This window comes from Numenius arquata, chromosome 9 (assembly GCF_964106895.1).
Source record: "Numenius arquata chromosome 9, bNumArq3.hap1.1, whole genome shotgun sequence".
In the NCBI taxonomy this organism is placed as follows: Eukaryota; Metazoa; Chordata; class Aves; order Charadriiformes; family Scolopacidae; genus Numenius; species Numenius arquata.
In genome coordinates, this window is record NC_133584.1 from 60,627,450 (window position 1) to 60,686,775 (window position 59,326).

A 59,326-nucleotide genomic window follows, 5' to 3' on the forward strand; every position below is an offset into this window, starting at 1 on the left:
GGCCTCGCCAGTAGGGTAGCCGCCTACCCCCGGCTCCCTATTGGCTAAATGTCCTGCCCGCCACCGCCTGCCCGCCAATGGCAGCGCCTCACCTTGCCCACCTCCGCGTTGCCCATGGAGATGACTTTAATTCGCAGCGACTTGCGCGTCTCCTTCCGCTTCGGCGGATTCGCCTCCATGGCGGGCCAGGGAGGCGCGGGCCGGGCTGGGCCCGGTTGAGGCGGCGGGAGGAAGCGCGGGGGGCCCGGGGCCGCCTCGCCGCCCTGCGCCGCCGCTCACGCGAGACTTCCGCCCCCGGCCCGAACGTCTCGCGAGATTTGGCGAGAGCGGCGGCGCGCGCCCCCCTGCGGGGAACCGCTACCGACCGGCCGGGGGCGGGGCCGGGGGCGGGGCCGGGGGCGGGGCCGGGGGCGGGGCCGGGGGCGGGGGCGGGGCCGGGGGCGGGGCCGGGGCGGGTACTGTCTGTACCGCCTGTACCGCCCTGCCTGTACCGCCTGTAACTGCCTGTACCGCCTGTACCGCCCTGCCTGTACCGCCTGTAACTGCCTGTACCGCCTGTACTGCACTGCCTGTAACTGCCTGTACCGCCTGTAACTGCCTGTATCGCCTGTACTGCACTGCCTGTAACTGCCTGTACCGCCCTGCCTGCACTGCCTGTAACTGCCTGTACCGCCTGTACTGCCTGCCCTGCCTGTGACTGCCTACATGTACCACCTGTACTGCCTGCACTGCCTGTACTGCCCTGCCTGTACCGCCTGTACTGCCTGTACCGCCTGTGCCGCCTGTACTGCCCTGCCTGCACTGTACTGCCTGTGGCAGATGGCAAGGACATCTTCACAGGATGGTTTGGGTGGGAAGGGACCTTAAAGCCCCCCCAGTGCCACCCCCTGCCCTGGACAGGGACACCTCCCACCACACCAGGTTGCTCCAAGCCCCCTCCAACCTGGCCTTGAACCCCTCCAGGGATGGGGCAGCCACAGCTTCTCTGGGCAACCTGGGCCAGGCTCTCACCACCCTCACAGCAAAGAACTTCTTCCTTCTATCTAGTCTAAATCTCCCCCCTTTCAGTTGGAAACCATCACCCCTTGTCGTACCGACTTGTCCCCTCTGTCTTCTGGCTCCCTCCTGGCTGGCCACGAGAAGCTGCTTTCTGCTGGGTCTGTTATGGGCTGTTTGGGATCTTCTGCCTCATTATCTGCTCTCATAAATCTCTGCCACAAGCCTCCTGCCATTATCCATCTCCGGGCGTTTCGTGGCTCTGGCTCTGTTCTTCATCTTCACGTCACCTCATCTTCAGCTATGTTCTTCTTTCTTATCTTCGGTCCGTTCTTCATCTTCCCGCTGTCTGGCCCTTTGCTGACACCAGGCACACCTCTCCGTGCCAGTCGAAGCGGATTCCTTTAACCCTTCCTTCCCTGGTCCTCCGCATCCCTGTGCAGACCTTTCTGCTCGTCTTGTTTCTCTCAAATCCCTCTGGGCAGCTGGTTTGGGTGAGTTCAGCCCTTCCTTCTTCAGATGGTGGGAACATCTCTGGGCAGCTCCTCGCCTTGGCCCGGGGCATTGTCCCCCTTCCCGAGCTCAGTAGCAGCGTAGGAACGGGCTTAGAATTCCCAGCGCAGGAGCCAAGTGCTGCCTGGCCCCGATCCCAGCGCCATGAAAGAAGTGAGATTGAGGTTTTCTTTGGGCATTTCATCCCGGGCCGAGCCTGTCTAGTTTCAAAAAGAGGAGAAAGAAAAAAGGTTATTATTTTTTCTCTCCTTGTTTTGCTGCCAGATGTAAAGCCCCCTGTGGGGTTCCCTCCGGCTTGGGAGGAACGGAGCCCTCCCCTTCTTCCCTCCCCCCCGTGCAGGGACAGGAGGACGGAGGGGGATGGCTTAGCACCGTGGCAACTTCTTGGCCAAGTTTGGCCAGCGTGAGGGCTTCCAGCAGGTTGGGGAATATATATAGGTTGGGGATGGGGTACCAGACACCAGACCAGCAGCTTTAGGGATAAACAATTTATCTCTAAATAACGGCACAGTGATAAATACAGATCAGTAGTGCAATTATCCAGGTCATCATGTCACTAAATCCAGTAATTCACTCATACGGGGGTGGAATTAATATCTGAGTGTGCAAAGGGTGACACGACGGTGGACATCAGGCGGGAAGCAGGGCATGGCTGCTTCTCCAGACAAGCGACTTGGACCAGCCATCCAGGCTTGGGTTCTCCCGGATTCCCTGATGGGACCTTCCTTTTTAATTGCTGCTTTGCAGAAGGAGCATTTTGGGCTTCTTTACTCCTCATCACATCCCGCCTCCGCGTCCTTTCTGTGTTCTGCCCTTGGAAAAACTGTGTGACACAGCGCCAGCCCTGCTTTTCTCCCCTTCTCTGGGGAGACCTTGGAGCCCCTTCCAGTCCCTCAAGGGGCTCCAGGAAAGCTGGGGAAGGACTTTTCATGAGGGAGGAGAGCCCTAGGAGGAGGGGGAAGGGTTTGACACTGACAGAGGGGAGATGGAGCTGAGATGTGGGGAAGAAGTTCTTTGGTGTGAGGGTGGTGAGAGCCTGGCCCAGGTTGCCCAGAGAAGCTGTGGCTGCCCCATCCCTGGAGGGGTTCAAGGCCAGGTTGGATGGGGCTTGGAGCAAGCTGGTGTGGTGGGAGGTGTCCCTGCCCAGGGCAGGGGGGTGGCAGTGGATGGTCTCTAAGGTCCCTTCCCACCCAAACTATTCTGTGATTCTATGGAGACATGCAGAGAGCTGCGAGAGGTGGATCGTTGCATGTGGGAACCATCAGAGCCCGTCCCCGGGCGTCGTGCAGGCGACGTGGCGAGTGTAGCAGCCATGGGGTGGTGGCCCCTGGGCTCGGGATGCGGGTCGCCCCTAGGATTGTGGCCGGGGAAGGGATGCAGGGCTCGATACCGGAGACCCCACTGCAGTTGTCACAGCAGCTCCGTGGCCATGGAAACAGCCGCGAGAGAGCAGGGGGGATGCAGGGAAGGAGGGAGCAGACAGACCAGGGATGGACCTGTCTGACAAAGGAGGTGCCCGGGTCAAGCAGCTCCTGGTCACCCTCCTGGCATGACTGTCACAGCTCCGGCTGCCTCCTGGTTGCTGCCTTCCCCCAGTGGCCGCCAGCCACCTCCCTCTGAGCCATCCCGGAGAGGGATCCCAGGGCTCGGGACACAGCCATCCGTCTTGGTGCCCCATACGCCCACCCTGCCCTCCATGCTGAGCTCTGAACAGCCTTTCTGAGCCCTGGGCGAGGACGTGGCCGGGTGTCCTGAGAGCATCCCAGGTCCCCAAGAGATTCGGCGTCCCCGCTTGCCGGCTGGAGGGGTGAGGGGGACCGTGCCCTGCTGGAGAGACGCACTTGGAGCCCTCTGGGCAAAGCTGGAGCGTGTTGGGGTCCCCGTTGTGGCGATGACAGGTAGGGGCTGAGGGGCAGCGCTGGCGGCCAGCGGGCAGGGATTAACCCTTCTCCACACCATGCAAGGTCCTGCACCCGGGACACGGCAATCCCAGGCACAAATACAGGCTGGGTGGAGAATGGTGGGGGTGTTGGGGGCGGGGGGGAATGCTGGTCATGGGCTGGCAACGTGCACTCACAGCCCAGAAAGCCCCCTGCCTCGTGGGCTGCATCCCCAGCAGCGTGGCCAGCAGGGAGAGGGGGGGGATTCTGCCCCTCTGCTCCGCTCTGGGGAGACCCCCCCCAGTGCTGCCTCCAGCTCTGGGGCCTCAGCACAGGAGAGACATGGAGCTGTTGGAGCGGGGCCACAGGAGGCCACGGAGATGCTGGGAGGGCTGGAGCCCCTCTGCTGGGAGGACAAGCTGAGAGAGTTGGGGGGGTTCAGCCTGGAGAAGAGAAGGCTCCGGGGAGACCTTGGAGCCCCTTCCAGTCCCTCAAGGGGCTCCAGGAAAGCTGGGGAGGGACTCTGGATGAGGGAGGGGAGCCCTAGGACAAGGGGGAAGGGTTTGACACTGAAAGAGGGGAGATGGAGATGAGCTGTGGGGAAGAAGTTCTTTGCTGTGAGGGTGGTGAGAGCCTGGCCCAGGTTGCCCAGAGAAGCTGTGGCTGCCCCATCCCTGGAGGGGTTCAAGGCCAGGTTGGAGGGGGCTTGGAGCAACCTGGTCTGGTGGGAGGTGTCCCTGCCCAGGGCAGGGGATGGCACTGGATGATCTTTAAGGTCGCTTCCCACCCAAACCATTCTATGAGACTATGAATCAGGAGGAGCCACGTACCAGAGGTGGCCTTGACCCCCGTCCCAACCTCCTTAAATCCATCCCGACCCTGGGCAGGGATGCTCCTGTCCATCCTTGTTCTTTGAGGGCAGAGACTGCCGGGCTTTTCCAGTGGGGCCAACTTCTGGGGTTCAAACCAGCCCTATGTGTTTTGGGTGTAGGCTCTGGGGGCCTCGGGGCTTGCTCGTGGTGGTGGGGTTTGGTGCTGGCGGCTCAGTGGGGGCTGTCCCCAGGTCCACAAAGTGGCCGTGAGGGACTTGTTTCCTTGGCCACCCCGCAGCACCATCCTGATGGCCACCGTGGCCCTTCATGGCAACCCGATGGCCTCGCAAATCCCCGTGAGCAAAGGGACGAGGGTCCCTGGGCTGGGGGGAGTTCGCTTCCTCTGCTTCAGGCTCTTCCCTCATCATCAGGTTTTGCTCTGAGGCTTTTAATTGACAATAAAAATGACTCTGAGACTGCTTCTGGGGCTGGGCCTGACCAGGGGCGCTCAGGAGTCCCCATCCCTTGGTCTGTGACTGCTGCCATGCCCCCCAGTCTCCTGGGAACACGGCTCTTCGTGCGGCTCCTCCATCACCCGGGGACTTGGCAACACAGATTAACTCCCAAAATGTTTTAATTAAAACCTAATTTCCCTGCGAGGAGGATTGTGAGGCACCAGCTATTGCCTAATTAGATGATCCAACCCGGGGGGGCTTTGCCATGTGGGAAGAGAGGCAGCAAAAGGCTCAGGGAGGGGGGGGGACCTGCGGCAGCCCGGTGCCACCACCTCCCTGGTGACCTGGTCCTCCTTGGCCAGGGTGCCCTGTCACCTCGAGCCTTGTCCCCCAGCCAAGGCCCAGGGCAGCATTTTTCCTTCACTGGGTCACTCGTGCTTTTGACAAGGAGGTCACAAGGAGTGCTTAGGCTTTGCAGATGGGTCAGTCTCGCCATGAGTGGGACACGTGGTGGCTGTGAGGTGGAAGTGGGTGGTATGGGGTGACCTCAGGACACAAAGTCCTCTATGCTGGCCTGGCCAGCTGGGAAAAGAGGCGGAACAGGTCCAAATGGTGGGAAAAAGCCATGCTGTACCACGCTATACCTTTCTTTGTGCCCTTCTGCGGCCCCGTGCCCTGAAACCAGGGCTTCCCTGGTGCTCCTGTGCCCTGGGGACATGTCACCTCTCCTCTAGCTCATCCTCCAGTGGACCCCAAAGACTGTGGGCTGCGGCAGTGACCGAGGTGGCATCACCATCGCCTCCACGCACTGGGTTGTCGCCCCCGCTCTCAGCCCTTTCCCTGCCATCCCTGTCCCCCCAGGGGGGTCTGAGCCCCCCCAGTCTCACTCTCCAGGACTTTCTAGAAGCAGCCGAGCCAACCTGGATGTGTCTGCATTCCCTGCGCTGTCTCCCTGCACCCCTCGCTGCCAGCAGCAGCACCCCTCCAGATTTCGGGAGCCTGGTGCAGGGAAAGACCATGGTAGTCATTGTTGCCACTCAGGTGGCCACAGAGGCCAGGGGCCGGTGCTCTGTGGGGTTGGCAGTGGGGAGCACACATGGTATCTGCTCCCCATGGGGGAAGGTGTCTGGGTGTAACGCTCTGGAGGTGCTTATTCCCAGGAGGAGCGATGGGAATAGTGAGCATGGGGCACTGCGAGCTCTCAAAGGAAGGTCTGGGGTCCTCAGATGGGGCGTGGGGCTGTCTGACCCATGGAGGAGGGATGCTCGGGGACTCACTGGTGTATTATGGGGGGAACTGAGGAGACCCCAGCTTGCTGGCAGATCCCAAATCATAGAATCATGGAATTGTCCAGGTTGGGAGGGACCTTTCAGACCATCGAGTCCAACCATCAACCCAACACTGACAAACCCACCACTGACCCATGGCCCTCAGCACCACGTCTGCCCGGCTTTGAAATCCCTCCAGGGATGGGGACTCCACCACTGCCCTGGGCAGCCTCTTCCAAGGCTTGACAACCCTTTCCAGGAAGAATTTTTCCCCAATATCCATCCTAAACCTCCCCTGGTGCAACTTGAGGCCATTTCTTCTTGTCCCATGGCCTGTTCCTTGGGAGAAGAGACCGACCCCCCCTGGCTACACCCTCCTTTCAGGGAGTTGTAGAGAGTGAGAAGGTCTCCCCTCAGCCTTCTTTTCTCCAGGCTGAACACCCCCACCTCCCTCAGATACTCTTCACAAGACTTGGTCTCCAGACCCCTCACCAGCTCCGTTGCCCTTCCCTGGACACGCTCCAGCATCTCAAAGTCTTTTTTGGTGTGAGGGGCCCAAAACTGGAACCAGGACTTGAGGTGGGGCCTCACCAGTGCGCAGTCCAGGAGGACAATCACTGCCCAGTCCTGCTGGCCACACTATGGCTGGTACAGACCAGGATGCTGGTGGCCTTCTTGGCCACCCGGGCACACTGAGGGCTCATATCCAGCCGACTGTCGACCAAGATTCCCAGGGCCTTTTCCATGGGGCAGCTCCAGCCACTCTTCCCCCAGCCTGATGCAGGGTGTGGGGCAAACGCTGGGCAGGGTCCTCTGGGGTGTGCAGAGGGGTATCCTGAGGGGTGGGTGCTGCGGGGCATGTGGGGTGGATGCAGCGTGGGACAGGATGTGGGTAGGGATGCAGCAGTGGTCCATGAAATGGGATACAGGTCGGGATGCGGTGGGGGTCCATGGGGCGGGATGCAGCAGGGGTCCATGGGGCAGAATGTGGGGCGGGATGTGGTGGGGGTCTGTGGGGTGGAATGCAGCGGGGATCCGTGGGGTGGGATGTGGGTCAGGATGCAGCGCTGGTCCTTGGGTTGGGATGCAGCGAGGGTCCGTGGGGTGGGATGTGGGTTGGGATGTGGCCTGTGGGGTGGGATGCTGGCCGGGATGCATGGTGGTCTGTGCGGTGAGATGCAGCGAGGGTCCGTGGCATGGGATGTGGGTCAGGATGCAGCACTGGTCCTTGGGTTGGGATGCAGCGAGGGTCTATGGGGCGGGATGCTGGGTGGGATGCGATGGGGGTCCGTGGGGTGGGACGCAGCGGGGGTCCGTGGGGTGGGATGTGGGTCGGGATGTGGCCTGTGGGGTGGGATGCTGGGCGGGATGTGGTGGGGGTCTGTGGGGTGGAATGCAGCAGGGGTCCATGGGGCGGGATGCAGCGGGCGTCCGTGGGGTGGGATGTGGGTCAGGATGCAGTGCTGCTCCTTGGGTTGGGATGCAGCGAGGGTCTGTGGGGTGGGATGTGGGTCAGGATGCAGCGCTGGTCCTTGGGTTGGGATGCAGCGAGGGTCCGTGGGGCGGGATGCTGGGTGGGATGCGATGGGGGTCCGTGGGGTGGGAGGCAGCGGGGGTCCGTGGGGCAGGATGCGGCGATGGTCTGTGTGTCGGGATGCGGGGCGGGATGCTGCGCCGGTCCGTGGAGCGGGACGCGGCGCTGGTCCGGGGGACACGGAGGGATGTCCCCGCCGTACCGGGCCGTGCCGCGGGCGGGCGCTGCGGCCGTGCCGGCGGGAGGAGCCGCCGTTGCGGTGCCGCCCCGCCCCCGCCCCCCCCTTCCCTTCTCCCGGTGCCGCCCCCGGCCGGCGCCGCTCGGTGGGGCAGAGCCGGGCCGGGCACCGCCGCCTGCAGCCGAGCCGGGCCGAGCCACGCCGGGGCGGCGGAGGCGGCCATGTACGGTGAGTGCCCGCGGGGGGGGGGACACACGGAGGGGGACGAACGCCGGGCCTGGGCCGGTACCGCGGCGGTGCCCCCCGCTTCCCGGAGACCCGGGCTCCTCCCCGCCCCGGGGCAGGGCTGTGCATCCCCCGGGGCCGGGTAGGGGCTCACCCCTTCCAAGGTCGGGGGACCTCGTGCTTTGTAGGGCTGTGCGCCCCCCACTCACTTGGGGGGGTATCCCCTCTTTGGGGTGGGGGCGGACCTCTATCCCATATAGAGCTGTGCACCCCCCGTTTACCGAAGGGTGACCCCTCTTTGGGGTAGGGGGGGACCTCTATCCTATATAGAGCTGTGCACCCCCCATTTACCGCGGGGTATCCCCTCTTTGGGGTAGGGGGGACCTTGGTCCTATATAGAGCTGTACATCCCCCCAGTTTTTGGAGAGCGTCCCGGTTTTGGGTTTAAGGGGACCTTGGTCTTTTGCAGGGCAGTGCACCCCCTAAGTTACCAGGGATCATCCCCTCTTTGGGTTTGGGGGGGACTTTGGTCCTATATAGAGCCATGCATCTCCCTAGCTACTGGGGTGACCCCTCTTTGGGTTTGGGGGGGACCTTGGTCCTATATAGAGCTGTGCAACCTCCCAGTTTTTGGAGAGTGTCCCCTCTTTGGGTCTGGGACACACACCGCATCCCATATAGGGCTGCAAACGCCCCCTCTATCACGGGGACATTGCCCCCTTCCTGGGGGACTACAGTCCGTTAACTTCCCCCCCCCCCCAGCGTTCCTGGGGTCATCTGCCCCCCAGAGCTGGGAGGACCTTGCTCCTCCATAGGACCGATGACCCCTATATTGTGGGGGGATCACCCAGTCCTTGGGGTGGGGAAGTCTTGGGGGCTATATACAGCTTTTCAGCCCCTACTTGGGGATGGGGGGGAGTATGAAGTATCACCCACCCCCCCCCAGGATCAAGAGGGATCTTGGCTGTATGTATGACCCCCCCTCGGACATACTGGGGAGCTGCCTGGTCCCTGCCATAGGACAGACCCGTATAGGCCTGTGCACCCCGGGGTGTTTTGGGGGGATTGCCGTCCCCCCCGTTGCCCCCCATGCTGTCACCCCCTCTGTGCAGGGTGGGCATATGGGGTCCATCACCCCCAGGGTAACGCTGCGTTGGTAATGGGGAGCAGCTGGTGGAGCAGCTGGCCGTGTCGTCCCCCCCCCCCCCCCCAGCCCGGGGGCAGCGGGCGCGCTAAGCTGCTGGGAGCTTTTGGGAAAGGCTGGGGGGGTGACTGGGTGGCTCTTAAATCCTCCCCTGCCTGCTGCCCGAGCATCCTTCCCTGGGCTGTCACAGCAGGGCGAGCGCCACGCAGCAGAGGAGCCCCCACCCCAGGGGCTCGTAGCCCACCCCGGGGGCTCATAGCCCACCCTGAGGGCTGTGGGGTGGCTTTGGTGGCACCGGCTGAACCCCCTCTCTGTGGGGTGCTGGCGGTGAGTGGACGGCGGGATGTAGCAGGAGGGAGGTGGGTGGGCAGGGTACCGATGTGTCGTGTTCCCCCCCCGGGTGATGGGGTGCTGGTTTTGGGGCTCATTGCAGGGTTTTGGGGTGCACGCAGGCGGGAGATACGTTGGGACGCAGCCCCTGCGGGAAAGGAGGGGAGACGGTGGGTTTGGGGAGCGGGTTTCTCCCTGAGGGGGCCGAAGGGGGGGTGGGGGGCTGAAGCCGAGGCAGGACGCGCGGGTTCCGTTCTTTTCCTCTCCTCCTCACGGTGCTGACTCCTCCGTGGCCTCCGTTGAGTCATTCAGGTCTTCCAGCTGGTATTTTTCCACCCGCAAAACGAGGGGGATGCTTCCCTCCCCTCCTCGGCTGTGGCAGCCTGCGGTGACGGCTGCTGCGTGCCCCGGGGGACACGGTACCCCCCGCACCACCCCCCCCCCAGCCCACGACGGTGTTCCCTGTCCCCCTCTGACCACAGGACCCGTCTGTCCGGCGTGGGGTGGCAGCGATGCTCCCGAAGCAGGACAACTGTCCCTGATGCCCAAATGCCACCGATGCCCTTTCCATCTGAGCTCCCCCCACCTTGCTCAGGGCTTTTGCCTCCACGTTGGGGCTTGGGCTGGTTTTTGGGGAGTTTTCTTTTGGCGATTTCTGCCTCTGGCCAGCAGGAATTTTGAGGGGGGGGGGGGGGGGGGAGGTGGGGGCTGTTGTTACCACCCGAGGAATTTGGGGCAGCCTGGAGCATCCTCTCTGCCGGGGAACTGGAAGGGACCCCAGCCCCTCTGCAAACCTGGGGGAGAGCTGAGCCCCTCCAGCCCTTCCTGGTGTCACTTTAATAAGGTGGCCGGAGGGGTGTGACGTGCTCTGGTTGTCCCCTGGGATGCTGACTCAGTGGCCAGCCTGTACTGCCCCACAATGGCAATGCCACGTGGGGCCACAGCTCCGTGTACCCCCAGTTTAACGCCTCCGTTAGATCTTAGGGCAGCCCCCGCTTCCCAAATCCTCGCCTTTTCCATAAGGTGGGGAAGGGCAGAGCATCTCCCGGGGACCTGAATGTGACTTTGAGGACAAAAGCCAGGCCGGTCCCTTCCCCGGTAGCGCTGGGGGCCGAGCATTGCGGCGGCTCGTGGTCCTGGAAAGCATCCAGGAGCTGGAAAGCTCTGTGGGATACTTCGGATGAAAGGTGCATTAGGAATGCACAGGATTATTGGTATCTTTTTAATCTCTCTTTTAACTATCTCTTGCCCTGGGGGGGGGAAGGATTAAATGGGTGTCTGGGGGTGGTGTTTTTTTTCTCCGTGGACGGGACAGAAGGGTGCAGTACACTTGGTGGTGTCCCCATCCGGGTAGGACCTCGCTGTCCCAAGCCAGGCTTGGGGATTAGCTGGTCCAGGATGGATTTCACCCCCCCCGGGAGCTGGGGTGCTGCTATCAGCCTTCGGCAGGGTCGCCCCGCTCTCGGGGGCTTTGCGGTGGCTCCGGTGACACGAGAAGCCCAGTGCTTTGTCTCCCGAGCCACCGGCAACCTTCCTGCTCCGCTGCCGTCTCCGGGAGGCACGGCTTTAACTCAGGAATATCTGCCAACACCGGAGAGGGCTCCTCGGGCTGAAAACACTCCGGGAAACAGGGGGGCGCACGGCTGTGGGGAGAGCAGAGCAGGGCCGGGATGGGGTTAACGTTGCCATGGGGGGGGCTGTGAGTTGTCCCCCCCCTCCCGGAGTTTTGGCAGCAGCGAGCCTTTGGGAGCCGTGTCCCAGCCGTGGGGCTCATCCCAGTTTGGTTCCTCCACGCTCCTTCCCTTTGCTTTCCGATCACCCGCACGAGCTGTCTCCTCCCACACCAGAAATAGAGAAGGTTCCCTTTTTTTGTATTTTTTTTTTTTTTTAAATTTTTTTTTTTTTTTTCTCTCCCAGCAGCAGCAGCAGCTGGAGCAGGGGAAATGAGGTGGTTTGGTAATTCTTTTTTTCGGCTACCCGGGGAGGAGGAGGCGGCGTCGGGTGGTGGGTGCCAGCGAGGTCCCCGCCAGCCGGCTGGGGCTGCCACTGAGTCACGGCCAGCAGCCGCACGAGCCCATGGGTTCTGTGCTAAATAAATAGCGCTCGGTGGGACCGGATGGCTCAGCAGGGGGATGTGAAATGCAATTAAGCGTTTTTTTTTTGGGGGGGGTGTCTTTGGGTCTTTTGTTTGTTTGTTTGTTTGTTTGTTTTTCCCCCTTCTCTGCTTTTCAACTAAATTAATTCGGTGCTCTTGGAGGAAAAGGGGCTGTTTGGCTTTCCCGAGCCACCCGGCCGTGGCTTTCCTGTGGGTTTGTGTTAAACCTCGAGGGCTATGGTTGAGTCCAGGGCTTTTTTCCCCGGTGCTTTTCCAGTATCCGGACAGGATTTTGACCCCTGCGGTGATGGTGGGGACTCCTCCGCCTGGAGTAACGGCTGGAGGGGATTGTGCCAGGGCGGGAGCTGGCATTGCTCACCTCCAACCTCATCGAGTCCCATGGCTTTAAGGGCTCGGGTAATTGCTTGCGCCGTAACTAATTGCACGAGAAAATGCCCTTCCAGGGATTCTCCGCTCCCGGCTGAACCCTCTGCAGCTCCGTCGCAGGTCGCTCTGCCGGGGGGAACTGGGGTCGTTCCCCCTCACCCCCGAGAGGCTGGAGAGAAAGCCTGGGCTGATCCCATCACATTTCTCTCTCCGTAAATGAGATTTTTTTCAGCCAAAAGCTGGAACTGGCTGTGGGCTCTGAGGTGGCGTATCTGGAGGAAATGGGAACCCGCAGAAACGTGTGTGGTCAGCATCTCACCGAGGTCCTTATTGTGCTGGTGGTGTTTTTTGTTGAATGTGCAGAACAGGGCCGGGGGGTTGCATATTTGTTGGTGTTTTGTTTTGTTTTTTTCTGGAAAAACCTTTCAAACGCCCTGCAAAACGAACCCGGCTCTTAATTAAGCTTGTTTTCGGAGGCTGGTCCCGATGCTGGGTGGATCTTCAGCCTCCATCGTGGCTTCCCCGCCGACGTGGTCCGGACCAGACGCACCACGTCCACGCGACACCCGGCGAGCGTCATCACGTCAAGGAGCCACGATGAGTTTAAGTGAATTTATTTCAATTTAAGCTCTTTCCTCCCTCTCCCAACCCCCCAGCTTTCCCTCTGCCGTATGTCGTATAATGAACCCGGGCACCCGTTAATGCGCTTAACTCCCCTTCTCCTCCCCTGCAATCGGCGCCGCCAGGTACGTAACGCCAACCTCCCGGCGCACGGCTCTGCCCTCAATGGGTGGTTTCCCCCACCCCCCCACCCCCCCCAGCGTGGTGTGGTCTTAATGCCCGAGCCTAATCACCACTGTGAAATATTAATTAATCTGGCCGCTATTGAAGCGCTGCGGTGTCGGAACGGCCGGCTCGGCTGGGCAGCAAAGTGGAAGTAACGGAGGGGAGAATGGTCTAAGCTGGCAGGGGGGCTGATTTATGTCCCACCGCTCACCAAGGAGATGTTAAAGCTGGATTTGATGCCTCCTGGCATTTGGGAAGGAGAGGGGAGAATGGGAAGGGAGCGCGTTTGGGCAAATCCAGGTGGGATTGAGACATGCTGGCACCCGCGTGGGTTCGGTTTCGTAGAATCATCGAATGGTTTGGGTGGGAAGCAACCTTAAAGATCATCCAGTGCCACCCCCTGCCCTGGGCAGAGACACCTCCCACCACACCAGGTTGCTCCAAGCCCCCTCCAACCTGGCCTTGAAGCCCTCCAGGGATGGGGCAGCCACAGCTTCTCTGGGCAACCTGGGCCAGGCTCTCACCACCCTCACACCAAAGAACTTCTTCCCCACATCTCATCTCCATCTCCCCTCTTTCAGTGTCAAACCCTTCCCCCTCCTCCTAGGGCTCCCCTCCCTCATCCAGAGTCCCTCCCCAGCTTTCCTGGAGCCCCTTGAGGGACTGGAAGGGGCTCCAAGGTCTCCGCGGAGCCTTGTCTTCTCCAGGCTGAACCCCCCCAACTCTCTCAGCCTGTCCTCATAGGAGAGGAGCAGATCACATTTGGGGAGCAGCACATTTCTGGAGCCGATCACATTTGGGGGGTCCCTGGATGTGCTGGGGGGAACCCCAGCGTGTTTTGCTTCCCCCCCCTCCCCAGGGTTGCGGTGTCTGCCCCGGCTGCATCAAGGCGAGAGCGTGGAGCCGTGCCAGGGGGAAGCTGCGAATTTAATTGCTGAGCTAAAAGGCTCCGCTCCGAGGGCTCCGGGCGACGTCTGGGAGAGCGATTCCCTCTCCGGCATCCTCCTGTCCGTCCCGCTCAGCCTCATGAGACGCACGTCCTGGCAGCGGCAGCCTTGGCATCCCCCCCGGTCCCCGATGCCCCCGCTCTTCCTTTGCTGTCGCTGCCTCGAAACGTTTCTCTGTCCCTTCGTGCCGGCGTCGGGAGACGTGTCTCCCCGTCGCGGGGGCTGGCTCCCGCTGCCCTCGGAGCTCTGGGTCTTCTGTGATGTCCCCCAAAAGCGACTCCCCTCACCCATGAGCTGTCACTTTTTACAGCACCCCCTTTGCAGACGCGGGCTCTGAGCCGAAGGGGACTTGGGGGAGCGGCGATTAACGAGGGGGGAAGGCAACGAGCCGCTGCCACGCGGCCCGAACCGTTCAGGAAGGTCAGGAATTATCAATTAACGGCAGGACGTTGCTCCAAATTTGGATTCAGCCCCTTCCCCGGCTCCGCCTCCCCCCGTTAAAGGTGGTGGAGGTTTAATGCACCCCACCAGGGGTCCCCCCCATCTTTTCGTGGCCGCTCTTTTCTGAGCGCTCGTCTTCGCACCGCGCTGATGGGAATTGCTGGACCCGGCCCCCCTCCCGGCTGGGGGGGCTGCCACTGTCCCCCCCCCCCCCGTGCTGTCCTCGCCCCGTTGCTGGCACAGCGTGCCGCGAGGAGGACATCGGGCCAGGGTTTTAATCAGTGCCCGGCGTGTTTGTCTCTCTTAAACACGATTAAAGAGAGATTTGCTGGCTTGCTTTGCAGCTCTGATTTACATCAGGATCTGCCCCGGCTCTGGTGGGGGGGGGGGGAGGAAAATGAAGACGGGCTGGCGCAGAAGCTGGATTTTTAATGCAGGTTTTCCCACCTTTTAAATGGGTGGCAGAAGCTCGGAGGAGCACCCGGGCGAGCCTTTCCCCCGGGGAAGCTCCCAGCCAGTGCTCCTGGCTCTGGGCTTTCCCCCGGGAATGGCTTTTGGGGAGGATGGGATGTGCAAGCTTTTGGGGAGGATGGGATGTGCAAGCGACCCCTGATGTCTCCCCACCCACCCCCCCAACTCCCCCCGGGGCGGATGGAAAATGGGACGAACGGGGCTCTCCGGGCCAACTTGGGTACTGCTCAGTGACATTCCGAGCGTGGAGCGGGGAGATTTTGTCCTTTTTCCCGGGCTCACCCGCCGGGTGCTGAAGGAGGGGAATCGGGGAACGGGAATGGGGCAGACTCTGGCGTCGGGCTGCGTAAATGAGATTTGGCTCAGGAGATTTGGGAGAGGTCTCTGGCTCGGTGCGGGGCCGGAGGGAAGACGACGCTGGGCTGGTGGTACATCCCCTGCCTTCGGGCCGCTTGGTTTTCCCTTGGGGTTAAGAGAGCGACCTTCACGGGACATTAAGTTTAATGAAGGGGTTTTTGCGTGATTTAATTAAGATTTATTTGCAATCGGCAGGAGTGCCCTTATTAAGTAAATTCCGGGCCGGGAATGATATGGCCATAAGGTTTTTCCAGCCGTGCTTATTGCCGGGATGCCGGTAAAATGGGGAGAGGGAAGGGGATTAATGGGGAAAGGCTGATGGTCGGAGCGCTGGTGGGAGCGCGTGGTCCTTTTGAGAGGTGAGCTGGGCCCGTGTCCCCTTCTCAGCTGGCCATATTCCACCCCAAAACCTCCAGTTACAGCTGGTACCGGTGAACCCCCCCCTCCTGGAAACACATGTCATGAGTTTATCTGAGAGCCTCGGGGCTCATGCCGGCGTCGGAGCGGCTAAGTGGGGGTTGTGCTAGCAAGCCGGAGTCGCTGGGGCTGAAAGACTCTAATTATCCCCAATTAGATCGACTTGCTCAGAGCTGAGCTATCAAAGCAAAAGGCCCTTTTGGCTCGCTTTGCCCCCCCCCGGCAGGAGCGCGGATGTGACCTGCTGCGGCTGAAAAGCCCGATAAATGCCACCAGCGGGTGCAAGACAGAGGTGACACGTGGATCGTGGGGGGCTGCGGGGGCCGTCGATGCTCCTGGGTTTCCCCCCATATTCCCTCCGTGGGGAGAGGGTTGAATCCCATTTCTCTGTGCTTCGATTTACCTGATATTTAAGAAAATCCATGCCCCCCCACCCCTGGTTCCCACAACAGGCTGCCAGCAGGAGGAGAGCGTGACGTGCCGATGCGGGTCCCTCGCATCCCTGGATGCTCTTTCGGGCTCGGCTCCGTCCTGCTGAGCCTCCCCCCTCCTTGTCATCCCTGGGTGGACCGAGTGGGAGAGCTTTGGGCTCAAGGGACCTTGAAAAACCATCCCTGTCGTGTGTCCCCCCTCCCCGCCTCCCCAAAATGCCCAGCTCCCCGGCCGCCCCCGCGTACCGGTGCGGACGCCGGCGGAGCAAATCCAGCGCCGTTCCCAGCTGCCATCGGAGCCGCCCGGGTGACTCAGCAGCCGCGCTGAAAAGCATCCCTTATTTATTTAAACGCCTGCTGCCGCTCGGCTGAGCATCTCCCGCAGCCATGCTGCCGCTGGGCGAGGAGGAGAGCGATACCCGGTACCCCCCACCCCCGGCTTGGCTCCCGAGGCCATGGCTTTGACTACCTGGGCTCTGGGCTCGGGGCTGCGGCTCTGTGCCGCTGGCCCTGCCTGCTCCTGGGAGATGCTTCACGTGGCCGGAGCAGGTACCTTGTCCCCAGGGTGCTGGGTTGGATCTCCTGGGGGAGGGGGGGGGAGGCGGGCGTGGAAAAAGCTGCCGGTGACCTTCAGGGTCATTTTTTTCTATATATATATTTTTTTTTTTTAAGACTTTGTGCCAGCCTGGGATGGAAGAATTCATTGCGGCTGCGGGGATTTGTCCTCATCGGGGGTGGGGTGGGGGGGGCGATGCTGCTGGTCGGGGGGGGCTGGTGCAAGGGCACAAGGGGTGCGGGGTGAGTGTGGTGGGAGCTAAAGGAAAACGGTGCCTGGAAGAGGAAATGTCTGTCTGAGATCCCGGCTGGGGGGGGGTTGTCACCCCAGCATTAGGGTTTGGGGCTTTGAGGGTCCGGGGGGGGTCGCAAACGGACCAAGCACAGGGCTGATTTCACCCCCAGCATCATCAGGACCAGGTGTGGGTTTGTTGCTTTCTGGAGAGCCCTTGTCGGGGGGCAGATAAAACAGGGGGAAATCTTCTTTCCTCAAGGTCTGTGCCATTTTTATGGGGAAATAAAACAAGGGAAAAATCTTCCTCTTTCCTCGAGGTCTGCTTTTTTTTACTCTGCTTTTTGAAGGATTTACGGTCTCCCTGTCTGTGCCTGTGCATGTCCAGGTGGGGAAAACCAAGGGAAGGCAGGGCTTTGGGGAAAGGAAACTTTCTCTTGGTTTCATGCGAGCGGAGTAAGCGAGAAACCCTTTCGGTGCCCTGCTGGGGGGGAGCTCAACCCTCTTACGAGACATCAGAGAGTCTCATCTGGAGGCACTGCTCTGTAGGAAGCCCTGTCCTTCTCCTGGGCCGTGGTAGATCCTGCCCTGAGGCGGCTTTGGGTTGAGCAACGTTCCTGCTGTCCCTGTCTGGACCATGTTTGTCTCCCCAAATCATGGGACCAAGGGGTCACCTGGGTCCCCTCCCCCGGTAGGCGCTTTGGGTCTTCATTTCTCCCCCGCTGCTGCTTTCTGTAGGTGAGACCTTAAAATTCTTCCTCCTTCTGGAAGCAGAGGTCATGTTAGGTGAGCGGGAAGGCTTTTAGATTTAATTATGCAATTATTATTGATGGGATCCGTGCTGCGTCTGCTCTTCAGCTTCATTCATCAGGATGAGGGATGGTAGACTGGGAACGCCACCGGGTTCTTTGCTCCTCTTCCCAGGGCTGGGAATGTGCAATTAATCCTGAAAAACACTCTAAAGTCACCTTTCTTGGAGGTGAGATAATTACCGAGGAGGCTGCGGGAGGTGGAGGGGCACCTGGATCCTCAGCTCGTGGGGAAACTCTCCGGCTATTTCGCAGGGAAGAGCTGGTGGCCCGTGGGGAGAGGCTGGCAGGGGACGTGTGGCCCGGCAAGGTGAGAGAAGTCACGCTGCCTCGGCCGTCCCGGGCGAGGGGAATTTATTAAAGAGGATCCAGCAGATCATCAGCCGCTCGTTTGCGTGAGCGGCAAACGAGAATTTATTAAGAGGCCAGATTAAAGGCACTTCGGAAAAAGAGCAGAATCGATCGCCGGCGGCTGAGGAGGGAGAGCGGCAGAGACGAGATTTAGGAATAAAATACTGGATAGGAATAAAATATTGGATAGAATTAAAATATTGGATAGTGGGAAGGTGTTTGCAGAGAGAGGTGGCAGGAGCTCTTTGCCACCGCAGCGTTGCTGGGTGTCCTGGGCTTTGGGGATGCCAAAGGGGACCCCAAAGGGGACTCCAGGGCCCGTGGTGGCTTTCAGGGGGGGTGCAGGATGCCTCCCCCGTGACAGACACCCTCCGTCGGAGACGACACACTCGGGAAGCAAGGGAGAACATCGCGGGAAGCGAGCGTTGCCAGCGCCGGGCAGGCATGAGCTCATGCGTTCCAGCAGGAGCGGTCGCCGGCTCCCACCAGCCCAGCCTTTGTATGTGTGTCCCGTGTCCTACATCCAGCCCCCCCTCCCACCCCCGCTGCTTTTCCCCGGCTTCTGCTTCTCGGTGGCGGTTGCCAAAAAGCAGCCCTGAATTCCTCACGCTTCCCCGGGCTCCGAAAAGCTGGTGCTTTGGGGTGGCTGACCCCACTCTGCTCCGTGGGGCGCAGCATCCCAGTAACGCGGGGCTCCGGGGAAAAAAACCGCATTGTGCTGGAGCAGGGGGATCCTGGTGTGCAAAACCCTTGGAGTGATGCCAGGGAGGGCAGTGCATCCAAAAATCTCTTTTTTTCTTGTTTTTTTTTTCCCCCAAACTCTGCAGGTATTTATCAGCACCTGGGAGGCAGGGCAGGGCTGGTACGGTTTTGCAGGGGGGGATGTAACAGGGTGGAGGTGCCCACGGATGCTGAATTCCCTGGTGCTGCATCTCGTGTGGGAGCACCAAGGATGCTCCAGAGCCTGCCTGGACCACCGGCCATCCCCGAGCACAAGATGGGGGGGGGGGGAGGATCCTTGGCTGCTGGGGAGGGCGTACTGCGGCCCTGAAAGAGAGGATATGGCACAGAGAGAAATATCCAGGTCACAAATGGTGCCTTCCTCCCTCGGCAGCTCCCCAAAAGCAGAGCAGGGGATTGGGATACGGGGCTAATTGCTTGACTTTGAGGTGGGATGAGGCTGGTGGCCACTGTTTGCTGTGCAGTTGCCGCTGCGAGGGGTTTGGGCTCCGGGAGAGGCTGCGCAGGGCACGGCTTGTGCATCAGGGACAAGCTGCTGATGTGTCTGAGACCCCTCAAAAAGAGGGGCTGGGTATGGCTGTGTGGGTGTCCTGCGAGACACAGGTCACTCGGTGACCCCCTCGGGGCAGAGGGACCACGGTCCATCAGCCCAAAGGTAGGGGAGCAATGGAAGGTGTTTGGTGCTTTGCAACAGCTCAGCTTTGGAGCTGCAAACAGGCAAATGTGGGGGTTTTTTTCATATCCTTCATAAGAGATTCTCTTCTTTTTCTGTCTCGGTGTCTCCAGCAGCCTGTGCTGGCTCCATGGGGAGCATGGGGCAGGGTGGGAGCAGTGTGTCATAGAATCATCCAATGGTTTGGGTGGGAAGGGATCTTAAAGATCATGCGGTGCCACCCCCTGCCCTGGGCAGGGACACCTCCCACCAGCCCAGGTTGCTCCAAGCCCCCTCCAACCTGGCCTTGAACCCCTCCAGGGATGGGGCAGCCACAGCTTCTCTGGGCAACCTGGGCCGGGCTCTCACCACCCTCACAGCAAAGAACTTCTTCCTAAGAAGAAAGTGTCCTCGGGTGAGCGGTTGGAGGAAAGAGCTCTTGGTCTGAGGACCTGCAAAAGACTATTTTACCAGATAGAGAGGCAGAGATATAGGGGATTAGGGGATCTTTGGACATCTTGGTCTCTGGGGGCTGCTTTCTTGGGTGAGAAAAGCAGATAACCCTGCAGTCCTACATCAAACGACGCTGGTCTCCAGCCAGTTTCCTGCCTCTTGGCTACGGTTTTCTTCCCTTCTTATTTTTTTTGCCTGCAAAACTCTGGGATGTCATCAGCTTGGTGCCCTGTCCCCTTCCTGGGCTTCCACACTGAATCCAAGGATATGTTTTCCACCAAAGGCAGCTCCACGCAGGGTTTTGCCCAGGAGCTGAGGATATTGTCCCCGCTGACCGTCTCCTCTCTCCCCCAGGTGTGTGTGGCTGCTGCGGCGCCCTGCGTCCTCGCTACAAAAGACTCGTCGACAACATCTTCCCCGAGGACCCAGAGGTAAACGAGGAGCTGCTTCAACACCCCGAAGCTCCGGCGCTTCACACACCAGAGCTCCGGTGCTCGGGTGGCAGGGACGCACTGTGACCTGCCCAAAAATAGCTCCTGGGAGGCGGGTGACGCTTTGACTCCATGAAACTGTGCCTGGAGGGTTGCATTTTCCTTTAAAGCCTGTTTGTGAGCGGAGAATACAGAAGGAGCTCCTCCAGCCACATTGGCCTGGAGGGACAGGCTTCTTCTCCCAAAGGTGCCGGGCAGATGCCAAGGATGGATGGATGGGAGGATGGATGGACGGATGGATGGATGGGTGAGGGGATGGACCTGATGATGTACATCCCTCACAGCGGAGGGGCTCCAGCCCAGGTCTGGTTCGTTGGGTCTGGGTGCGAGGCTGTGACACCCTGCCACTGGTCTCTTTCAGGATGGGCTGGTGAAGACCAACATGGAGAAGCTGACATTTTATGCCCTGTCTGCCCCGGAGAAGCTGGATCGCATTGGAGCCTACCTCTCCGAGCGGCTTATCCGAGACGTGAGCCGGCACCGCTATGGGTAAGGGCTGGGAGGCTGTTTCAGCCCACCCTAGTGATTAGCATAATGATGGGACACTAGAGGGGGACCAGGCAAGGGGTGAGACGTGGGGTATGCAGCTCCTGTGTGTTCCAAGCTGTCCTGAAGCTGTGACCACCCTGCAGAGAGTCCCCAGCATGTCCTGCCTCTGAAAGAGAGACACAGGGGATGTGCAGGGATGGGCAAACTCCTTGTAAAGTCTGAAGGGACCAGCCAAGCTGGGAGCCACGGAGTGTTTCCCTGGCATCGTGCTCTCTGTGCTTGAGGAGTCTGTGTGCGTACGGTGTTTGTCCCCAGCAGCAGGACTGCCATCATCCCTCTGGGCCATCATCAAGGCCAGGTGCTGGGTCCTGCACTTGGGTCACACCAACCCCATGGACAATCCAGGCTGGGGGAAGAACGGCTGGAGCTGCCCCATGGAAAAGGACCTGGGGGTGTTGGTCAACAGCTGGCTGAAGATGACCCAGCAGAGTGCCCGGGTGGCCAAGAAAGCCACCAGCATCCTGGCCTGTATCAGCCATAGTGTGTCCAGCAGGACTGGGGCAGGGATGGTCCCCCTGGACTGGGCACTGGTGAGGCCCCACCTTGAGGGCTGGGTCCAGTTTTGGGCCCTCACGACAGGAAAGACCTTGAGGTGCTGGAGCGTGTCCAGAGAAGGGCAACAGAGCTGGTGAGGGGTCTGGAGACCAAGTCTTGTGAGGAGCAGCTGAGGGAGGTGGGGGTGTTCAGCCTGGAGAAAAGGAGGCTGAGGGGAGACCTTCTCACTCTCTACAACTCCCTGAAAGGAGGGTGTAGCCAGGGGGGGTCGGTCTCTTCTCCCAAGGAACAGGTAATGGGACAAGAGGAAACGGCCTCAAGTTGCACCAGGGGAGGTTTAGGATGGATATTGGGGAAAAATTCTTCCTGTAAAGGGTTGTCAATCCTTGGAAGAGGCTGCCCAGGGCAGTGGTGGAGTCCCCATCCCTGGAGGGATTTATTTAAAAGCCGGGCAGACGTGGTGCTGAGGGCCATGGGTCAGTGGTGGGTTTGTCAGTGTTGGGTTGATGGTTGGACTCGATGATCTGAAAGGTCCCTTCCTACCTGGACAATTCCATGATTCTATGCGGTCCTGGCTGGGCCCCATCCCTTCGTCTTCCCTCCCCTCATCGCTTCCAGCAAGACTTTGCTGTGTTTACTGCGAGGAGAGCACCCGTCCTCTGGAAGTAGCTGACTGCCCTGATTAGAAATGCCGGGGGAGCAGGGGAGGGCTCCTTCCCTTTGAAATAACTCCTGGATTGATTCTTCTTGTCTCCCGAACAAAAGCCGCCGCAGACAAACACGGCTCAGCTTCACGGTGCGGACTTACAGCCCGCCTTTCATCCCGGGGGAAGAGAAGCCAGCAGAAGTGTTAAAGTTGGGGGAAAAAAACCTTCAAAGCCTCACCGGCGTCACCCGTCATCGGGAGTGACAGGACATTCAAAGCTTCTGCCTGACGTTCTGCGGTGGAAGCGGCTGTTACCAGCCTCTGCGTGCTACTGTTGGGAAAAGAAAGGCTTTCAAAGATTATTTTTTCTGACATCTAATGACAAGCCTTGGCGGGTGGAGGGAGGTGGTGGTGGTGGTGGGGGGGGAATATATTCCTCCCTCCACCGCCTGTGCATAGAGGCACGTAATTGGGTTGGAGCAGCAGCTAATTCTCAAAGTCTGACTTTGAAGTGCCTGAAAAGAGGTTTGGATCAACCTTCCGCGTGTAGGTCGGTGGTGGCTGGAGCAGAAGGGCTTGCCCCGCCGTAGACACCAAAGCTGAGCACGTGGGGACCTCTCCTGCGCAGGAGATGAAGGGAGCCCTGATGTCAGGCCTGTCGGGTGTCGTCTTTTTTTCTTCCCTTTATTTCTAAAAGGAGAAAGTGTTCTTGTTTGAGTTCGCAGCAACCCACCGTCTGTACGAGGATGTAGCTCAAAGGTGACAACTCCCACAAGTGTCCCTTTTCCCTCTTGGTGGCCCGTGTCCAGTTGTCCCCCAAAGAGAAGCCAAGGTGTTGCAAAAATATGGGGCATAGAATGTTGTTTTCAGCCTTGTTTTTCTGCGAGAAAGAAGCTTGACGCTTCATGCTCGTCGTCAGTCACTTCTTTGTACCTTTTTTTCCCCTCTGGGCCAGTTTTAACCCAGTTTGACAGATGGGTAGGAGCCTCCCAGATCCAGGAATAGCTGGTGGCTTGTTTTCATGGTGTCTGGAAGAGCTGTAATGGTGTCTGAAGGACAGGCTGCAGGGAGAGCTCAACCACGCTACAAGACACCAGAGAATCTACTCAAGACTGGAGCCAGATTTCAGCAGTTCTGGGGCCTCAGGAGAAGGGATCAGTCTTGCTGTGTTTTACCGGCTGGAACCTGGAACCCAGGATTTATCAGACACATCTTTTTCCTTATGTGGAGCAGTCAACATGCCTGAGGGACGGGATGCCATCCAGAGGGACCTGCACAGGCTGGAGAAGTGGGGCTGTGTGACCCACATGGCGCTCAACAAGACCAAGTGCAGGGTCCTGCCCCTGGGTGGGGGCAACCCCCAGTGCCAGCACAGGCTGGGGATGGAGGGGTGGAGAGTAGACCTGCCTAGAAGGAGTTGGGGTGCTGTGGAGGGAAACCTGGCCATGAACCCATATTAGGTGCTGGCAGCCCAGAAAGCCCCCCACACCCTGGGCTGCATCCCCAGCAGCGTGGGCAGCAGGGAGAGGGGGGGGATTCTGCCCCTCTGCTCCGCTCTGGGGAGACCCCCCCCCAGTGCTGCCTCCAGCTCTGGGGCCTCAGCACAGGAGAGACATGGACCTGTTGGAGCAGGGCCAGAGGAGGCCACGGAGATGCTGGGAGGGCTGGAGCCCCTCTGCTGTGAGGACAGGCTGAGAGAGTTGGGGGGGTTCAGCCTGGAGAAGAGACGGCTCCGTGGAGACCTTGGAGCCCCTTCCAGTCCCTCAAGGGGCTCCAGGAAAGCTGGGGAGGGACTCTGGATGAGGGAGGGGAGCCCTAGGAGGAGGGGGAAGGGTTTGACACTGAAAGAGGGGAGATGGAGATGAGATGTGGGGAAGAAGTTCTTTGCTGTGAGGGTGGTGAGAGCCTGGCCCAGGTTGCCCAGAGAAGCTGTGGCTGCCTCCTGGGAGAGGGGAGGAGGAGGAGGAGGAGGGATGGCCATGTGTCCATGATGCTGCTGCAGGGGATTTACCCTGGTCTCTGCCTGCTCCCAGGTATGTCTGTATCGCCATGGAGGCCCTGGACCAGCTCCTCATGGCCTGCCACTGCCAGAGCATCAACCTCTTCGTGGAGAGCTTCCTGAAGATGGTGGCGAAGCTGCTGGAGTCAGAGAAGCCCAACCTGCAGATCCTGGGGACCAACTCGGTGAGTAGGCATGCAGGGGGAGGTGGCAGCACCTTGTCCTTGGCTTTCCACCCTGCCTGTCACCCCCACCTCTCTGCACAGTGCCAGGGCAGGGAACCTTGTTGGGAAGGGATGGGGAGGATTTATGGTGTCCCATCTCACATCTCCTGCCACGTGTGAGGTTTCTGAGACCTGGTCTGTGCTGCTCACGTGCTGTCTCTGCCGCCTGATGTCCGTGACCAGTCACTGGTCTCTCTGCCCTCTCTTGAATTCAGCTTTACCAAAACAGGCCCGAGGACACGGGGGCTGTCAGCGGTTTCAGACAATAGAACAACTTAGGAGATGATCCTCGTGGGTTTTGGGAGCTCTTTGTGCTCAGAAAAGGGCTGGCTTAAGCCGAGCTGCCGCTTGCAGTCAATGGCTTAGCAGGACTGGGGACGTGTCAGTCACAGACAGCAAATGAGGGGAACGGAGAAGCGTGGAGGAACAGAGGTGATGTTCTCCCGGCATCCAAACTGCTGGTCCTGGCTGGCAGCCAGCAGCCACCTTGTGCACAGCCTTTCTGCTGGTTTTTACTGGGATAACTGGGTGTATCTGACACCGGAGCTTGCAAGGGCTCTGCCAGCGGACAGGCTTCCTCTGCTGGAGGGTAGGAAGGCTCTAAGAGGGATCTGGACAGGATGGATGGATGGGCTGAGGCCAATGGTGTGAGGTTCAACAAGGCCAGGTGCTGGGTCCTGCACTTGGGTCACACCAACCCCATGGATGCTCCAGGCTTGGGAAAGAGTGGCTGGAGCTGCCCAGTGGAAAAGGACCTGGGGGTGTTGGTCGACTGTGGGCTGAACATGAGCCAGCAGTGTGCCCAGGTGGCCAAGAAAGCCACCAGCATCCTGGCCTGTATCAGCCATAGTGTGGCCAGCAGGATTGGGGCAGGGATGGTCCCCCTGGACTGGGCACTGGTGAGGTCCCACCTCGAGTCCTGTGTCCAGTTTTGGGCCCCTCATAACAGGAAAGACCTTGAGGTGCTGGAGCGTGTCCAGAGAAGGGCAACGGAGCTGGTGAGGGGTCTGGAGACCAAGTCTTGTGAGGAGCAGCTGAGGGAGCTGGGGGTGTTCAGCCTGGAGAAAAGGAGGCTGAGGGGAGACCTTCTCGCTCTCTCCAACTCCCTGAAAGGAGGGAGTAGCCAGGGGGGTCGGTCTTTTCTCCCAAGGAACAGGCCATGGGACAAGAGGAAACGGTCTCGAGTTGCGCCAGGGGAGGTTTAGGATGGATACTGGGAAGGATTTCTTCCTGGAAAGGGTTGTCAATCCTTGGAAGAGGCTGCCCAGGGCAGTGGTGGAGTCCCCATCCCTGGAGGGATTTCAAAGCCGGGCAGATGTGGTGCTGAGGACCATGGGTCAGTGGTGGGTTTGTCAGTGTTGGGTTGATGGTTGGGCTCGATCATCTAAAAGGTCTTTTCCAACCTGGACAATTCCATGATTCAGCAAACTGCCCCCAACACAGACACCCTCGAGCGGGAGGCATTGGGTCAAGGCAAGGCTGATCTTTGTGGAGCAAACCCCCCCATGCTCAGGCACCCGTGGAGAGCAGAGGTGGTTTTGGACCACGGAGAGGTGTTTCCTTAGTGCTGTCACTGCGCTCAGGAATCGTTAGCGGGTGTGTTAATGAGGAGTCTGGATCAGGAATGATGCTTTAGTGATGCTTTTTTATGGCTCCTCAAGCGTGACAGCGTTCAGAGGGCAAATGGCACAGCGAACTCGTGGGCTTTTATAGAAAAGTGAGTAATAATAATGAGACACTTCTTCCTATATCTGCTAATGAGGAATGCGCCGCAGGCTCGTGCTTAATTAGAGGGTGCTGTCTCAAGCAATCTTCACAATAAAGGGGCTGATGGCGAAGGCGGGAGGAGGTTGTTTATAGAAACCTGCTCCATGTGAGTCATCCTCGGCGGCGGCGTGAAAGGAAGAAATCTCGCCTGGAACACGTCCCCCTCCTTGCTCGGAGCTGAGGTGTCACACTGCAGGGGGGTCCTGATCCTGGGGGACCAGCCACCAGCCTCACTGGAGGTGGCAGGGAAAATCCAGCGTCCCCTCCTCGCTATAACCTCATCCCCTAATCCCCCGGGGGCGAACATATGGAGCTGCAGCTTAAATCCACTTTGGCTTCTCATCCTCGTTAGGAGGCTGCTGGGCAACCTCCTCCCTTTGGGGAGGAACCATCTAATTTCCAGCTCCATGTCATTCCCGATTTTTATATGTCCTCGAACCAACATCGATCTTTCGTTTAAACAGCTCTTCCCCCGCCTTGATGTTCCCCTTCTGATGTATTTATGTCTGATGTATTTATAGGTGGCAGCGTTATCCCTTCCCAGCCGTTCACAGAATCACAGACTGATACGGGGTTGGAAGGGACCTCTGGAGATCATCTCCTCCAACCCCCTGCCAGAGAAGGGTCACCCAGAGCAGGTCCCACAGGAACGTGTCCAGGCGGGGTTTGAATGTCTCCAGAGAAGGAGACTCCACCACCTCTCTGGGCAGCCTCTTCCAGGGCTCTGCCACCCTCACAGCAAAGAAGTTCCTCCTCATGTTTAGATGGAGCTTCTTATGCTCAAGTTTGTGCCCGTTACCTCTTGTCCTGTCCCTGGGCACCACTGAGAAAAGACTGGCCCCATCCTCCTGACACCCACCCTTTAAGTATTTATAGGTATTGATCAGATCCCCCCTCAGCCTTCTCTTCTCCAGACTAAACAGACCCAAGTCCCTCAGCCTTTCCTTATAAGAGAGATGCTCCAAGCCCTCATTGTCTTCGTTGCCTCTGCTGGACTCTCTCCAGCAGTTCCCTGTCCTTCTTGAACTGGGGAGCCCAGAGCGGAGCAGAGGGGCAGAATCCCCCCCCAGCCCTGCTGGCCACGCTGCTGGGGATGCAGCCCAGGGTGCGGGGGGCTTGCTGGGCTGCCAGCGCACGTTGCCGGCCCATGGCCAGCTTTTATCCTCACAGTCCCCCCAAGCCCTTCCGGGCAGGGCTGCTCTCCATCTCTCCATCCCCAGCCTGGACAGGGACCAGGGGCTGCTCCCACACAGGGGCAGGACCCTGCACTTGACCGTGTTGAACCTCATAAGGCTCACACGGACCCACTTCTCCAGCCCGTCCAGGTCCCTCTGGATGGCATCCCGTCCCTCAGATGTGTCACCATACCACTCAGCTTGGTGTCATCTGCAAACTTGCTGAGAGTGCCCTTGATCCCACTATGTCATTGATGAAGATATTGGACAATACTGGTCCCAGTACGGACCCCTGAGGGACACCACTCATCAGTGATCTCCATCGGGACATTGAGCCATGTTGCTGGTGTGGCTGGGTGGGCTGACAATCCCTTCTTGGCCACGGGATGGTTGGGACAGCTCTCCCGGAGATGCCACAGGGAGCCCCGTTATCACTCCTCACTCTGCGCCCTGCCCTCGCCTCCGCTTGCTCGTGGAGATGCCGTGAGCTTAAAGAAACCCCCACTTTGTGCTTTGTCTGGAACAGAGGTTCCTTATGTAACAGCCCTGCATTTTTCTGGTGAGTAAGAGGAGTTTTATCAGTTGGAACCGGTCCCTGCACTCTGGGAACAATTCCTGGTGGGGCTGAGCCGGCTCCTTTGCTTGTGCAGAGCCAGCCCTTGCAGCTGAGGGTATTAATAGCCCGGCACAGCGGGTGCGTGCTAATGATAGAGCCATGGAATGGTTTGGGTGGGAAGGGACCTTAAAGATCATGTGGTGCCACCCCCTGCCCTGGGCAGGGACACCTCCCACCACACCAGGTTGCTCCAAGCCCCCTCCAACCTGGCCTTGAACCCCTCCAGGGATGGGGCAGCCACAGCTTCTCTGGGCAACCTGGGCCAGGCTCTCACCACCCTCACAGCAAAGAACTTCTTCCCCACATCTCATCTCCATCTCCCCTCTTTCAGTCTCAAACCCTTCCCCCTCCTCCTAGGGCTCCCCTCCCTCATCCAGAGTCCCTCCCCAGCTTTCCTGGAGCCCCTTGAGGGACTGGAAGGGGCTCCAAGGTCTCCGCGGAGCCTTCTCTTCTCCAGGCTGAACCCCCCCAACTCTCTCAGCCTGCCCTCCCAGCAGAGGGGCTCCAGCCCTCCCAGCATCTCCGTGGCCTCCTCTGGCCCCGCTCCAACAGGTCCACGTCCTTCTTGTGCTGAGAAAACAGCCTTGGAAATGCCAGTGGAGAATCCAACCGCAAGTGGGTTGTTAACCACATCCCAGATCTCGCCCGCAGCACGAGCTCCCATCGCTCCCTTCCAGAGCAGTCGCGCCAATGGGCTCGGCGCTCGCCAGAAATGCCAGCTGACCAGCAGATCTGGCTTTTAAGTGTTCGGGGAGAGAATTAAGGAGGAGGAAAGGCTAAACATGTTTTCAAGCTTTCCTCTGAATGCCCAAACTTATTCGTGAAGAGATGGGAACAAGGGATCGGGCAGGAAGGGGGAACCTCAACTCATCCAGTCGTGCTGATGGGGTAGCTTTAAAAAGGGAAAAAATAATTAAAACCTCAATAGCAGCAGATCTGCCATAAAACCCAAGGCATCGGCTCCCGGCTGGAACATGCAGAGCCTTCAGCTGTATCCACCCAAGTCTGCTTGATGCTGTGAATGGATGAGGTTTATCCTTGGCCTGGGTAAGGCATCATGCCACCAAGTCCCCGTGCTTTATCCTCCCACTTGGAGGAAGGGCATAAGATTCTCAAGATTTTAGGCAGAGAAATCTGCTGGCTCCTGGGAGACCTTAGAAGACCCTTCCAGTCCCTCAAGGGGCTCCAGGAAAGCTGGGGAGGGACTCTTGATGAGGGAGGGGAGCCCTAGGAGGAGGGGGAAGGGTTTGACACTGAAAGAGGGGAGATGGAGCTGAGATGTGGGGAAGAAGTTCTTTGGTGTGAGGGTGGTGAGAGCCTGGCCCAGGTTGCCCAGAGAAGCTGTGGCTGCCCCATCCCTGGAGGGGTTCAAGGCCAGGTTGGAGGGGTCTTGGAGCAAGCTGGTGTGGTGGGAGGTGTCCCTGCCCAGGGCAGGGGGTCGCACTGGATGGTCTTTAAGGTCCCTTCCCACCCAAGCCATTCTGTGATTCTACAAACCCACACGTTTGGGAACTGTTGGCTGGGTTTTGTGCCATCTGGGAGGATGGGAAGAAGCTGTGGGCAAATTTATTTCCTCTTAATAGTGTGTGCTGTATATTAAGGGTCCCTAATTTAAAGCCTCGTTACACGTCTCAACGCCCTTTACAGGCAGCACTGGGGCTTGGGGTGAGGTTTGCAGCGTCCTCAGCTGGGTCTGGGTACTGCTGGGGCTTGGTGGGACAATACGATGGCACATTCCTGCTGGAGAACCCCGTGTCCTGGGCAGCCTGGCTTGTCACCCCGAGCCCATGCCGAGTTGCTGTAGCGAAGAGCGCTGTGTTACGCTGCTGAAGCCCACAAACATTTGCTGGTTTGGGGAGGAATTTTAAGAATATCGTTGTTGCCATGCCCTCTTTCTTCTCCCCCAGTTCGTGAAGTTCGCCAACATCGAGGAGGACACCCCGTCTTACCACCGCAGCTACGACTTCTTCGTCTCCCGCTTCAGCGAGATGTGCCACTCCAGCCACGACGACCTGGACATCCGGACCAAGTGAGTGCCACTAGCGGGGTGTCCCCAGCCCTGCTGGCCCCGGGGGTACTCCCCTGTGCCCCCCAGCCTCTGCCTTTCCTGGAGAAGCCCCTGCTTTTGGGGACGGGTTGGATGGAGGCTGCGGGGACCGATTGCTTTGGCTGTGATGGAGATGCACAGTGATTCCCCAGAGACAGGTGCATTCAGGATGCTCTTCTTTACCCTCCCTTATTTTCCAAGCTTTAAACCTTCCTGGTTTATTTGGGAGGATGAAACAGGAGCCAAGAAACCACAGTGGAGCCCGTGTCCAGCCATGGTTTGCGTTTGCTGTCCTGAGAGCAGGACAGATGTCCTCGCTGTGACCATGGCCGATGGCAGAACAAGGGACAAACGTGCCCTTGGGCTTCTGATTTCTTTTCTTTGGATGAAACGTGAGCAGGTAAAACCTGCAGTCATGGGGTGACCTCAGTGCAGCTCCAGGCTTTAGCCTGGAGAAAAGGAGGCTGAGCGGAGACCTTCTCGCTCTCTACAACTCCCTGAAAGGAGGGTGTAGCCAGGGGGGGTCGGTCTCTTCTCCCAAGGAACAGGCAATGGGGACAAGAAGAAATGGCTCAAGTTGCACCAGGGGAGGTTTAGGATGGATATTGGGAAGAATTTGTTCGTGGAAAGGGTTGTGAAGCCTTGGAAGAGGCTGCCCAGGGCAGTGGTGGAGTCACCATCCCTGGAGGGATTTCAAAGCCGGGCAGACGTGGTGCTGAGGGACATGGGTCAGTGGTGGGTTTGGGCAGTGCTGGGTTGATGGTTGGACTCAATGATCTGAAAGGTCCCTTCCTACCTGGACAATTCTATGATTCTATGATTCCTCAGCGGCATGGAAACCATCCCCAGAGGTGTCCATCGCTCTGGGGAGCCCTCCTGGCTGCCCTGGAAAGGCACGTTGATTCCATGATTTAAGCATTTCTCACCTTTGCTCCAGGGCCAGGTCCTGCAGAGAGCTGGAGCTCAGGGCAGGGGGCAAGGAGTGATCCTGGCCCCCAAAGGAAGAATGATGGTGGGAAGAGGCCCCCAGCTCTAAGCAGAATGAACATTCACTCAAAAAACTGCTTCCTGCAGTAACCGGTCTGTTATTTTCCACCTTTAAAGGTGGTTTCATCTCTCTGGACGGCATCGAGGGCTGACTTGCTTTGCTGTGATGGGAAACGTGCCCCGGGGGGATTAATTAGGACTAAAGCAGACAGATTAATGTTGTTTACGGCTGCCAGGGCCAGGGCTGTCGGCGGCGGTGGGTTGAAAACAGCCCTGCGAGGCACCGACAGCACCCGTGGCTCCCGCCGGGGAGCTGTGGGCAGGAGGCCACCGCTGCCGGGGACAGGTTTGAAGCAGAGCCCAGATGTCAGGGCAGCGTTTTGGGCACATCCTCTTGGTGCTCTTCCCGGAGCTGCTCTACCAGGGACCGGTTTTTCCTTGCAGAGGGTTGAGGTTCTCCTCTCCTGGTGGAGACGTGGCTCCAAGGTCCAGGCTTCCCTCCTTTTAACACTGCAGACTCACAGGGTTGGGGTGGGTTTTTTTCCCCTTAAGGAAATAATGCAGAAGGCTCATTATTTTCACTTGACCTTCAGGGCAGCGGTCACGCTGGCTAAATTGCGTCAGAGGCTGGAAGAGAGAGATTCTGCAGCTCCTGTAATTAAAAAGGAGTGCTCTGCTTTGATGGGCCCTCGGTGCTGCTCACAGCTCCTTCCTCAAGAATTGCGTCTCGGTCTGGTTATTGCCTTGATTAGATCTGCAAAATGTGTCATGGAGACCTCAGAGCAGGTTATTTAACGCGTTTATTTCTGCAGATAAGCACGTGCTGTCTTTCTTGGGCATGACATCTCCTAAAAGACAGGCTGAGAGAGTCGGGGGGGTTCAGCCTGGAGAAGAGAAGGCTCCGCGGAGACCTTGGAGCCCCTTCCAGTCCCTCAAGGGGCTCCAGGAAAGCTGGGGAGGGGCTCTGGATGAGGGAGGGGAGCCCTAGGAGGAGGGGGAAGGGTTTGACACTGAAAGAGGGGAGACTGAGATGAGATGTGGGGAAGAAGTTCTTTGGTGTGAGGGTGGTGAGACACTGGCCCAGGTTGCCCAGAGAAGCTGTGGCTGCCCCATCCCTGGAGGGGTTCAAGGCCAGGTTGGAGGGGGCTTGGAGCAAGCTGGTCTGGTGGGAGGTGTCCCTGCCCAGGGCAGGGGGGTTGGAACTGGATGATCTTTAAGGTCCCTTCCCACCCAAACCTTTCTGTGATTCCATGATTAGCAGTGGGCGTTGAGGGGCTGGTTTCAGACCTGGGAATCCTGCTGCGTAGGGACATTTTTATTAATGACTTTATTAACCGGAGCAGAATCAGGATCTTTAGACCCAGAAAGGACACAAGTGTCCCTTATATTCCCTGGCACCCAGAACCCCCATGGGTGCAGCTCAGCTCTGCAGCTGCTGGGGACAGAGGAAGCGGAGAAAACCCTCCGTGCATCTCATGGCAGGAGAACGGAGACTTCCCAGGGCCAAACCCAATCCTTCGGAGAGCCCAGGCTCACCGGTGCCACCTCTCCATCCCGGGCAGTGTGTGCCGTGGAGACGTGTGGCTGCTGCTTGCCCCGGGGGCCTCTCGGGAAAAACGATGGATGGGAGCTGGCTGCTGCTGCCAGGATGATTTTTAGCTGATTCAGAGCCTTTTCCCGCTGGCGTCTGTCAGGCAGTGGGAAGCCACATCCCTCGGGGACACTGGGATGTGCCAGACCTGGGTCTGGGGCATCGCCTGCACAGACCCCCTCCAGCGGTGCAGAAATCAGTGTCTTCCCTCCAACTTCTTGCACGGTTTCGCAAGAAATAAACGTAAAGTAACATATGTTATATGGATACGTAGCATTTTGGTGTCAATTTGTCCCCCAGGATCCGCATGTCCGGCATTAAAGGCCTGCAAGGGGTGGTGAGGAAGACGGTGAATGATGAGCTCCAGGCCAACATCTGGGACCCACAGCACATGGACAAAATCGTGCCCTCCCTGCTCTTCAACCTCCAGCACGTGGAGGAGACCGAGAGGTGGGTTCTCGCTGCTGCCGTGACCCACCAGTGGCTTTGGGGCTGCTTTTGGCCGGAGGGAAACCCTCTGAAGGATGCCTCAGGTGGCAGGAGCTCTGTGGGAAGGTTATTGCTCCCTTGGACGCTGTGGGACACCGTGGTTCCTGGGGAGGGAAAGAGCTCTCAGCGCCGTCCCCGCAGTGAAATCACGCTGTTTGCAAAGGCTGTGAGCTGCCCGGTCAGTGGGCTGACCTCTGGCGGGGGAGATTCCTGCTTAAATGCCACCAGAGCAGTTATTTTAAAGCCAGGCAGGAGGCATCTGAGGAAGGGAAATATGATTTTGCTCCCTGTCCCTCCATTCTTCCAGTGTCACCCCCCTCCTCCCCCCCGCTGGCTGCCTGCTTGCCACCAGCTGGGGGTTTGATGGGGAGTTGCTGAGCTGAGAAGCGTGGATTGGAGAAGAGGGGATGAATTCCTCCTGGGATTCTCCTTCTGAAGGTTAAGAGAGATGTACCAGCCCCGGGAAGCTGGCTTCTGGCCAGATGCCTTTTCCCTTTTCCTTGTAAACTGAAGCACCAAGGTGATAAAAGCGTTTCGTGGTGCTTGTGTGACGCCAGACAAGCCCGAGTGTGGGAGAAGGGGACGGATCTCCCCTGGGGTGTGCGTGTTGAGGGTGACTTGTGCCAGGCTGTGACTGCTTTGCTTTTCCTCCCCTCAGGGAGACTGTGTCCACCCTGAGAGGACGTCATGTCCCATGTCCTCACCTATAAGATCCTTCCCCCTGCCCTGGGCAGGGACACCTCCCACCAGACCAGGTTGCTCCAAGCCCCCTCCAACCTGGCCTTGAACCCCTCCAGGGATGGGGCAGCCACAGCTTCTCTGGGCAACCTGGGCCAGGCTCTCACCACCCTCACAGCAAAGAACTTCTTCCCCACATCTCATCTCCATCTCCCCTCTTTCAGTGTCAAACCCTTCCCCCTCCTCCTAGGGCTCCCCTCCCTCATCAAGAGTCCCTCCCCAGCTTTCCTGGAGCCCCTTGAGGGACTGGATCCAGCAGCACTTTATCCCTGGGCTCTGCTGGGATGGAGATGCCCTGTCCCACCTGCCAAGGTGACATCTGGTGGCCATGGAGCTGTGCGGGGGGTAGCCCAGGGCCCTTGGGCAGGCAGATGCCACAACCGCTTTTTTCTTCCAAGCCTCCCTGGCCGGGTTCTGTGCCTCTTCTCCCCGCATCGCTGCTGCAAACCCGGTGCTGCTCTCATCACCCTCCTCTGCTTTCACAGCCGCTCCCCCTCCCCGCTGCAAGCCACCGAGAAGGAGAAGGAGAGTCCCACGGAGCTGGCGGAGAGGTGCCTGCGGGAGCTGCTGGGCCGAGCAGCCTACGGCAACATCAAGAACGCCATCAAACCCGTCCTCATGTAAGTCACTCATCCCTCAGTTTTTGGCACGGGGGAACGGGATGCTCTGGCTCCCTTGGGCACGGTGCTGGGGATGGGGGCTGCATTCCAGGCTGAGCTCTCATTTTTGGATGCAATGAGGAAGGTGGCGTGGGATAGGTACTGGTTGCTGGGAAACGTCACCCCGGAGAGGGCTTTGTGTCCCTGCCCTCCCCTGAAGTGTTTGCTCCCCGCTGTTCCTGGCCATCCTTGGAGCTGCTTTGAACCCCCTGCAGGGTTTGGGGGACCAACACTTACTTTCCCCTCCCTTTCCACCTCTTCCCCAGCCACCTGGATAACCACTCGCTCTGGGAGCCCAAGATCTTTGCCACCTGCTGCTTCAGGATCATCATGTATTCCATCCAGGTGGGGACTCTGGCCGGTGGCACCGGTTTGGGGACGCACGGTGCGTGTTTGGGAGCGCCGGCGGCTGCCTCCGTGGCTGGGCTGAGTCAGAGCCACCACCGCCGCCGCCGCATTGCCGCATCCCGGCGCTGCCGAGACCGGGCGCTCGCCGTGAGCTGGGCCACCCAAACGTGTCCCGAAAGGGGCTGGGGACGGGGCAGGGTGTTGGGGACCCGTGGGTGTGCAGGAGAAATGGCTGGTGGCTGCATGCCAGCCCTGCCTGCCTTCGAATGCCGCTCCCGGAGCTTATATCTCAGCCCCCGGGGGGCAATTCCCTCCCTTCTCAGCAGAAAGCCAAGCCCTGCTGAATCCGACGGGCTGCCAAAGGCTCCCAGGGAAGCGGTTGGGCTCCGATGGAAAAGCTGCCTCTTTCCAGATTCCTGGAAATCAACCCAATCCCTGAAAAAAAAAAAAAAAAAAAAAAAAAAAGAGGGGCTTTCTGGGGTGAAACATTCCCCAGGCAAAGCAGGCGTCGCAGCCCAGCATCCCTGTCCTTAGACGTGGGGATGCTCGGAGACAGACCCTGCCAGGCCCTTCCCTTCTCACTGGGGACCGTGGAAATGCAGTTTAGATAAACCCCAAAGTGATGGGAAAAGGTCCATCCTCTCTTTTTTTTTTTTCCCTGTGTGGGTCCCCGTGTGCCATCGGCCACGGTGCTGCCTTCCCGCCCTGCTCCCCCCTCTGCTGGGGGCTGCCCCACATCTTCTGCCCCACTGCACCCCCTTGGCAATGTTCTTCTCTTTTGGACTCGGCCGCGCCACGGCTCTGCTTGGAGAAGCCTTACAGAGAAAGGGATCGCCTCCCCCTGCTCTCGTGTCTGGTTTTTAATCCTGTAAACTGCCTAAAACCCTTTTACGGCGCTACTAGATTTGATAAAATCCTGTTAATGCGTGTTGGAGGTGTAAGGGCACAGTAACTCAGCAGGACCCTTTTGAAGTATAGACGTGTTTGGGAAACCCTGGCAAAAATCAAATCCCTTCCCCCCCGACATCCCCGGGATTAATTGTCACAATTTCCTTACATCATCCGTACAGCTCTTTAGATCGTTTTTTTCCCCCTGCGAATTGCTCCGAGCTCTTCCTCAGTCGTGTAAAACAGGCTTCCTCCAGGTGCCTCCTCTCGTTTTGCATCCAGAGATGTGTTGGAAAGAGCCGGGCAGGGACGCACGGGCGGGATTTGACGCCAGTGGCCACGTGGGTCACAGAAACGGGTTGTCACCTCGTGCACCCAGCGCCCGGGCTGATGCTGATGTTCTCCTTCCAGCCGCAGCATTCCCATCTGGTGATCCAGCAGCTCCTGGGGCACCTGGATGCCAATAGCAAGAGCGCGGCCACCGTGCGTGCGGGCATCGTGGAGGTCCTCTCGGAGGCGGCGGTGATCGCAGCCTCTGGATCTGTTGGTAAGTGGGTAAATTCATCCTCTCCATCCATCTCTTCACCAGTTTATTGTGGTGGGAGCGGTGAGGAGATGTCACAGGTTTGGGCTGGGCTCTGGTTGAGCTGGAGCATCCAGTCTGGAGCATCCAGGGGTGCTGGGGACCTGTTGGGTGCCATTTCGGTGCTCCCAAGTGCAACATCCATGCCCAGATGGAGTGACCTAAACCCAGAGGGCTGAATGCGATGCCTGCCTTTGCCATGGCAGGAGGCAAAGGGACTTTCAGGGGTCTTCTGTGAATAGAAACATAGAATTATCCAGGTTGGGAGAGACCTTTCAGATCATCGAGTCCAACCATCAACCCAACACTGACAAACCCACCACTGACCCATGTCCCTCAGCACCACGTCTGCCCAGCTTTTAAATCCCTCCAGGGATGGTGACTCCACCACTGCCCTGGGCAGCCTCTTCCAAGGCTTCACAACCCTTTTGGCGAAGAAATTCTTCCCCAATCTCCATCCTAACCCTCCCCTGGTGCAACTTGAGGCCGTTTCCTCTTGTCCCATCGCCTGTTCCTTGGGAGAAGAGACAGACCCCCCCTGGCTACACCCTCCTTTCAGGGAGTTGTAGAGAGCGAGAAGGTCTCCCCTCAGCCTCCTTTTCTCCAGGCTGAACACCCCCAGCTCCCTCAGCCGCTTGGAGCCAGACTTGTGCTCTAAATATAGAATCATAGAATCGTTATGGTTGGAAGGCACCTTTCAGATCATCGAGTCCAACCATCAACCCAACACTGACAAAACCATGTCCCTCAGCACCATGTCTACTTATCTGATGGTGCTCTTGGAAGGACATTTCTCTCCTGTCTTGACTGGGGAAGCTGGTGGGGGTCAAAATTCACCGTGTGTCTGGCCAAACTGGTTTTCAACCCGTTTATGGGGTGGTGGGAGGTAGAAACCACACTGTCCTGGCGGGGAAACTCCAGCCTCCATCTCCGTGGGGATGACCGCTGCTCTCCTCAGGGGATACTCCACCGTCTCTCCCCTTCTCGCCCCCCCAGGCCCCACAGTGCTGGAGGTGTTTAACACCCTCCTGAGGCAGCTGCGGCTCAGCATCGACTACGCGCTGACGGGCAGCTATGACGGCGGCGCCGGCAGCGGCACCAAGATCATCAAGGAACACGAGGAGAGGATGTTCCAGGAGGCCGTCATTAAAACCATAGGTGGGGCGTCCCCGCGGTGTTATGGTTTGAAGAACTCACAACGATTTATTGTTGTTTTGACAATTATTTTCTCACTCAATGACCCCTTCCCAGCCAGGAAGGGGAATTGGGGAAAAAACAAGGAAACCCGAGGGTTGAAATGTAAACAGATTTAATAGAAAAAGGGCTAGATGATTAACATTAATGACACAAAAAACCCCAATATTGATCCCAATACTGATATAAAATACCCAAGGATTATACTCAGCCCATCAAAGGAAGTTGTGCGCTCCCATCAGGGGACAACCAATGTGGGACACTGTGGCTTTGGGAGGAAGGGAAGGGCTTGGGGGTCCGGCACTGAGGCAGGGAGTCCTCGGGATGGCAGCCATCAAGGGAGAGAGAGAACTCCTCAGAAAACTTTCTCATTTCTATTGAATGTGACGTTCATGGAATGAAATAACCCCGTTGGCAGCTTGGGGCAAGTGCCCGGGTCTCGCTCCTCCTCGTCCCCGCACCTGGGGAGCTCGAAAACACCGAGACCTTGAAACCCGCTCACCAGAGCTGGCTGTACAGTAAATATTATCACCGATTCAGACACTAGAGTCTTCTAAACATGCAGTTTTCCCAAGCCTTCAAAGAGACCTTACGTAAAAGTAGAATTACTGAGAGAGAAATGAATCCTGTGTGGCTCAGGCCAGGACAGTGCTGGTGGGTTTGTGGCTGGTGCCTCCGCAGGATTATCCAGGGTGAAATAAAGTCACTGTCGCCTAAAAGCAGTGATGGGAAATGGGATTTATCCGCTGCAGGCGTGGCAATGGGCTATCAGCAGGTGGCATCACATCCCCGGCAGAGCTGCTGTGAGAGGCAGAGTCCTCTTCCTCCCTGGGCAGGAGACACCGGCGAAGGGAAGGAGAGGAAGGAAAGAGGGCAGACATCAGCCTCCTACAGCCTCTGGGGACAGAATCATAGAATCACAGAATGGTTCAGGTGGGAAGGGACCTTAAAGCCCCCCCAGTCCCGCCCCCTGCCCTGGGCAGGGACACCTCCCACCACCACCAGGTTGCTCCAAGCCCCCTCCAACCCGGCCTTGAACCCCTCCAGGGATGGGGCAGCCACAGCTTCTCTGGGCAACCTGGGCCAGGCTCTCACCACCCTCACAGCAAAGAACTTCTTCCCCACATCTCATCTCCATCTCCCCTCTTTCAGTGTCAAACCCTTCCCCCTCCTCCTAGGGCTCCCCTCCCTCATCCAGAGTCCCTCCCCAGCTTTCCTGGAGCCCCTTGAGGGACTGGAAGGGGCTCCAAGGTCTCCGCGGAGCCTTCTCTTCTCCAGGCTGAACCCCCCCAACTCTCTCAGCCTGTCCTCCCAGCAGAGGGGCTCCAGCCCTCCCAGCATCTCCGTGGCCTCCTCTGGCCCCGCTCCAACAGCTCCATGTCTCTCCTGTGCTGAGGCCCCAGAGCTGGAGGCAGCACTGGGGGGGGTTTCCCCAGAGCGGAGCAGAGGGGCAGAATCCCCCCCCTCTCCCTGCTGGCCACGCTGCTGGGGATGCAGCCCAGGGTGTGGGGGGCTTTCTGGGCTGCCAGCACCTGGTGCCAGCTCATGGTCAGCTTTTTCCCCCCAGCACCCACAGGTCCTTCTCCTCAGGGCTGCTCTCCATCCCTCCATCCCACAGCCTGGATTTGTGCCCGGGATTGCCCCGAGCCATGTGAAGGACCTTGCGCTTGGGGTTTTGGTGGGTCTTGAATCACCCTGAAGGCAAAGATGCCTCTGGGTCCTGGATCCAGGTGGGCCTTGACCTATTCCATCCTGGTTATGGGGTTCTGGCAGGCAGGCAGACCCCATGGCACTCTGTCCTTCTTGGGGGGCTACACCTCGCACGCTGCCACCAACGCTCTTGTCCCCACAGGGTCCTTCGCCAGCACGCTGCCCACCTACCAGCAGTCTGAAGTGATGGTCTTCATCATGAACAAGGTGCCGCTGCCGTCCTCGCAGCAGCCCATCGAGGCTGGCAAAGCTGGGTGAGAACGGATGCCTTCCTCCTTCCTCTTCCTCCCCCCCTGCCCTCCTCTCCCTGCCGATGTCCCCTGTGCAGGGGTGTAAGGCTTTGAACGGGGGGGCTGAAAGGGCTGGGGAGGTCCCGTTCCCACCTTGAGGTGGCCTTTGGGGACAGAGTGGGATGTGGGGGCTTTGTCAGAAAGGCTGAGCATCGAGAGCTGCCACCAAAGGGAGGCTGAGCAGCGTGTGATTCTTATTTAAAATGCTTTGCTGCTGTGAATTTGGTGACGATGTGACGTGCACCTCGAAATACCGGAGCATTGAGGAGGGGGAAAAGGTGTTTCCAGGCAGCGGTGCTGCAGTGGGACTCTGCATTCCTAAAATAACACTCGGGGGCAGGGGGGCGACTTCGGCTGTCCCAGAGCAGCGAGGTGGCCGCTGGCGAGCCAGGGTTGCCTGTGGCTTTTGAGAAGCTGGTGGTGTGGCTTCGTGCTTGTCACTGCCTCCCCCCTCCGAGCTGCCTCCCCCCCTCCGAGCTGCTGCCGAGCTTTTATTAGCACGGGTGGAGGAAGAGAAGGAAGGGGGAAAACACCCAAACAACATAATTGCCTAAGAAGTGTGGGAGCAGACCGTGAGAGCTATTTGGAGCCGGGAGATCGGCGCTGAAACGTGTAGGTAAAGGAGCAAACAGATTTCCATGCTATATATATATCTCCCGAGCACGGTCAGGCTCTTCCCACTTGTTTCTGGTGGGAGGGAGGCTTTGCCGGCTGGTGGGAGCCACCACGCTCCGCTCCTCGCTCGCAGGGGGGTAATTCCCGACGCTGGCAGTCAATCCCAGTTCCTACACTGGGAGACACACTGGGAGCCGCTCGGCCAGGGCAGCTTTCCTCACCGCAGGGGTAGAATCGGGCTCGTAATCCCAGGATTGCGTCACTTCTCTGTGCTAGGGTGGTTGTCCAAGGCTGTTTCATAAAATCATAGAATGGTTAGAGTTGGAAGGGACCTTAAAGATCATCGAGTTCCAACCCCCCTGCCATGGGCAGGGACACCTCCACTAGAGCAGGTTGCTCAAAGCCCCATCCAGCCTGGCCTTTAATACTTCCAGGGATGGGGCATCCACAACTTCCCTGGGCAACCTGTTCCAGTGCTTTACCACCCTCACTGTAAAGAATTTCTTCCTAATATCTAACCTAAATCTCCCCTCTTCCAATTTAAAACCATTGCCCCTTGTCCTGTCACTACATCTCCTGACAAAGAGTCCCTCTCCGGCTCTCCTGGAGGCTCCCTTCAGATATTGGAAGGCTGCTATGAGGTCTCCCCGGAGCCTTCTCTTCTCCAGGCTGAACAACCCCAGCTCTCTCAGCCTGTCTTCACAGGGGAGGTGCTCCATCCCTCTGATCATCTTTGTGGCCCTCCCCTGGACCCGTTCCAACAGGTCCATGTCCTTCCTGCGTTGAGGACTCCAAAGCTGGACACAGTATTCCAGGTGGGGTCTCACGAGCGCAGAGTAGAGGGACAGAATCACCTCTCGCGACCTGCTGGCCACACTTCTCTTGAAGTTTGTCACTGCTCCTTTATCAGCTTCCCCTGGGAGAGTTTTTTTTATCTCATCTGATGCCACGTGAAGGATGGTGCTTGCTCTGGGGGGTGTAGGTGACCCCCAGGAGTCTGCGGAGGAGCTGCAACCTGTCGTTTGGCTGCTCTTTGTGGTGTAGCTCAGTCCCTGGGCAGAGGAAGGCAGCGTGTCCTGGGTGATGGGACAGCCTGGAAATCCCTGTGTCCCCTTCTAGGGCTAGGAAAGACTGAGTTCAGACAGTAGAGAATTCAAGATTCCCTCTTTTTTGCATAAAATCCCCTCTCACGTCGCTGAAGTGGAAGCATGGTTCATGGTGGCTTTGCAGGAAGCGAGACTTGAGCAAGGAGCAGGGGTATCTCCATGGACAGGAGGGCTTGGGGCTTCTTCCCACCAATTTTCAGCTGCTTAAAAGTGAGGAACCTGCTCAGAGCTGGTGCCTGGTGTCCCTCAAGAGTCGCTGTTGGGATGGGCACGTCCAGAGGCTGGTTCATCGTCCTGAGCCCAGCTTGGGTCTGCCTGGAGGTGCGAGTGCTGCCTTGTTTCTGGTGCCTGTGGCAGGACGTATACTTAAAATACTCGTTATTCCTTCAGCAGCCTTTTTGCTGGCTGTTAAATCCGGAACTCGTTTGCTGGAGACCTGTACAGCACGGTTGTTTGTGGTGGTGGCTCCTGGTCCTGCCCTTTCTGAGGCTTTTCCATCCTTTGGGTACGGAAGGAGGGTTGTCTTGTTTTCACTTGGATTTTTACCATTTATTTCTTCTTCTCCCTGACAGGGAGAACCGGAATCGGCTGACACAGATCATGCTCCTGAAGTCCCTCCTCCAGGTACAAACGTGTCACCGTCCCCACAGGAGGGTCCAACCCCCACGAGACCCATGGGGTCCCCAGCTGCTGGTGTGACCCACTCCCCTGGGGGGGTTTGGGAAGACCTCAAGCTGTCCTTAGTCTTCTCTGCTTGCATCCCCTCTTTCTTGGTGTGTTTTAACCCCCTCCAAGTGACACTGTCATGTCGTCTCCCTTTTATTTTGATTCTTGCAGGTCTCTGTGGGCTTCCAGTGCAGTAACATGCTGACGGCGCTTCCCAGCGCCTTCCTGGACAGGCTGCTCTCTGCAGCCCTCATGGAGGATGCTGAGATCCGCCTCTTCGTCCTCGAGATCCTCATCAGCTTCATCGATCGCCATGGGAACCGGCAGAAATTCTCCCCCATCAGGTATGTCCCCAGCAAGGGCTGAGACCTGCAGAGGAGGCTGGGGAGGGAGACCTGCTGGGCTGGGAGCCCTGGCAGGGTTGTTAATAAATGTGGGACCAGATTTTGGGGTTTTGGTTTAATGCTGCAGATCAATGATCTGCAAGGAGCCAGGTGAGTGGGAGGTCTCTTTGAGAGGCTGTGCCCGGAGGGACATGGGACCATGCTGCTGAATGTCACTGTGGTGGTCAGGAGGTGGTCCCAGGAGGATGCGCAGGAGCAATAACCTCCTTGAGTGGGTTCATCCACTCCATTGCGTCCCCACAGATAGACCTACTGGTCACTGGTGTTGACCATGCTGTGTCGTTACCTTGGAGGGAGGTGGTTCTAATCCCAGATGGACACATCTCCATGGGGTTTGCTGTGGTCCTGCTCGTCCTCTTTGCTCGTATGCTTCTTTGTCACCTTGTCTTTGTGTCCCTGAGTGCCAGTGCCTTGAAATCATGTAGTGATTTGCTCAGTACTCGAATATCTGAATTGCTGAGATGGGTTTTAAAAGCCACCTTTCGTTTCTCCCCACCTCGGTTCCTCCCAGACAGCTCATTCCTGGCCAGCAGCTCTATAGGTGTGAGAAAATCACAGAATCGTGCCTCCTCCCTCCGGTGTCTGAGTTTTCCCTTTCCCTTGGCCTTTCCTTGCAGCACCATCAGCGACATCTCCGTCCTGAAGCTGAAAGTGGACAAATGCTCACGCCAAGATACTGTCTTCATGAAGAAGGTAGCGTTCAGGGTCTGGGTTCAAGCTGCCCTTGTGCAGACCGGTGTGAGGGCCGTGCCTCTGTTTCCCCAAGCCACGCTGAGTCTTGGAGCACCATGATGCCTCTAAACCTGGGGATGTCCCTGGGAAAAGCTAGTGGGATTCAATCTCCATGTGTGGGGCTTTCTAGCCTCCTAAATCTGCCATTTGCCCCAAGGAATGACTACCCCGGGATGCGTTGACATCCCAAAAGCTACTTATCAAGTGCTTTTCCAAGTTGCCTGATTTTTATTTATTTTTATTTCCCCACGATACCTCCTTAAAACGCTTCCCGGGGGGTGCAAACTCCTCTGGAGCCAACTTTGAGGCCAAGACGGGATCAGTTTGTCGCGTTGCGCACAGCAGGGAGCAGCAGTGCAGCCCCCAGAAGTGTCACAGAGCTGAGCTTCCCTGTGCCCTGCTCTGTCCCATGCCTTGCTGTCAAAGCTACGTGTCTCAGGGCTTTATTTTCCTGCTGTGGTCTGAGCCGTGATTTGCTTTGGCAACGGAGTCATCTTTTCCCTGGGCTCGGTGCTGCGAGCGCTGGTTGCCAGCCCTGGGCTCTGCTCTTGGACCTCCTGGTGCCTCTTCCCCACCAGGGTCCAGCATCCAACAGTGAAACACCACCTGAGAGTCCCACCTCCCTCTCCCTGGGGCTTCTTTTTTTCGGTTGCTTGGTGGCCGGAGGAGCTCTGCTCCCTCCCGTGTGGATGGAGGCCCCTTTTCTGGTTCCTGCTGCTTTTCTTTCTCTGCGTTGGTGGCAGTGCTGCTCACAGGAGGTGACCCCATCCCTCCGTGTCCCCACAGCACGGCCAGCAGCTCTACCGGCACATCTACCTGATATGCAAGGAGGAGAGCAATGTGCAGGCTCACTACGAGGCGCTCTACAGCATGCTGATGCTCATCAGCATCGAGCTGGCTAATGAGGAGGTCATGGTGGACCTCATCCGCCTGGTGCTGGCAGTGCAGGTAGGCAGAGGGGGGAGCTGGGGCTCCTCAGCGCCGTGGGGTGGGCAGGCTGGGATGGGATGGGATGGGAAGGGGGTTGTTTTGGAGTTGGGGTCTTTGAGGAAGTGGGATGGAAGCGCCTCACCTTCTCTGAGCTTCTCCCACCACGGTGGGATCAGACCAACAATGCTCAGTCACCTTGGCATCCTCTGCCAAGCTCCAAAGAGCTGGGATGTTTGTGGGGCAGGTCATGCCATGAGGTGGGTGGGGACACTGCTAGGACTTTGTCCATCCTCGTCTCACGGGGCTGTGTCTCTGCTGCAGGAGATTGCCCAGATCAACGAGGATAACTTGACGGCGTACAACCGCTGCGCCCTCTTTGCCCTCGGCGCGGCTTACCTGAACCTCATCAGCCAGCTCACCACCGTGCCCACCTTCTGCCAGCACATCCACGAGGTGCGAGGGAGAGTCTGGGGACGGGGCTGCCATTGGCTCTCCTGGCCACCCATGGTGGGGTTTGAGCTTCACTCCTTGCTTGTCTTCTGCAGGTCATCCAGATGCGGCAGAAGGAAGCTCCTTATCTGCTCCCTGAAGACGTCTTTGTGGAGAGACCCAGGTGAGAGCCTGGAAAATCCCTTCTTCTCCACTACCTGCTCCTCAGGGATTGGCATCCATAAGATCATGGGCAGTAATGGGTTTATCAGTCCTTCACTTGCCGGTGTTTGTCCCCAGTCCCACCTGGGGATGGCGCAGTGGGAAGGGCATTGAGTGGTCTTCAACCTGTTTAGAACCTGAGGTGGGTCCCATGCAGCCAGGGAAGGCGGTGGCCACCACAGCTTGCGCTCACAGCCAGCCAAATGTGGGGATCAGCTCCACTGGCCAATCCCTCACCTTCTCTGGCAGCGGGATGGCTGTAGAGCTGGTGTGTCACCCTGCTGCTCTGCCGTGCCACCAGCTCGAGGGTGCCTGCCTTCTGCTGAGCAGGTCCCATCCTTGCTGGCCCAATCTTGGCACTCTTGGTGGTCACATTTGGTGGAGACACTGCCCCCACTGAGCGCCACTGCTCTCTGGAAACATTCCCTAGGTCAGGCTGGTCCTTCCTGAGCTCCTCCGTATCCTCCGTGACAGCTTGAGAGCTCTTCTAGGGCACGGTTCCCCTGGCAGGAGAGATGCTGCCATCTCCATTGGTTCTTCTCTAACCTCCATAGGTTGAGCAAGAGCCTTGACCGCCTCGGCCCAGAGGTCTTCTTCTGGCAGAGCAAGATCAGCGAGGTGCTGGGCGGCAGTGGCTACAACTCAGACCGGCTCAGCACGCCCTACATCCCCCAGCTGACGGGTAGGCAGCACCCTGGGGCGTCCTGGAGAACTGGGAGGGCAGGAAACCAGTCCCTTTCTCTGCACAGTTATGGGGGGAGTGAAGTTCTTTGTCCTCCCCGTGGGCCTGATGGTTTTCTGTCCCGCTCTAGAGGGGTAGCTTTGGGGAAACTGAGGCACAAAGCAGTGAGTTGGAATCTTCCTGGAGTTCCTACATGCATGGATGGATGGGAAGAGCCATGAAGGCCACTGGGCTTGTCTCAGTCCTCGGTTCTGCTGGTTTGGATGAATTTGGGTAGATGGCTTAGAGGGACTGCTACCCCGGGGATGGGACATGAGGCCGTTTTCCGCCTATGCTCACCCCGCTGCCCCCGAGGTGGCTGCAATTAGCTCTTCTGCCCTTTTTCCTCCTCCCCAGATGAAGATCGCTTGTCCAAGAGGAAGAGCATTGGCGAGACCATTTCCCTGCAGGTCGAGGTGGAGTCGAGAAACAGTCCTGAGCGAGAGCAGGTACCGTGCTCTGGGTGCTGACAGGTCCCAGTCCACAAGGGGTGTGTGGTGGATTGACCCTGGATGGACATCAGGCTGGTTGACCCCTCCTCAGCTGGACGGAGGAGAGAAAACACAACAAAAGGCTCATGGGTCAAGATAAGGACAGGGAGGTCACTCACCAATTACCGTCATGGGGAAACCAGACTTAACTCAGGGAAAATAATTTAATTTATTGCCAATCGAATCAGAGTAGGGTAATGAGAAATAGAAGCTCTATCTTAAAACACCTTCCCCACACCCCTCCCTTCTTCCTGGGCTCGACTCCACCCCCCATTTCTCTCCCTCATCCCCCTGAGCGGTGCAGGGGGACAGGGAATGGCGGCTGTGGTCAGTTCACCACATCTTGTCTCTGCCGCTCCTTCCTCCTCAGGGGAGGAGTCCTCACACTCTTCCTCTACTTCAGCGTAGGGTCCCTACCATGGGAGATAGTCCTCCATGAACTTCTCCAACGTGGGCCCTTCCCACGGGCTGCAGTTCTTAATGGACTGCTCCAGTGTGGGATTTCCATGGGCTGCAGGGGGACCTCTGCTCCACCATGGACTTCCATGGGCTGCAGGGGGATATCTGCTCCACCATGGACTTCCATGGGCTGCAGGGGGATATCTGCTCCACCATGGACTTCCATGGGCTGCAGGGGGATATCTGCTCCACTATGGACTTCCATGGGCTGCAGGGGGATATCTGCTCCACCATGGACTTCCATGGGCTGCAGGGGGATATCTGCTCCACCACGGACCTCCATGGGCTGCAGGGGGATATCTGCTCCACCATGGACCTCCATGGGCTACAGGTGAATATCTGCTCCACTTTTGGGGAAGTGTAAGGCCTGACTAGTCCAGCCTGAAAAAAAACCATTTAAAAAATGCTGTTTGCCAGGACAGATATCCATGATCTTTAAGGAGAAACTGTGTTTTGGTGCAGGAATGCAGCCCAGGACACTGGTTTGGGGTTGCTGTGACCCCAGAAGGGTGTCTTGTGCTTTGCATTGTGCCTCATCTGCTTTTCCCCTCCCTTTAGAGAGCACCAGCAGAAGAGATCACGTACGAGACGCTGAAGAAGGCGATAGGTAAGTGATGGAGCCAGGAGAGGTGGGGATGTATGGGTGCTGTCACCCCTGTGTCACCATGGGTGGACGTGTCCCCAGCCATGGGACCATTGCACCCAGGTCACGGGGCATCTTTGCCTGGCCCTGGGGGTGTCCCTGGGGGGCTGGTCCTAAAGCCAGAGGCTGGAGACCCTCCTCTTGGCTTTCTAGCGATGCCCAGGTCCATGCTGGGGAGGTGGGGGATGTGGCAGGGGGTGGTCTCTGAGCAGCTGAGAGCCGTGTCCCCTCTGCTTCAGTAGACAGCGTCGCCGTGGAGGAGCAGGAGCGGGAACGGAGGCGGCAAGTGGTGGAGAAATTCCAGAAAGCCCCGTTCGAGGAGATCGCTGCCCACTGCGGGGCGCGGGTGAGTCAGGGCTGGGACGCCCTAAATCCCCATGTCCCCTTCTGCTGGGGAAGAGGGGCCTTTGGGGTGACAGAGGGGACAAGCCGTGCCAGGAGCAGCCTCTGGCTGATAACAGCTTCTGTCTCTGTCCTACAGGCCACGCTGCTGCAGAGCAAGCTCAACCAGATCTTCGAGATCACCATACGGTGAGTTGGGGCCGTGGCCAAACACGCCGTGGCAAGTGTGGGGTGCCTGGCCACCAGGCCAGTGCTGGCCCTGGGGCAGCGGGAGCCAAATGCATCCCCCGTCGGGGAGTTTTCATGTGCTGGGGATGAGGTCTTTGCGATGATGGAGGGGACAAGGGCTGGTGGGAGCAGCCCCTGGTTTGCCCCAGTTCCCCTCTGCTGTGGTGGCACTGGGAGACCTGTGACAGGGCAGGAATGTGACAGCCTCCAGCTCTGGGGCCTCAGCACAGGAGAGACATGGAGCTGTTGGAGCGGGGCCAGAGGAGGCCACGGAGATGCTGGGAGGGCTGGAGCCCCTCTGCTGGGAGGACAGGCTGAGAGAGTTGGGGGGGTTCAGCCTGGAGAAGAGAAGGCTCCGCGGAGACCTTGGAGCCCCTTCCAGTCCCTCAAGGGGCTCCAGGAAAGCTGGGGAGGGACTCTGGATGAGGGAGGGGAGCCCTAGGAGGAGGGGGAAGGGTTTGACACTGAAAGAGGGGAGATGGAGATGAGATGTGGGGAAGAAGTTCTTTGCTGTGAGGGTGGTGAGAGCCTGGCCCAGGTTGCCCAGAGAAGCTGTGGCTGCCCCATCCCTGGAGGGCTTCAAGGCCAGGTTGGAGGGGGCTTGGAGCAAGCTGGTGTGGTGGGAGGTGTCCCTGCCCAGGGCAGGGGGTGGCACTGGATGATCTTATAAGGTCCCTTCCCACTCAAACCGTTCTGTGATTCTATGATTTTCTCACCAAACCTCTCTATAACCCACCTCCTTCCATCTCTTGTGTTTCAGGCCACCACCGAGTCCCTCCGGCACCATCACAGCTGCCTACGGCCAGCCCCAAAACCACTCTATCCCGGTGTATGAGATGAAATTCCCGGACCTGTGTGTCTACTGAAGGTTGCCGTGGTGCCAGGGCAGAGCCACCGCTGTGCAGCTCGCACCGACGGACCCCTCGGGGAAGAGACCGTGGACCCTCCGGGGAGCGCATCCTCGTGCCGGACGGGTGGGGACACGGACACCGAGGCCACCCCAAGATTCGTTGGCGCCACAAAACCCATCTCCCGTACTTTATTTTGTGACTTTCTGCCTCCGCGGCCACGTTTCACAGGGGTTGGTGGTGTCAGGAGGCTTCGGGGCGACGCGGGGAGTTGCTGTGACCTCCCTCTCCCGTTTCTTATATTTTTTTGGAGAGGGGAGAGGAGAGACGCTCCGGCTCTGGGCAGAGCGCCTTGGGCATGTACATCTTCCCAGCATAAAACAAACCCGTTCCCTGGGGGAATCCCTCCCCGCCTCGTCTGTCGGCCACGGTGGGAGTCCCCGGGAAGGGGCAGGGGTGAAGCTGGGGAGGGTGTAAACGGCAGGAGGGAGGGGGTCTGGGGCCGGAGCCTGGGGCAACAGCGGAACCAAAGCCTGCCCAAGCTGGTGCTGGAAAGGGTACGGTCCCCCCCTTCCAGCTCCCAGCCTGTGAGCCTTCATCTTCCCACTGCCCCATCATCGCGTGGCCAGTTCCCACGGGCTCTTCGCGGTGTCCCCATGAGGACAAACCCCCTGAGGTTTTGCCCGGCGCAGCACGAGGGTGGGCATCGTCCCATCCCGGTGTGGGGGCACACAACAACCTGGCTGGTTCCTGGAAAACACGGTTTGTTTGAGAAAACTCACTTTTTTTTGGGGGGGGGGGGGGGGGGACCCACAGGAGTGGGGCTGGTGCGACTGAGCCCGCGGGCAGCGCGCCCGAGCGTGCGGTGGGACACGAGGCGGGAGCAACCGCCACGCTGGGGAATATTCACACGTTCACCCACTCTGTTCTTTTTTTTTTTGGGGGGGGGGGTGGGGGTGTTGGGTTTTCGCAGTTTGGGGAGTTGCCATCTCAAAGAAATATTTGTTTTATTTTTTTAAATTTATTTATTTATTCGTTTCTGTAAAAAGCAGACGGGCTTTGGCAAAGTCCGATCTTAACCGTCAGCTGAGCCGTAACCACAAAGACACCCCGGTGCCGCAGGAAAGAGCTGCCACGCGAGGTGTTTTTACGGGGTCTGTTCTCGTGCAATAGGATAAAACTGGATTTGGGGCTGGGGGGAGAAGGGGGAAAGACGGGGCCGGTGAGAGTTTTGCTTTAGATAGATAGAAAATTGCGGGTCCTCCCAAACCCAAGCTGGGAGGTGAATATGGTAGGGAGGGAGAAGAAAGGTGGCTTTGGGGATATTCGCAGGGTCTTGGGGATATTCGCAGGGTCTTTCTTGCTCCCGAATGAGTTTTGAGTGCGCTGAAGGTGAGCTTGGGCTCTGCCTGGGGGTCTCGGGGGGGGGGGAGGGGTGTCTCTCCTGCAGCCCCTTCCCTCCCCTCCGTCCAGACACGCTGCTCCCGTCTTTTGCCACGTGAAGAGGCTCCCAAGGGTCCGAGGCTGGAGACGTGGGAGCTGCTTCTGCACCGTCACCGGGGCGGGGGGACAGCAGGGAAACGCAGCCCCTCGGTGTCACACCGGCTCTGCCACCTCTCACTGCACGTCTTCAAGCTGTAATTACACATTACCATCCCTTTATTTTTTTTATTATTATTTTTTTTCTTTTTTTCCTCTCCCCTGGGTGGCGGATGCAGTTGGCGATTGCCCCCAGGTCACCGCTTGTTTGTGCGGCCGCGCTGTAATCCGGGTTTAGGAAATGATCGAGCTTAAGAGGACAGGAAAAACAAGGGTTTATTTCGGTCCCTGGGCTGGAGCACGGCACTGTCCCGCTCCCGCTGCCTGGCCTCAGCGTCCCCGTGTGTCTCCGTCCCCTGTCCCCAAACCCGTTTTTGCTCCCCGGGTTATGCCTGGTCCCACCAGAGCCCAAATTTTGGCTGGGGCAGGTTTTGGGATCGGCAGCGGGAACGGGGAGGGGGCTGCTCGGGGATGGAGAGTTTGCTAAAACCCTAAAAACACTTTAAAACCCCACTAAAAATAATAAAAAAAGGAAGAGCACTAAAAATTCTTAACAAAAGGCAGCGGGAAAAGCAGTTAATCCCCAAATCGCGTGTCTGTGGGAAAAAGCATCCAAAACTCTCCAAGAACCACAAAGAAGGTGGGAAGATGAGCCCAAGTTTGCGTGGACTTGGGGGGGCCACGGGGACAGCACCTCGTGGGGTGCCCGCCATCCCTTTTGGGGCAGAAAATACCCCTGGTCTCTGCTCCCGGGAGCAGCCCCCCGGGTCCCCCTGGTCCGTGGGACCTGGCAGTGGGACCAGGGCTGTCACCTCCCAACTGGCCGCGTCCCCCAGCGTGTCTCACCACGGCCCCCTCTGCATTTTGGGACCCAAACCTGTAAATGTCATTGTCCTCCTCCCCCCCCCCCCCCCCCCCCCCCCAGACACACACACACACACGGTGTAAGTGACCTGTTTGTACGTCCCATTTAGTTTAGATACTTGCGTATGTAGAGATGACAGAGTATATTTCTATAAAATCAGCCGTTTAGGTGCATGTGTGCGTTTCCATCTCTGTATTCCGGAGCACTGTGGCGTTTGCGTGTGTAGCCGAGGGCTGGGGCGGGGGGGGGGGAAGGGGGTTGTTAAAAAGGGCCAAGAAGCCCTCGGTGTTTTCAAATGCAGCGTCTTAATGCCCTTTTCAAATAAATGTCGATGTTGCCACCTGAGGGGCTCTGCGGTCTTGGCGTGTTCAGGGCACCCAGGCACCCTCTCTCTGCCCTGGGAGGGGAAAAATGGGTGAAAATGGGTGGTTGCTGGAGAAGGGAAGGTCTGTGGTGAGGAGGAGGATGGTCCCGGCTGTGGACAAGCTTCCTTCCCCCAGCTCTGTGCCCAGGATCCAACACAAACCGGGCTTCATCTTCATCACCCTTCAAAATTGAGTGTTTCCTCTATTTTTTTTATGTCCTGCAGGAGCTCCCTGGGGAAAGGTCCTGAAGGAACCACACAAACCTACCTGCCAAGGCCAAAAATGGGAAAGAAAACACCTGGAGAGCTATTTGAGGGGCCAAAATGTAGAAGGTGCACACTGTGCCATGGATGCTCAAACCATGCACGTGTTCCACCAGCATCCCTTCATCTCCTTGTGATGTTGAGGACTAATGTAGGACATCTAAGGAGGGGGGGAAAGCACTAACGTGAACCTTGTTTTACTTAAAAATACTTCCACCATGTTATACCAAATAAATGGGGATGCACAACCCCATGCATTGCAATCCCAGTTCCCAAAAAGCCCCTCCTGGATGGTGGTGGGTCCATCCCACTGGGGCATCTGCAGCTTTTCTGCATGTGCTTTTCATCCTCAGGTGGAGGAGCCAGCAGGTGAGATCAGCATTGAGATATTAATGTTGGTGTTAGTTGGGCAGAGGTGATCAAGGTTTCCTTCTCCACGAAACTGGTTTTAGAATCATAGAATTGTCCAGGTTGGAAGGGAACTTTAAGTTCATCCAGTCCAACCATCAACCCAACACTGACAAACCCACCACTGACCCGTGGCCCTCAGCACCACGTCTGCCCGGCTTTGAAATCCCTCCAGGGATGGTGACTCCACCACTGCCCTGGGCAGCCTCTTCCGAGGCTTGACAACACTTTCCAGGAAGAAATTGTTCCCAGTATCCATCCTTCTTGGCCACCTGGGCACACTGCTGCCTCATATTCAGCCGCTGTTGACCAACACCCCCAGGTCCTTTTCCATGGGGTGGCTCCAGCCACTCTTCCCCCCAGCCTGGAGCGTCCCTGGGGTTGGTGTGACTTAAGTGCAGCACTTTGCCTTGTTGGACCTCACACTGTTGGCCTTGGCCCATCCATCCCTAAAATCACCGCGTTTCACACCTGGTGTCCTCCCCAGTGCCCCAACCCAAGGCACCCACAACCCAGCCTTTCCCCCCCCGCTTCATTACGTGAGTCTGCAGCATGGCTTTATAAATAATGAAGCTTTCCCCGGTTCCTGGGCTCTTCGGCATTACCATTTCTTGGGGAATTAATGAATTTACCTGGGCGGTGGGTGCTGGGGGAGCCTGACTCAGTCCCTTCCCTCCTTGGGTCAGCACCTGGAGGATGCCACGTTTCCCCAGGCTGCCAGACCTTGCCATCTTGTGTCACATCAGTGTGGGGCTCCTCTCCAGGACAGAAACACGCTCTTCTGGGATGTGCAGGAAATGGACCCCGCCAAAATACAACCCCCCCAGTGCCCTTTCCGGGCTGGATGTAGTGAGCCCAGCCGTGCCAGAGCCTGACGACCAGCTTCTGGGGGGGAAAATTGTTCTTTCTCCCCCTTCTCAACGCGTTCCCCATCAATTTCCCTGCCATGGGTTTGGGTTGGAAGGGACCTTAAAGATCATCTTGCTTCGACCCCCCCAAACACCAGGCACCCCCAGAGACATTGCCTGCACCTGGTCAGCTTGCAAATTAAAAAAAAAAAAAAAAAAGTATTATTATTATTATTTTATTTTTTTTTAGAATTCTTTTAATCCATCATTTACAGTATTGTACAGCTCAGTGAAAATATATGAAAATCCTCCGTCGTGCTCCGAACCGGGCACCATCCCCGCTCCCCGCGCCTGTCCGTCGGAGCGGGTGACGTCTCTACCCCTAACCTGTTCCCCGGGAGCGGACCCCTTCGGAGCACTAATTAAGAAGGAGGACATTAACGAGTGATCTCTAAGTGAAACACATGCCAGCGGGACGCTAAAGCTAGAGGGGGCGTCTGGAGGAAGGGGGGGGGGGGGGGGGGTTGCCCCTCGGGCCCTCCCCCATCACTGCCCCTTCTTGTAGGCGCTTTTGATGATGGCGTTTTTGAAGAGAGTCACTAGAGGGGTCTGGCTGTGCTCCGAGGTCATGAAGCCCCCGTAGCGCTTGTCCTTCAAGGGCGCGTGCCAGCGGAAATGGCGCATGCGGTAGGAGCCGCCGGCCTTCTTCTCCTCCTCCTGGCCTTCCTCCTCTTCCTCCTCCTCTTCCTCCTCGGTGCCGCCGAGCCCCAGCTCCCTCCTGAACTCCAGCGGGTAGCTCTCGGCAGACTCTTCCTCCACCCCGTTGGGGTAGACCTTGATGGGTCTCCTCTTGCGCCCCACCGGTTTTCCCCAGCGGAAGTGCTCCATGGAGTAGGAGCGTTTGCCTTCTTCTCGCTCCAGCCCAGTTCCTTCCTCTTCCTCCCGGTGGGGTAGAGGGGCAGCGGGCAGTGATGCTGGTGGGGGGTTGCCCCCCAACTCTTCCTCCCGTTTGTGCCCCCCACCGCCGCTGCCGCCGCTGCTGCTGTTCCTCCGGCCGAACTTGTTCCAGCGAAAGTGGCTCATGACGTACTTGCGGATGCTCTCGGAGAGGGGCTGGAGGTGCCCGTTCCCCGGGTAGACGGGTGCCTCAGCCGAGAGGTCGGTTCTGCACGCTGCAGTGCACGCCTGCGTGGAATCATGGAATGCTTTGGGTGGGAAGGGACCTTAAAGGGCATCCAGTTCCAAACCCCTGGGACACCTCCCACCAGAGGTTGCTCCAAGCCCCCTCCAACCTGGCCTTGAACCCCTCCAGGGATGGGGCAGCCACAGCTTCTCTGGGCAACCTGGGCCAGGCTCTCACCACCCTCACACCAAAGAACTTCTTCCCCACATCTCAGCTCCATCTCCCCTCTTTCAGTCTCAAACCCTTCCCTGTCGTCCTAGGGCTCCCCTCCCTCATCAAGAGTCCCTCCCCAGCTTTCCTGGAGCCCCCCCTTGAGGGACTGGAAGGGACTCCAAGGTCTCCCCGGAGCCTTCTCTTCTCCAGGCTGAACCCCCCGAACTCTCTCAGCCTGTCCTCCCAGCAGAGGGGCTCCAGCCCTCCCAGCATCTCCGTGGCCTCCTCTGGCCCCGCTCCGACAGCTCCATGTCCTTCTGATGTTGGGGGCTCTAGAGCTGGAGGGGGATGAGCATGGGGGGGGGTGAGATGTGTGGGAAGGGTGAGGATGTGGCCAGGGGTCCCCTGGGGGAGCTGATTACATGGAGTGGGAGGTTTCACAAGCTGGTTTCATGCTTGTGCCCCACATGCCCATCACCTCCACCTCCAGCCCACCCCACCGGTCCCTGGGTGGGGGGGATCAGCAACCAAAGCAGTCCCCATCCCTGAGCTTACCAAAACGCCGGCCTCGCTGGCCAGGTCCTGGCACTTGCTGCTCTCCCAGCACGGGCCGCTGGCACCAACGGGGTGCCACAGCAGCAGCCCCAGCACCACGGGCAGGATGCTCCACAGCACGCTCGCCATCCTGGCCGGGCTTACAGGAGGGATGCGAGGGGCTGCCGGCCCAGAAACCGTGCAGAAACTACGGGGAAAAAAAAAAAGATTAAAAAACCCTCCTTTTTTTTCCTGTGGAATGCTTTCTTTGGTGCATCCACCTTGCCCTTTCCCTTTTTGTTGGGGTTGCAGGAGCAGGGTCCCCTCCTGCGGCACCAACCTGCCCCTTTCCCTGCCTGTCCCCGTCCCCTGGGAGATGTATTTGTGCTGCAAACATCTTCTTCTGCCAAGTTTTCCAGGTTTTCCTCCCCCTTCAACCTCATTGCACGGGGATGCTCCTCCCCACACCCCAGGAACACAGGGGTGAGTTTGCCGGAGGAGAAACTGAGGCAGAGAAAAGGGAAGGCAACAACTGAAGCTGCCTCCCTGCCTGCACCCGCGTCGCTCTGCTCCTGCTCGGCCGCTCCAAAAAAATCCCCCCCCCCGTCTCTTCCTTTCGCCTTCCGGACGCAAAGGCCTCCCTCCGGAGCCCGGGTCTTTTGTCACCACGACCGTAGGTGACAACTGCTGTCAGGCGGATTGCTGCCGCCTCCTAAGAACCCCATAAAGATGAGTGATGCTGGAAGGGGAAAGCGTCCTCAGGTTTTATCCCTTGCCAACCACTCGCTGCTTGCGAACTGGTTCCTCTAAAAAAAACATTGCCTCCCTCCTAACCTGTCCTGCCATGCCCCTCGAGCGGCTGCAAAAACTCCTGCGTGGTGGGAGAGACAGCTGCGAATAAGGTTAAATTAGGAAAAGAAGAGTAAGACATGAATATTTTCCATTAAATGGTATCGAAGGCGGTTGCTCGGCTTTTGGGAAGGGCTATGGCAAGCGCTGGTGGTCTTTGGGTCACCGTGTGCCCCGGGGGACCATCAAAATTAACCCAGGATCCCATCAAAATCTGGGGGCTGAAGCGGCAGTTGCTGCTGTGACATTAAGGATGAGGTTGGGGTCAGTTCCTGGACACCCACGGGACCTGGCTCCAGGATCCCTGAGGATGCCCAGGTTGCTTTTCCTCTGCAAATCCCAACTCTTTCCCGAGCTGATGGATTTAACCCAGCGGGGACTCGCGAGTCTCACCTTCCCCCCATGCTGCAAGAGCTCTATGGGAGGAAAAACCCCATCCCACATTGAAAGAAAACAGAAAAAAACCCCTCATTTTGGCCCAAAATATGCGGCTGGAGGGGAGAGCGGACCCTCCCCTCAAGCCGCCAGGTCGAGCCTGGATGGAGGGAGACTTTCTTTGGCAGAGGGGAAAAAAAAAAAAAGACTCTGGATTTATGACAGCAAATAACAGTTTGGCAAGGGGGTATAAAACAGTGAGACAGAGCAAATTTAAACATAAAGGCTGTCTTTATGTCTTCTGCCAGAATTTGGTGGGTGTTGCTGCCCGGGACCCCCCAGCACAGCGTCACAGAGGGGTGGGGGTGGCAGCGGGTGGCCCCTCTGTGACACATTAACCCCCAATTAAGGCAAATAAACCCGACAATTAAGGGAGGCGAGAGGGCAATAAGGCGGGGGCAAGGAGGGAAGGGTGTGTTTTATTGCCCATCCCAGCGGCCACCCATCGCGGCGTGTCACCCCCCCTTCCTCCCGACCCCCGCAGCCCCCGGTCCCCACCATCCATCAAACCCCCCAACCCCATCAAACCCTCCCCCCCGCACCCCAAAACGCACCGGGGAGACCCACAGGGCCGGGTGATTGGGTTGGGTTTGGTTTTTTTTGGGGGGGGGCGCTTACCTGTGGCCGGGGTGGGAGCCCGACGGCCACCGTGGACCCTCCGTCTGTCCCCCCCCTCTCCCGCACGCTCCCGGAGAGCGTCTGCCACTCGGCCACTGGTCCCGCTGGCTTTTTATACTCCGGATCGCATCCGCCGGAGGGAAAAGCGGGGGGCGGGGGGGGTGGGGGGGGGCGAGAAGGCGGCGAAGGAGGGGGGGGGACGGACGGGGACAGAGGGACCGTTCCAGGTACCGAACAAAAGGCGAGCGAGGAACGAGGGGCGTTCGCCAGATCCGGCCCCGCGGCGGAGGGAAGGGATTAGCATCTCTCCACGAACCGCAGCCGGGCAAAGTTTTTCCGAGCGATGCTGCTAATTACGGGATTTTTTTTTTTTTTTTTTTTTTTTGCAATTTTTGGAGCTGGAGGGGGGGCGTGGGGTGGGGGCTTGAACGGAAAGTCTTTGGCCGGGTACCAACCGGCACCGGCGACGGTAGGTTTGGCACGGGGTTGTTTATTACCGGGGAGTGTCCATCACTCCTTCCCTGAGCTCAGGCGTGGGAGGGTTTCGTGCTCCGATGGGTGCTGAGGATTTGGGGTTGTCTTTCCGTGGGATAAAAAGGGATTTGGTTTAAAAAAAAAAACCCAAACCTCTTGGGACAGCCCCAGGCGGGGTGGGCGCAGGCGGCCGGCATCTCTGTCGTGCCAGGGAGTCCTGTGGCCACCGGCTGTGGGTGCAAAAGCAGCGGGAGAGGGTTTTCCAGCCTGGGGGGGTGGGGTGGGGGGGTGGCTTTTGCAGAACATGGCTGGGTTTTCGTGGTGCAGGGAAGAAGCGAGGCCAAGCAGGGTGTCACTTGGCCGCTCATTTTCTGCACCCAAGTCAAGCCCCAGCCTCTCCGCTCCCCTCAAGCTGGCCCAGCTTTGGGCTGTGGACACTTTCCCTGTGGCACAGTAGCCCAAAACCCAGCGGGACTCATGTTTTCTATAGGGTTGCCCTTGGCTAGTCTATATTTAAGAGCCATGGTGGCTTCCAGGAGGCTCCTTCACGCACCTTGGCCAAGCACAGGCGAGCGAGAGTGATGCCCCATCCTCTACAGTATGTTCAGTGCAGGATATCACCTTGGGACAAGCCCAGGAGGGGGCTGAGGGGTTGATGGGGGATCTGTGAAGGTTGGAGTGATGGGGAAACTCATCTGGTACCAAGTCTCCAGCTTCCTGGGACAGCTGGCTCGTTCCCCGCGGGCTCAATTCTCTTTTTTTTTTCCACCCAAAAGAAGGTGGTGACGTGCAAACCATTCCTGTGGATGGCTCTGGTTTTGCTAAATCCTGACTCTGCCCACTCTGGTGGTTTGGGGTAAAACCACATCCCAAAACCCCACCAGGCCCCGTGCAGGAGGTTTAGCAGCAGCAGGATGATGTTCAGAGCTGGTTTACCAGGGTTTGCACGGACTTCTACACCCCACGTCTCACATGTTTGAGGCAGAGTTGCCTCTGACCCTGCTCATCACCTCTGCTGGCTGCTCTCCACAAGCCTCCCAGGGTGATGGCATCGCGTCTCAGCTGTGCATCAAGATCAGGGCATGATTTTAAGACTTTAAGGTGATTTTTTTTCCAGTTGTGGAGTTACCCAGGTGGAGAAACACATCTGCATTGGGATTTTCCATCCCCAGGATGTCATGCCAAGGTGGCCCTTGAAGGATGGAACATCCTCCCAGAGCACCTAACAGTGATTTTTGTTGGGTATGGGCTGAAGCAAGAGCTTGGCGTGGGCTGTGAGCATCCCTCCCACCAGCCCGTATGAAGCACAGTTGATTTTGTCCTGGTTTGAGGCCTAAACCACAACAGATTTGCATGTTTGTGAGAAGAACAAACTGCAGGGCATGGTGAAGCCACACACAGAGGTTTGCCCACGATCCTACCAGCTGGAAGCAGATGTGGTCTCGCCTTGGGTGGGCGAAGGATTTGCTCCTCTTTTACTCCATACGGTCTTCTGTAGGGAAAGCAGCTGCCCCAAAGGCGACTTTCATGGGAGAGCAGCCCATGAGCAGGACATACTGGGGCTGGAGGGACCCAGAGTGTGGTTGAGCCACTTCATCCAGACATCCATCTCAGGGTGGAGATGCTTCATCCTGGAGACATCTCCCCTGGAGACCCTCCTCTCCTTCCAACAGCCACAGAAAAGGCTGAGAATAAGCGAAAAGGAGGTGGGTTGTCCTTCAGTGGGCTGCAGAAGTGTGCATCTCCTTGACAAGGGATGTTGGGGTGCAACAGATTCACCTGAGCACCCCAGGACTGGATGAAACCCTCCAGAGTGGGTTACTAAAGAGGCAAAACACCACAGGTTCAAGGAGTGTATTCCCTGGCTTCTCAGTTTGGTTCACATCTTCTCCGGACCCCATTCTCCCCAAACCCATCCCCAGACCCATCCCCATCATGCTCAGCGCCCGTAACTGCGTCAGCTGCCTCCATCCTCCCTGACAGATCCCCCCGATCCGCAATATTTTTCCATGACGGAGAGCTATTCTGAGGTACTTTATAGCCCAAATCGGAGCTATGATTCCCACTTTAAAGGCTCTTTCATCTTCATTAGGCCAATCTGAGAGGTTTATGTTTATAAGGAAGAGGCGAAATCCATTTAGGAAACCTTGTTGAGCGGAGCAGCTGCAGGTGAGGGGCTGAGATGAAGCATCTTCTGCCGTAGCTTCAGCAGCCCGTGCCGGATGCCTCCATCCTCGCTGGCCTCACAGCCAGTGCTTTCAGACCTCCCCGCTCCTGGTGACGGCATCTCCCTCGGCAACGTTGGTACCCCAGCATCTCTGGAGGATGATGCCCTGAAATTGGGGTGCTGCAGTGGCCTGAAATTGGGGCGCTCCAGTGCAGGTCTGGTCCTGGTGTAACAGCAGGATGCTCACCATATTTTATTACAGAGCTTATTTATCTTTTTTTTTATTTATTTTTTTCCAAAGGGAATCCAGTGTGTAAATGATTAGCGGAGGCAGCCAGCCCCTGGGCAAATGAATGGGAGTGGTGGGAAGCCAAGACGACAAGAAGAGGACCCTCCAGCGGGGAGTAAATCCCATTAGGAGGAACCTCTTCCTTCCTCTCCCTGAGTAGGGGAGAGCTGAAGGCCATCCAGGACCATACCATTACACCACAAGAGCAGCATCCTCCAGCCCCTGCTCTGAGTGTGGCCACCAGCAAGGCAAGCTCTCGGGGTTCTGCTCCAGAAAACTGCCCAGATCTTGGAGACCTCACTTTAGGGGTGCCTGGAATGAGATTTGGTGGCTTCATCACCACTTTGTCCCCGTAAGAGCCATACGCTCAGGACATGCAGCCCTTTCCTGGCAGGGCTGGTCTCGGGGGCGAGATGTCCATGGGTGAACGGGTTTGTTAGCCACGTGATTTCTGGCCTTTCCATTTTAATTTGGAGAACAGGTCGCACCTGGGTGTGAATGAGCTCCAGGGACGGGTGTGAATGTCACGGCTGTGCTCAAATCCCATGGGACGT

At 58.2% G+C, this 59,326-nt stretch overlaps 3 protein-coding genes across 6 annotated transcripts in view; 1 reads left to right on the plus strand and 2 right to left on the minus strand.

Moving 5' to 3' along the window:
* The window catches only part of DNAJC27 (DnaJ heat shock protein family (Hsp40) member C27), a 9,281-nt gene extending 9,102 nt beyond the window's left edge, over positions 1 to 179 (minus strand). For both annotated transcript variants that reach the window (XM_074153628.1, XM_074153629.1), the window contains exon 1: positions 93 to 179. In XM_074153628.1, the coding sequence (XP_074009729.1) occupies positions 93 to 179 (87 nt within the window). The remainder of the gene's footprint in view (positions 1 to 92) is intronic.
* A 15,943-nt stretch (positions 180 to 16,122) lies between these two features.
* EFR3B (EFR3 homolog B) lies at positions 16,123 to 48,189 on the plus strand. Of its 3 annotated transcripts, none has more exons than XM_074153360.1 (23): positions 16,123 to 16,216; positions 19,815 to 19,891; positions 20,313 to 20,440; positions 23,675 to 23,825; positions 29,330 to 29,451; positions 32,348 to 32,497; positions 33,760 to 33,894; positions 34,200 to 34,278; positions 35,581 to 35,716; positions 36,749 to 36,910; positions 38,799 to 38,910; positions 41,240 to 41,291; positions 41,505 to 41,677; positions 42,355 to 42,430; positions 43,256 to 43,417; positions 43,721 to 43,852; positions 43,945 to 44,012; positions 44,605 to 44,732; positions 45,129 to 45,220; positions 46,280 to 46,328; positions 46,604 to 46,710; positions 46,846 to 46,895; positions 47,695 to 47,800. In XM_074153360.1, exons 1-23 carry the CDS (start codon positions 16,123 to 16,125, stop codon positions 47,798 to 47,800), a joined length of 2,541 nt encoding a protein of 846 aa, XP_074009461.1. The 3 variants fall into 3 exon arrangements, with proteins under 3 accessions (XP_074009461.1, XP_074009463.1, XP_074009462.1); XM_074153361.1 differs by lacking the exon at positions 16,123 to 16,216 and adding an exon at positions 44,895 to 44,896 and having other exon boundaries at positions 19,823 to 19,891; positions 45,101 to 45,220; positions 46,607 to 46,710; XM_074153362.1 differs by lacking the exon at positions 16,123 to 16,216 and having other exon boundaries at positions 19,808 to 19,891; positions 46,607 to 46,710; positions 47,695 to 48,189.
* A 4,427-nt stretch (positions 48,190 to 52,616) lies between these two features.
* POMC (proopiomelanocortin) lies at positions 52,617 to 55,881 on the minus strand. Its single transcript, XM_074152979.1, has 3 exons — positions 55,843 to 55,881; positions 53,962 to 54,148; positions 52,617 to 53,255 (listed from the first exon to the last, which is right to left on the minus strand). The coding sequence occupies exons 2-3, from the start codon at positions 54,088 to 54,090 to the stop codon at positions 52,617 to 52,619; spliced, it is 768 nt and encodes a 255-aa protein (XP_074009080.1). The 5' UTR covers positions 54,091 to 54,148; positions 55,843 to 55,881.
* Positions 55,882 to 59,326: the final 3,445 nt, after the last annotated feature.

Excerpts from the sequence above, each read along its gene's own strand:
- EFR3B (XM_074153360.1), top strand. The coding sequence starts at position 16,123 with ATGGCTTTGACTACCTGGGCTCTGGGCTCGGGGCTGCGGCTCTGTGCC. Across the intron at positions 19,892-20,312 it reads TCTTCCCCGAGGACCCAGAG|GATGGGCTGGTGAAGACCAA; the intron begins GTAAACGAGGAG and ends GGTCTCTTTCAG. Across the intron at positions 41,678-42,354 it reads CAGAAATTCTCCCCCATCAG|CACCATCAGCGACATCTCCG; the intron begins GTATGTCCCCAG and ends CTTTCCTTGCAG.
- POMC (XM_074152979.1), bottom strand. The coding sequence starts at position 54,090 with ATGGCGAGCGTGCTGTGGAGCATCCTGCCCGTGGTGCTGGGGCTGCTG. Across the intron at positions 53,256-53,961 it reads CCAGCGAGGCCGGCGTTTTG|GCGTGCACTGCAGCGTGCAG; the intron begins GTAAGCTCAGGG and ends GATTCCACGCAG.